At 46.9% G+C, this 60,948-nt stretch overlaps 3 protein-coding genes and 1 pseudogene across 6 annotated transcripts in view; 1 reads left to right on the top strand and 3 right to left on the bottom strand.

Moving 5' to 3' along the window:
• The first annotated feature begins 7,783 nt into the window (after positions 1 to 7,783).
• On the top strand, positions 7,784 to 10,720 carry LOC110509616 (nucleoplasmin). 2 transcript variants are annotated; one of them, XM_021590613.3, is made up of 9 exons: positions 7,784 to 7,865; positions 7,962 to 8,044; positions 8,270 to 8,386; positions 8,602 to 8,695; positions 8,933 to 9,057; positions 9,232 to 9,257; positions 9,371 to 9,404; positions 9,564 to 9,602; positions 10,611 to 10,720. In XM_021590613.3, the coding sequence occupies exons 1-8, from the start codon at positions 7,829 to 7,831 to the stop codon at positions 9,594 to 9,596; spliced, it is 549 nt and encodes a 182-aa protein (XP_021446288.2). In that variant the 5' UTR covers positions 7,784 to 7,828; the 3' UTR covers positions 9,597 to 9,602; positions 10,611 to 10,720. The 2 variants fall into 2 exon arrangements, 1 of the variants encoding a protein (XP_021446288.2); XR_002471456.3 differs by lacking the exon at positions 9,232 to 9,257 and having other exon boundaries at positions 10,611 to 10,657.
• A 2,001-nt stretch (positions 10,721 to 12,721) lies between these two features.
• Positions 12,722 to 35,173, bottom strand: LOC110509360 (unconventional myosin-XVIIIb-like; annotated as a pseudogene). The gene is made up of 17 exons (XR_016493151.1): positions 35,108 to 35,173; positions 34,790 to 34,925; positions 34,497 to 34,582; positions 34,288 to 34,363; positions 33,990 to 34,110; positions 33,452 to 33,599; positions 33,107 to 33,283; positions 31,101 to 31,257; positions 30,617 to 30,846; positions 23,540 to 23,622; positions 19,385 to 19,544; positions 18,950 to 19,098; positions 18,753 to 18,857; positions 18,443 to 18,559; positions 18,257 to 18,319; positions 17,972 to 18,109; positions 12,722 to 13,654 (listed from the first exon to the last, which is right to left on the bottom strand). The product of XR_016493151.1 is annotated as an unconventional myosin-XVIIIb-like (transcript).
• LOC110509319 (unconventional myosin-XVIIIa) lies at positions 26,762 to 30,226 on the bottom strand. Its single transcript, XM_036968172.2, has 3 exons — positions 29,934 to 30,226; positions 29,617 to 29,706; positions 26,762 to 27,350 (listed from the first exon to the last, which is right to left on the bottom strand). Exons 1-3 carry the CDS (start codon positions 30,105 to 30,107, stop codon positions 27,276 to 27,278), a joined length of 339 nt encoding a protein of 112 aa, XP_036824067.1. The 5' UTR covers positions 30,108 to 30,226; the 3' UTR covers positions 26,762 to 27,275.
• A 17,308-nt stretch (positions 35,174 to 52,481) lies between the features above and the next one.
• The window catches only part of LOC110512753 (G protein-coupled receptor kinase 3), a 93,591-nt gene continuing 85,124 nt past the window's right edge, over positions 52,482 to 60,948 (bottom strand). For both annotated transcript variants that reach the window (XM_036967332.2, XM_090227111.1), the window contains one exon: positions 52,482 to 55,883. In XM_036967332.2, the coding sequence (XP_036823227.1) occupies positions 55,722 to 55,883 (162 nt within the window). In that variant the 3' untranslated portion in view covers positions 52,482 to 55,721. The remainder of the gene's footprint in view (positions 55,884 to 60,948) is intronic.

Raw genomic sequence — 60,948 nt, 5'->3', positions numbered from 1 at the left:
TGGGGGACTTGTGCTTCTGTTATTACGTATCTCAGATCAACATTAAATCAAATCACATTTATTTATATAGCCCTTCTTACATCAGCTGATATCTCAAAGTGCTGTACAGAAACCCAGCCTAAAACCCCAAACAGCAAGCAATGCAGGTGTAGAAGCACAGTGGATAGGAAAAACTCCATAGAAAGGCCAAAACCTAGGAAGAAACCTAGAGAGGAACCAGGCTATGAGGGGTGGCCAGTCCTCTTCTGGCTGTGCCGGGTGGAGATTATAACAGAACATGGGCAAGATGTTCAAATGTTCATAAATGACCAGCATGGTCAAATAATAATAATCACAGTAGTTGTCGAGGGTGCAGCAAGTCAGCACCTCAGGAGTAAATGTCAGTTGGCTTTTCATAACTGATCATTAAGAGCATCTCTACAGCTCCTGCTGTCTCTAGAGAGTTAAAAACAGCAGGTCTGGGACAGGTAGCACGTCCAGTGAACAGGTCAGGGTTCCATTGCCGCAGGCAGAACAGTTGAAACTGGAGCAGCAGCACGGCCAGGTGGACTGGGAACAGCAAGGAGTCATCGTGTCAGGTAGTCCTGAGGCATGGTCCTAGGGCTCAGGTCCTCCGAGAGAGAGAAAGAAAGAATTAGAGAGAGCATACTTAAATTCACACAGGACACCGGATAAGACAGGAGAAGTATTCCAGATGTAACAAACTGACCCTAGCCCCCCGACACAAACTACTGCAGCATAAATACTGGAGGCTGAGACAGGAGGGGTCAGGAGACACTGTGGCCCCATCCGATGATAGCCCCGGACAGGGCCAAACAGGAAGGATATATCCCCACCCACTTTGCCAAAGCACAGCCCCCACACCACTAGAGGGATATCTTCAACCACCAACTTACCATCCTGAGACAAGGCCGAGTATAACCCACAAAGATCTCCACCATGGCACAACCCAAGGGGGGGCACCAACCCAGACAGGAAGATCACATCAGTGATGCACCCCTCCTAGGGACGGCATGAAAGAGCACCAGTAAGCCAGTGACTCAGCCCCTGTAATAGGGTAAGAGGCAGAGAATCCCAGTGGAGAGGGGAACCGGCCAGGCAGAGATAGCAAGGGCGGTTCGTTGCTCCAGAACCTTCACACTCCCGGGCCAGACTACACTCAATCATATGACCCACTGAAGAGATGAGTCTTCAGTAAAGACTTAAAGGTTGAGACCAAGTCTGCGTCTCTCACATGGGTAGGCAGACCATTCCATAAAAATTGAGCTCTATAGGAGAAAGCCCTGCCTCCAGCTGTTTGCTTAGAAATTCTAGGGACAATTAGGAGGCCTGCGTCTTGTGACCGTAGCATACGTGTAGGTATGTACGGCAGGACCAAATCAGAAAGATAGGTAGGATGTAACGGTTTTCTTGTGGTGAAGTAGAGGCGGACCAAAACTCAGCGTGGTTATATTGATTCATGTTTAATAACAAAAAGATAAACACGAACACTACAAAACAATAAACGTGGAAAACCAAAAACAGCTCTATCTGGTGCAAAACACAGAGACAGGAACAATCACCCACAAACACACAGTGAAACCCAGGCTACCTAAGTATGATTCTCAATCAGAGACAACTAATAACACCTGCCTCTGATTGAGAACCATACTAGGCCGAAACATAGAAATACCCAAAACATAGAAAAACAAACATAGACTGCCCACCTCAACTCACACCCTGACCATACTAAATAATGACAAAACAAAGGAAATAAAGTAATAATAAATAATGCTTTGTAGGGTTAGCAGTAAAACCTTGAAATCAGCCTTTGCCTTAACAGGAAGCCAGTGTAGGGAGGCTAGCACTGGAGTAATATGATCAATTTTTTTGTTGGTTCTAGTCAGGATTCTAGCAGCCGTACTTAGCACTAACTGAAGTTTATTTAGGGCTTTATCCAGGTAGCCGGGAAGTGGAGCATTACAGTAGTCTAACCTAGAAGTGACAAAAGCATGGATACATTTTTCTGCATCATTTTTGGACAGAAAGTTACTGATTTTTGCAATGTTACATAGATGGAAAAAAGCTGTCCTTGAAACAGTCTTGATATGTTCGTCAAAAGAGAGATTAGGGTCCAGAGTAACGCCGAGATCCTTCACAGTTTTAGTTGAGACGACTGTACAACCATCAAGATTAATTGTCAGATTCATCAGAAGATCTCTTTGTTTCTTGGGACCTAAAACAAGCATCTCTGTTTTGTCCGAGTTTAAAAGTAGAAAGTTTGCAGCCATCCACTTCCTTATGTCTGAAACACAGGCTTCTAACGAGGGAAATTTTGGCAATTTAATTTCATTGAAATGTATAGCTTTGTGTCATCCGCATAGCAGTGAAAGTTAACATTATGTTTTCGAATGACATCCCCAAGAGGTAAAATATATAGTGAAAACAATAGTGTTCCTAAAACGGAACCTTGAGGAACACCGAAATTTACAGTTGATTTGTCAGAGGACAAACCATTCACAGAGACAAACTGATATCTTTCCGACAGATAAGATCTAAACCAGGCCAGAACTTGTCCGTGTAGACCAATTTGGGTTTCCAATATCTCCAAAAGAATGTGATGATCGATGGTATCAAAAGCAGCACTAAGGTCTAGGAGCACGAGGACAGATGCAGAGCCTCGGTCTGACGCCATTAAAAGTTAATTTACCACCTTCAGTCTCAGTGCTATGATGGGGTCTAAAACCAGACTGAAGCATTTCGTATACATTGTTTGTCTTCAGGAAGGCAGTGAGTTGCTGCGCAACAGCCTTTTCTAAAAATGTTGAGAGGAATGGAAAATTCGATATAGGCCTATAGCTTTTTATATTTTCTGGGTCAAGGTTTGGCTTTTTCAAGAGAGGCTTTATTACTGGCACTTTAGTGAGTTTGGTACACATCCAGTGGATAGAGAGCCATTTATTATGTTCAACATAGGAGGGCCAAGCACAGGAAGCAGCTCTTTCAGTAGTTTAGTTGGAATAGGGTCCAGTATGCAGCTTGAAGATTTAGAGGCCATGATTATTTTCATCATTGTATCAAGAGATGTAGTACTAAAACTCTTGAGTGTCTCTCTTGATCCTAGGTCCTGGCAGAGTAGTACAGACTCAGGACAACTGAGCTTTGGAGGAATACGCAGATTTAAAGAGGAGTCCATAATTTGCTTTCTAATGATCATGATCTTTTCCTCAATGAAGTTAATGAATTTATTACTGTTGAAGTGAAAGCCATCCTCACTTGGGGAATGCTGCTTTTTAGTTAGCTTTGCGACAGTATCAAAAATACATTTTGGATTGTTCTTATTTTCCTCAATTAAGTTGGAAAAATAGGATGATCGAGCAGCAGTGAGGGCTCTTTAATACTGCACGGTACTGTCTTTCCAAGCTAGTCGGAAGACTTTCAGTTTGGTGTGGCGCCATTTCCGTTCCAATTTTCTGGAAGCTTGCTTCAGAGCTCGGGTATTTTCTGTATACCAGGGAGCTAGTTTCTTATGACAAATGTTTTTAGTTTTTAGGGGTGCAACTGCATCTAGGGTATTGCGCAAGGTTAAATTGAGTTCCTCAGTTAGGTGGTTAACTGATTTTTGTCCTCTGACGTCCTTGAGTAGGCAGAGGGAGTCTGGAAGGGCATCAAGGAATCTTTGTGTTGTCTGAGAATTTATAGCACGACTTTTGATGCTCCTTGGTTGGGGTCTGAGCAGATTATTTGTTGCGATTGCAAACGTAATAAAATGGTGGTCCGATAGTCCTGGATTATGAGGAAAAACATTAAGATCCACAACATTTATTCCATGAGACAAAACTAGGTCCAGAGTATGACTGTGACAGTGAGTAGGTCCAGAGACATGTTGGACAAAACCCACTGAGTCGATGATGGCTCCGAAAGTCTTTTGGAGTGTGTCTGTGGACTTTTCCATGTGAATATTAAAATCACCAAAAATTTGAATATTATCTGCTATGACTACAAGGTCTGATAGGAATTCTGGGAACTCAGTGAGGAACGCTGTATATGGCCCAGGAGGCCTGTAAACAGTAGCTATAAGGGATTAGGGATTTCGTCCTCAGCTAGTTTTTATTTCCTCATCCAGTCGATCCCTCAAACCACTCTCTTTCTCACAAACACCCACACTCTCTCGTCAGTTTCATTAGTATTCAGTCGATATGTCGCTGTCGTTAAAGTGGTCAATTCCATCGGTCAAGCTAGAAGCCATCAGGGACGCAATCAGCTCCGTAATCATCTGAATTATTCCACATTATCCTGCTATTTATATTTCATATGAAACCCGACTGGATGGCTCATTACTGAAGGCCTGTATTTATGTCTGAATGTTATGGGAGAAATATGAGCCAGCATTGCAATCAGAGGACGAGGTCTTGTATTCGTCTGGCATAGAGAATGTGCAGCTGTTACGCAGGCTTTTGAGTAGGCCTAGTTAAAGAGAAATGGGTGTTGTGTTACAATGTTGAAGTTTGTGTCAAATACACTTATGGCCAACACTTTCAATGGTCTACTCTTTCTCTCTTTCATTAAATGGATGCATCTCTCTCTCTCTCTCTCTCTCTCATCCGTTCATCTTTCTCTCTGCTCTCTTCCCAAAGCGGTACTCTTTGATGGCCTGTCTAGGAGCAAGTGTGTGTGTCTGCTCATATGAGAATTTGTGTGTGTGTGTGTGTGTGTGTTAGTGAGTCTGTGTGGGTTCCCCTTAGGGGTGCGGTGGTCGCACACTCAGCTCATGTTTTCTCCACTCTGTTCTCCACTGACTGCAGAGATCCGAGCCCACAGAGTTGCATTAAATACACATCCCACGGCTGTCTGCAGAACACAAACACACACACACATATACTGTAGAGAATGAGAATTGAAGAACTGAGGCTCTCACACAACAACAAATGGCTTGCTTTATGTGTTTTCAGCAACATCACCGTTAAAAGACATCCCTCATTACGCCACACACACTAAGGTTACACAGTCACACACTACAACGCTGTATACGCTTACACAGTAGGCTAAACATAGTCACTCACTACTACTGTTACTAGTCTTGGAAATCCCAGACCTAGGGTAGCAACTACATTGGAGCATTGTGGGAGGCAATCTGTCTGTCTCGACTAGAGAGACTGCTACTGTGCTAGCCAACTCACCACACAATGGATAGGATTTTCCAACGGGATTTTCCCTAAAAAGAAACTGGAACACAAGCGGCATGAATCCATAGAGAATGATAGAGGCCTCTAGTGGTCAAAAGGCTGTATTAGCATGGGCAGTGCCACTGAGGGCTTCCACCATTGTAATGTAATCAACTGGGTGGGACGTCCAACTTCATTGGCTGATCCCTCCTGGTGACCCAGTTGGAGACATGTCCAACCAGGTCATCAGGAAGGATCAACCAATTGTGAAGGAGTAATGTACCTCTTCAAAATTGAGATTGCCTCGATTCCAACGCTGTCACTGACACTTTAATGAAACAGATACAAAGATGAGTCCTCTATCTATCTCTATGCATGAATCCAACAACAAATGTGTCTGAACTCCAAATCATCGTCCCTCGGCCCTCCATTTGCGTGTTCACGCATGCCTCCGCCAAGTGTCTCAAAGCTGATGGAGTGAAAATGATCGAAGGTGTTAGCCCCTCTGGTAGGCACTTCAACTGAGCCTGCAACGCTGCTGGCTTCATAACAAAGTGGAATCCCATAAGGCACGGTCTTCTTCTTCTTCAGCTGTGTTTAACGGCAGTTGGCATCCAATATTAACGTTGCATTACCGTCATCAACTGGACTGGAGTATAAATCCATTATGCTTTGTGATACAAAAATGGATAAAGAGAAGAAAAAAATGACCCTGCCAACTAACTTATTAACCCCCCCCCTCATTTCATTTGTAGGCCCATCAGAGGTCAAATAGCGGGTGCTTATATTTGTCCTGTTTCACACGTACAAGTGTGTGAGACACCCTCAGAGAGTGGGGTCACGACCAGGGATCAGCCAATATTGACGGCGTGCTGGCAAAAGTCTACTACTCACCGGGAGCCTCTTAGGATCCCTCACCCGTGACCCATTTCCTCTACCTTCTTCACCGCCTTAGCACGCTACACCTTCTGTACAACTCTGACCCTGGCAACCTCCTCCTGCTTCTCTCACACCGGACACTTCTGATCCCCAGCAACATGGGCACCCCCACAGTTAACACATACCACTTGTTTCACTGATACTACACATTTCCTTGTCCCATGCCCTCCTGCACACTTCTCACATATTGGATTCTCCCTCCTACACACTGCTGCAACATGACTATAAACTTGGCACCTGAAACACCGTAGTGGATTCGGCACTCAAGCTCTGATGGGATAACTGATATATCCTAACATGACTTTGTTGGGCAACGACTTAACATCAAAACTCAACAGGACAGACAGTGAATTTTCTGTTTCGCCACGTTCGCCACCAGGTCTGCGTCGCACCAAACGGTGACCGTCAAAGACACTGGGAATCTTCAACTTCAGTTGATCCACCTCCACCCTTACCACTACCCCAGTAATCATTCCTTTCAACGGCACCCTGTTCTTGAGAGCAAAGAAAGTAACAGGTCTTGTCCCCATTCACATGGCGCGGGGCGCCGCTCCCTCTCGGTGGAAGAAACACAAAGAAATCCACTTTGGGTTACCTTCGCCCTTCCCCCCCTCAACCTGAAACCAGATATGGGTCAGCCAAAAGGAAGGGTCACTCCTACCGGACCAGATGAATGACCATTGGTGCAAGGCTCGGGCTCCAAGCTCAACACCACACCTGCCACCTCAGGTAATTCATCTTCATTGTCTTCCATATCACCTCCAGCACTCGGTCTGGAGTACAGCTCATTCTGTTTGCACTTGACACTGATCTTCATCGACATTACCGGTCTCCCTCACCGTTGCTAACTTCATCGGATTCAAACTCATCATCTGTTTTCTTCACTCTCCTTATCCCCTTCTTTTTTTCGGCGGGGTTACTCTCATCATCATCCTCAAGCTATTTACAGGTCCACGAGATGAAGGATCGCGCTGATCAGCAGGCTCACTAGAATTATTCTTCCTAACTTCAACTCTAGTTTATCAACAGCAGTCCATCCAGTACTCCCCTCACTCTTCCTCCCTCCATTGCTTGCATCATCTTCATCATACTCGTTCAGACTTCACAACGCTATCACTCGGATGCCTTGTTTTTTAAATATGTTTTTTTACGTTCCATTTCCGTTTTCGAGAACATGCTCTCCACTCCATGCAGTCTTAGCCCGAGACCGCTCCGCTGGGCACCCGATGAGCAATTTCACACAAAAGAATGGAGAGAGTGCCTTCAAGCAAGAGTGTTCCTTAGTTTATGTGCTCTCTGGAAGTCACGGTAGAGGCTAGACAGGTGGATTGGGATTTGAACAGTGCCTCTGTTCTAGGGTGCGTCGCCCCGGTTAACGGGCCAATTAGCTTTGGCGCGTAATGCTTTATTAGCGTCACCTGTCTTCTCGTCATCTTTATAATCTACAGTTTCCGAAGATGCATTTCTCTCGTACTCTATCTGTCCAGGACCAGTCTGACGTGCAGTATCTTCGGTAAGCATGTTCATGCGACGTTATGATTGAGGCTTTGATTGCGAAATTATTAGATGGCTGAACTCTGCTCAACGGTAAAGGACGTTTCTGATAACCACCAGAGACGTCGTTAGGTCCGCTAAATAAATATAGGCTTTGACAAACTTCTGCACATTTAATGTGTTAGGTCTCCGTGTGCGTGACTCACGAGTGTTTTGTTTTTCCCAGGTAAAGTTTTGTAAAGTTTGTAAAAATGCACAAACAGGAAAAACCACTGTCGATGTTATGGGGTAGGTATTTAGCTAGAAATTGTGTTCCTAGTGTGCCCATTAAATGTAGCTGTTGGACGGAATCGGTTAGGCTTTTTCTAAATTATGTTTTTGTAGGTTGTGAACTCAGTGAGTCAAAGATGGAGGAAACGTTCAAAACGGATGACACAAACTACCAACATCAACTCGCCCTGAGAACCGTAAGTCATTACTCATCTTGGAGCATTACATTTTACAATCCAAGTGCTGTACAAACACATGAACTGCCTTTAGGTTTCAGGTCGTGTGTAGCAGCCCAGCTGAGCGTGTCTGAAATGCACGTGATACGTTACTACGGGTAGCACGACTGCGATCAATGCAACCTGGAACGTACTTTAAACTCAATACAGTGGCACATTTGCAAATTACTGACTTGTCCCTGGCAGATGTGTCTGGGCGCAGGCGCCAAAGGAGAGTTCAACATTGTGGAGTTGATTACTGGAGAACCGGATAACGGTAAAGGTATAACTGTGGCAACCCTGCATGCCAGCGGCATGCCCATGGTAAGATGTAGTCCCAATTTTTCATTTGTAGGCTTAAATCTATTGCATTGCAGTTAATTTTAAATGGATCAACCTGGATTTCTATTGTGAAATTGAACTACTTAATGACCTAGACTACAAGGTGAACTTATATCTGATAATGGGAGTAATCACCAGATTACTGCTAGGCTCTGAGTTTGAATGAGAACACTTGTCATCTGTATTCATATCTCCAGGTCAATCTCTCTGGGCTTGAACTCCACCCTCCTGTCACCTTCAGGCTGACGAGTGGTGCTGGCCCTGTGTACATCTGTGGGGAACACATTGCCCGTGAGTAGGGGGACCAGGGATGCCCTAGATGAGGGGTTTGATGGGTGTGAAAATGAAGGGCTTAATGACTTCGGGGTTCAGCTTGTCAAGGTCTTGCGGAGTAGCTGGTTTATTACTGTGGAATCGGGTGACTAAATGGTTTAGCCAAGGGGGTGACTCTAGAGGCGGCTTGGACATCCATCAACTACAGGGCTTTCAGACTGGCAGCTGTCATCTCTGTAACTTGTTTCTTTCCAGTGGAGGATGACTTCTCAAGCATCGAGAGTGGTGATGAGGAGATGGAGGATGAGGAGGAAGACATTGAGGAGTCTCCTGTGAAGCCGAAGAAAGCACTAGCCAAGAGCGGAAACACTGCAGAAAAGGTATGTTTATCAAATTCTAGCTTTTTATTTTTTGGAATGATTAGGTTACCATTTTCACTTGGCACAACAAGACACGTATTTATAGCATGTGTTCTTACTCAAACTTGGCTTGACAACGAGCTGGTATGCACAAACTGATCTGGGATCAGGCTAATGTTGTTCCCCCGTCTCCAGAAAAAAAAGCCAGAGGCGGCAGATGAGTAAGTCGTGTTAATCAATGCTTCTCTGACGCATTTATGAAATTTCCTGGAAGTGCTTTGCAGAAATGTAATATCTGGTTGCCAAAGCCATAATTGATGCTCTCTCTTTCCAGACCTGTGTCAGATGATGAGAACCCTCCCCAAAAGGTACTTTAATATTTACTCTGCCTTTATTTACCTTCCTGTTCAATCTGAGACTCCAGCTTTGTCCCAAATGGTACCCTGTTCCCTATATAGTGCACGTAGTCTTTCCTGTTAGAATCACAACTGGCCTGGATATAAAATTGTGGTTCCTATGCTTTTCAGGGAAAGGGGAGAGGAAAAGGCAGGGGAAAGTAATCCCAGGTAAGTGGCTACCTGGTGACTGCCTCAGGGTGTAATGGTAATCTCTGAGTGGGCCTCTTATCTGTTTGTAGGGCTGGTGTTGCAAGTACCATAGACTGGATTCCATTCCTAGGACCACCCGTATGTCAAATGTTTGCACGTGACTGTCACTTTGGCTAAAGTGTCTGCTAAATGGCATATAAAATCCACTCTACTATACTGGACAAAATATAAACACAACAGTGTTGGTCTCAGGTTGTGAGCGGAAATAAAAGATCCCAGATATTTTCCATAGGTACAAAGCTGCCCTTATTTTTACGGCCCTTTTAGTGAGCGTTTATCCTTTGCCAAGATAATCCATCCACCTGACAGGTGTGGTACATCAAGAAGCTGATTGAACAGCATGCTCATTACACAGGTGCACCTTGTGTTGGACAATGACAAGGTAACTAAAATGTGCAGCTCTGTCACAACACAATGCCATAGATTCCTCAAGTTGAGGGAATGTGCAATTGGTATGCTGACTACAAGAATGTCAACAGATGTTGCCAGAATTTAATTTCTCTACCTGAAGTCACTTAATCCCATTTTGGAGAATTTCAGTATACCAAAATGGCCTCAACTGCAGACCATGTTTAACCACGCCAGCCTAGGACATGTCTGAGACCAGACAGCTGATTAAACTGTCTAACAAGGCCTTTTGTGCGGGGACATATACTAATTGGCTGGGACTCTGCCTTAGACCCACCCATGGCTGCGCCCCCTGCCTAGTCATGTGAAATCCATCAATTAGGGTACATTTATTTAAATGGGGAAACCAATATGACAACTCATTAACAATTTCACTGTTCAGTACATATTTGTTTTTCATTAGTCCACTAAACTCCCAAACATTTTGGGACTGTAAAGATAGGACTTTTAAAGAAGCAAAATGTCACTCGCCACAAGACAAGTGACACTGGCTGTGTTCTCGAGCAGCTCAACTGTATGATGGGAGTTTTGTTAAACCATGTCTTTGGTCTGTTTCAGGTGCTGCTGCTCATCCACGTGTCCTGTTTGGTCAAAGGTTCTGTCAATCAATTTAGGTGTCTCTCTCTACCTGTTCAGTACGTGTATTAAACCAAGTATGTTTGTCCTGTACTTGTTGTCGGTGCTTTGTAAGTAAATCGTTTGGAAGAAATGGTCATGTGTCATAGTTTCGTACATGTTGATTACTACCACTATGTAATTGGTTTATCACCTGTAATCTACCAACCATGTCTTTCTAACGTCAAATCATGTTGCTCTTCAGGTGGGAAAGTTTGTTCTAGACTTAATTCTGAGTTTGACTTAACCTGGGGGGGGGGGGAGAATTTATCTTGACATTGGAGAGCTTAGTTTTGAATGCGGCAGAACACCCTGTCCCAAATTAATCGCTACACTTGATTCTACCTCTAGGCTCTACACTTCGGTTGGCTCACGCCTTAATATACTGAGTATACTTAACATTGAGTTGCACCCCCCCCCAACCACAGACTCAAGGTGTTAAGTGTTCTAGAAGGATGCTGGACCGTTCTTCATACAAGTGTGAAACCCAGCAGTGTTGCAGTTCCTGACAAACCGGTGTGCCTGGCAACTACTACCGTACCCTGTTCAAATACCCTTAAATCGTGTCTTTCCCGTTCACCCTCAATGGCACAGCTTAAATCCTTTAACCTGTCTACTCCCCTTCAGTCTCATGTAAAGGTGTTAATGTTTGGTTCTGGATTGAGGTTGGGTGACCAGTTGACCGCCACCCAATTTGAGATGGTTTGGACCGTGGAGTGCTCAGCATATGTGGGAACACCTTCAAGACTGTTGAAGCTGGTTGAGTATTCAAAGCAAAGGGTTGCTACTTTATGATTCCATGTGTTTTGATGTCTATTCTACATTGTAGAAAATAGTAAAAATAAACTGGTGTCGGTGGAACAGTTTCATCTACATTTTATATTCAGTGGGCTCATTTCAATTAACCACAATCTCTTTGGCTTAACTCTTGACGTTATCCACATTGATTCAATTGTTTCCCCTCCCACCAACAGCCCATAATGACAAAGCAAAAAAAATCAACCTGTTTTTGATAATTTAAGTTCAAACTGCTTACTCAGTACTTTGGCAGTGATTACAGCCTCAAGTCTTCTGGGGTGTGACGCTACAAGCTAGGCACACCTGCATTTGGGGAGTTTCTTCTCTGCAGATCCTCAAGCTCTGTCAGAATGGATGGGGAGTGTCGCTGCACAGGTCTCTCCAGAGATATTAGATTGGCTGGGCCAATCAAGGAGCCTGTGTCTCATTGGTTTGATTCTTCAGTCTTCCTTGGGGATGGCGTTTTGGGGGGGGGGAGAGTTGGAGCTGTGTGCTTAGGTTTGTAGTACTGTTGGAAGATGGTCCTGAGTGCGCTGGGGCAGTTTTTCATCAAGGATCTCTCTGTACTTTGCTCCGTTCAGCTTTCCCTCGAGCCTGACTAGTCCCCAGTCCCCGCCGCTAAAAAACATCCATAGCATGATGCTGCCACCTGCTTCACCGTAGGGATGGTGACAGGTTTCCTCCAGTTGTGATGCTTGGTATTCCGGTCAAAGAGTTCCATCAGATGAGTCTTGTTTCTCATGGTTCGAGTCCTTTTGGCAAGCTCCAAGCGGGCTGTCATGTGCCTATAACTGGATGGCTTCCGTCTGGCCACTCTTCCATAAAGGCCTGATTGGTGGAGTGCTGCAGGGATGGTTCTCCCATCTCCACAGAGGAACTCTGAAGCTTTGTCAGAGTGACCATTGGGTTCTTGGTCACCTCCCTGACCAAGGCCCTTCTCCCCCATTTTCTCAGTTTGGCTGGGCGGCCAGCTCTAGGAAGAGTCTTGTTGGTTCCAATATTGTTCCATTTTAAGAATGACGGTGGCCACTTTGGTCTTGGGAACCTCCAAAGCTGCAGAAATTAAGTACCCTTTCCCAGATCTGTGCCTCGACATAATCCTGTCTCGGAGCTCTACGGACAATTCCTTCGACCTCATGGCTTGTTTTTTTTGCTCTGACATCCACTGCCAACTGTGTGCATTCCAATCAAGTTGTAGAAACGGCTCAAAGATGAATGGAAACGGGATGCACCTGAGCTCAATTTCAAGTCTCATAGCAAAGTTGTTTAACTTTTATAAATTTGAACAAATGTTTAAAAACCTTTCTGCATTGTGTCGATTTGATGAGGAAAACAATTGAATCCACTTCAGAATAAGGCTGTAACGTAACAAAATATGGAACAAGTCAAGAGGTCTGAATACGTTCCAAATGCACTGTCGATCTTCTTTGGCTTGAGTGTGACTCCTTGCAACTTGCATAGGGATCTCTGAGTGGCTTCAGTTTATCCTGCCTCACACACAGACTAGGGAGAGGGAGGAATACATAAAACCTTGTATTGACTACCTTACATGTGTATATTTCCATGCTACACCTCAACCTCTCTACTTTCCTCTTAGTCTCTCCCTGCACCCCTCCCAAACCCTGAGCTGAGTGCCCTCCGACTGAATTGGCCAGGCTGCTGGTGGACTGGGCCTGTCAGATGACCGGCAGAATGTCAGAGGCTGCGTTGTCACAGTTACTGTCACCTAGGAGACGGTGGTTCTGGAACACCATGGGTTCCGACCCCAGAGAACCCTCTCTACCGCCCTCGCTGACAACTCTACCCAGCAGCCTGCGTCTCATTGGTTTGGTTCTTCGGAGGGGAAGAGTTGGAGGAGCTGTCGAGTTTGGCTCGAGTCCCTGGAGGCTGCTGATGAAGCCTGGGGTTCGCTTATTTTGCCTAGACTGGTGGCTCGGGGTAGCAGTGGGGAAGGAGGTTTGAGGATGCTGCGAGGCTCCTGATGAAGGTCTTCTGGGCCCAAGGAGAGGGTTGAGGCCCCAGTAGTCTGGGAGAGTAGTAGTACTGCCACCCCCCCTCCCCAGCCACTTACGAAGACCCTCTAACAGCTCGGAGAGGGAGGAGGCCCGACCGAGACCTGAACTATCCCCATTACCAACCGCACCCCCTGGTTCTGAACCCTCATCTGGGTCCGCACAGGAGATGGGGGAGAGAGAGGATAATCAGATATTTAACATAAGAGGATTAGTATCTATCCAGTTACTATTGAATTTAATTATTAAAGTTGAACTGTGCTGAATCAAACTGAACTGACGACTCACCGGAAGCTGTAAGTGCTCATGGTGTCTGTGACCAACTGGTTGCTGATTGTACTGCTGCCACAGGGCGAGCCCCCCCCCCCCCCCCCCTGGGGAATGCCTAGGCAATAACAGATAACCTCGCCAACATCCTCCGTGTCCAGAGATTGAGAACCAACACTAGACACACTGTTGCTGAGGAAGAGAGACACACACACACACAGTGTTACTGGCAGGCAGAGATCACACACTACCAAGAGAGAGAAGACGCGACACTGCACAGCCAGTGATGCAAGACTTCTAAGTCCGGGACAGCCACAGGACATTTCCTGTCTCTGTATCCTCTCTCCTGCTGTGAGACCAGAGGTGGCAGACATTCACACACAGTTAATACACAGTACCAGTATGTCACCTGTCTGACACAGAGAGAGGAAAGAAGAGGAACAGGTGGGAGCGAGAATTAAAATAGGTCAAAGAACAGAAGTTGGACAGAGAAGCGACAGAACCGGCAGGATTGAGAGGGGGAACGGTAAAATGACGATAGAGAAAGGGACAGGATGGAGAGAGCAGAACTGGCTTCTGTATTGTAACTCCCATGCATCATGGAAGACAAGAATATCAAAGCAGGTGAACTCTCATGCACACACCTTAGAACAGAGACGAGCTCATTGTGACTTCTTAAACGTTTCTTTGCTCCAGCCCTGTGGTCCTCGAACCGGTCCACCCACAGACCACAAGACAAAACCAACAGGGAGATGGTGCCAGGTGCCGCCGTAGACAGTAACAGTCAGACTACAACTCAGACATCTAGCCACTCACAACCAGCATTGCAACATGCTCGGTCTGTCCACATCATCAACAGTCCTGGGATCAAGTCAGAACAGACTGGTCTAAAAACACACACAGGGACCCAGGGTTCTTACAGGTCTCTCTTTCTGGTCAAGGATTCCACAGCCGTCGCAACACTTGGGGAGAGGGGTCAAAGGTCAGTGGTAATATCAGTGATAACGTCACTTCCTTGTGAACACACCTGTACCCGTCCTTGACTCCTAACAGAGTCATTCTTCCCACACACACCATTGCTTTAACCCTTCCCCCGATACCACTCTCACACCATCCAACACAGTAAGATACAAGTCACTCATCACTAGACTCCACTTCCTCCAGGGAGGCCTGCGGATCAACGATACGGCGGATGGATGTCGTAATGTCTGTCGGACTGTACTCAGCTCCGTCATTGGCATCTCCTGAGAACACAGAGAGAGAAAGAGAGAGATGTGTCCATTGGTGAGGTGACAGACCACCCACAAGGAACGCTAAGGATGTGTGTGAATGCGCCCGTGTCACTGGCCAACTAAGTTTATCCATGCTACTCAATACAGGCCAGAATGGATGAGTCTTATAACAATGCCCAGTCGTTATCGCATCATCAGTCATATACTCTGACGTACACACACATCCGCGGGTCCTTCCTGTAGTGTGTATGTGTCTGTTGGTCAGGGTTCTCGAGGAGCATTCTTCCGTATTTAAACGGAAAAATGTATTTATTCATCTTCCCTTTTCCCTGCTCTCATCCTGTCATCTCGCTCTCCCTCACACACACTAGCTCATTCACTCAAATTTACGACACACACACACACACACACACTAGCGCACATGACATGAAGCGCACATATGACACACACCTTTTATGTGTGTGTGTGTCAGGGTGGGGGGTTTAGTGGTTGTCATAGAGACACGAGAAGTGGGATGGGGTGTGTGTGTATCCTTAACCTTGAGAAGGCAATGAGGATTAATCACAGCCAGACAGTGGCACAGCTAGAGAGAGAACGCTGGGGAGACAGAGAGTGTGTTTGTATCTCGCTCTGAGAGCTTTGTGTGTCTGTGTGGTTGGTCATTAGGTCGTGAAAAGGCATCAGTGTTACGGACGCTCTCAGAATACATAACAGGCACATATACACACACATACATACAGCCTACACACACACACAGACGACACAATCACTACAACTAACACCCTGCTCTTGTGCGCGCCATATATGTTTGCTGCTACGATCCTGTTCTCTCTTTGTGGTGTGTGTAGTATGTACAGGTGAAGTCGGAAGTTTACATACACCTTAGCCAAATTCATTTAAACTCAGTTGTTCACAATTCCTGACATTTAGTCCTAGTAAAAATTCCCTGTCTTAGGTCAGTTAGGATCACTGCTTTATTTTAAGAATGTGAAATGTCAGAATAATAGTAGAGTGATTTCAGCTTTTATTTCTTTCACATTCCCAGTGGGTCAGAAGTTTACATACACTCAATTAGTATTTGGTAGCATTGCCTTTGATTTTTTTTAACTTGGGTGAAACGTTTCGGGTAGCCTTCCACAAGCTTCCCACAATAAGCTGGGTGAATTTTGGCCCATTCCTCCTGATAGAGCTGGTGTAACTGAGTCAGGTTTGTAGGCCACCTTGCTCACACAAGCTTTTTCAGTTCTGCCCACAAATTTTCTATAGGGTTGAGGTCAGGGCTTTGTGATGGCCACTCCAATATCTTGACTTTGTTGTCCTTAAGCCATTTTGCCACAACTTTGGAAGTACGCTTGGGGTCATTGTTCATGTGGAAGACCCATTTGCGAACAAGCTTTAACTTTCTGACTGATGTCTTGAGATGTTGCTTCAATATATTCAAATCATTTCCCTTCCTCAAGATGACATCTATTTTGTGAAGTGCACCAGTCCCTCCTGCAGCAAAGCACCTCCACAACATGATGCTGCCACCCCTGTGCTTCACGGGTGGGATGGTGTTCTTTGGCTTGCAAGCCTCCCGCTTTTTCCTCCAAACATAACGATGGTCATTAAGGCCAAACAGTTCCATCTTTGTTTCATCAGACCAGAGGACATTTCTCCAAAAAGTACGATCTTTGTCCCCATGTGCAGTTGCAAACTGTAGTCTGGCTTTTTTATGGCAGTTTCAGAGCAGTGGCTTCTTCCTTGCTGAGCGGACTTTCATGTCGATATTGGACTCGTTTTACTGTGGATATAGATACTCTTGTACTTGTTTCCTCCAGCATCTTCACAAGGTCCTTTGCTGTTGTTCTGGTATTGATTTACACATTTCGCACCAAAGTATGTTAATCTCTAGGAGACAGAACGCGTCTCCTTTCTGAGCGATATGACGGCTGTGTGGTCCCATGGTGTTTATACTTGCGTACTATTGTTTGTACAGATGAACGTGGTACCTTCAAATGTTTGGAAATTGCTCCCAAGGAAGAACCAGACTTGTGGAGGTCTACAATTTTCTTTGAGGTCTTGGCTGATTTCTTTTGATTTTCCCATGATGTCAAGCAAAGAGGCACTGAGTTTGAAGGTAGGCCTTGAAATACATCCACAGGTACACCTCCAATTGAGTCAAATGATGTCAATTAGCCTATTAGAAGCTTCTAAAGCCATGACATCATTTTCTGGAATTTTTTAAGAATGATTTTTTAAGCCTTGAGACATGGATTGTGTATGTGTGCCATTCAAAGGGTGAATGGGCAAGACAAAATATTTAAGTGCCTTTGAACAGGGTATGGTAGTAGGTGCACCGGTTTGTGTCAAGAACTGCAACGCTGCTGGGTTTTTCAAGCTTAACAGTTTCCCGTGTGTATCAAGAATGGTCCACCACTCAAAGGACATCCAGCCAACTCGACACAACTGTGGGAAGCATTGGAGTCAACATGGGCTAGCATCCCTGTGGAACGCTTTCCACACCTTGTAGAGTCCATGCCCGGATTAATTGAGGCTGTTCTGAGGGCAAAAGGCGGGGGTGCAACTCAATATTAGGAAGGTGTTCTTAATGTTTTGTACAATCAGTGTATTGTGTGTGTGTGTGTTACCAGCTCTATGCGTCTGCGGCTACTGTCCTGTTCTCTCTGAGCCAGGTCTTCCATCTCGTGGAGGCGTTGCCTGTTCTCTCTCTCCCTGGCCCCCGTCTCAGCACTCTGTTCCAGCTCCTCTCCAAGGCACACAACACTCTCCCTCAGATGCAGCACCTACAGAGAGATTTTTCTGAGAGATTATTATTTTCATTCTTTCCAGAATTTCTGCTTTGGAAATATGTATGCCAATATTGCACCATGAAATTGAATTGAGAGAAAGATAGATATTATAGTGACAGAGAGCGAGAGACAAGGGAAGAAGAAGTGTGTGAGTAAAGACATGCTATCTAGGGTTTACTGTCCATTTTGTGTCATCGTCTCACCTCAAACCTCTTGACCTGTCCTCTCTGGAACTCCAGCTTGTTCTGCAGGTCACACACCTTGGCCTCCTGCTTACTGACGACACTACGGCCCACCGTGGGCGACTCCAGGAGCTGCACCCTGGTCACACTCGTTGCAAGCTGAGGAGGAGGCGAGGAACAGAGAGGAAGAGAAGAGGCTGAAGGACAAGAGGAATGGCAGAGTGGGTTTTTCAGCCAGTCTCCTATCCACAATAACAGCATGTGAAGGTCACCATCTCCCCACATTACCCAGCTCTCAGTCCTTACCTCTTCCTGTACTGTGTGTCTCTGTTTATTGACCTCCTCCAGTTCAGCCTGCAACTCTCTGACCTGAGAGATACCACCGGAGGACTGAGAGAGAGAAAGATCAGGTTTTTGGTCATCTTTCATTTTTAGTACATGTCGAAGTCTTTATACATGGTTTTGAGCCACTGAGGCAGAGAGGGAACCCACCTGAGCGATGAGGGCTTTGTGTTTGTTCAGGAGTTCATCAAGGTCCTCCTGGTTCTCCTCTAGTCTCTTCAACAGATCTGACTTCTCATGTTGGAGCTGGACTACCTGCTCATCCACCTACACGTAGACACACACACTTTAAAACTGCTCTCTCCAAAAGATTGTTGTCCTCACACATATACAGGATCCTGTTACTGTTGCTTTCAGAAGGATTGCAAACATTTTGATGTTCACAGTTCCCGGACACGACTGATAATTATAATGTTCTAGTACCAGTAAGAGTCTAGTACAAGGCCTCTATCTCTCTCACCAGATGCTTGTGTTTGCAGATGTTCTCTAGTTCTGAGCATTCTCCAGTTCCATGGACAGAGTCTTCTGAAAATACTCCAGCACTCCTCGCTTCACTCTTCCCCAACTGACAGAGAGAGGGAGTGGAAGGTATGTTTAAATTTTACCCCCCTTTTTTCTCCTCATTTTTCATGATATCCAAATTGGATTCGGACGGACTCGGGAGAGGCGAAGGTACGAGAGCCATGCGTCCTCAAACACGACCCTGTCAAGCCACACTGTTCGCTTAACCCGGAAGCCAGCCACACAAACATGTCGGAGGAAACAACGTACAACCGCCGACTGTATCAGCGCGCACTGCGACATGCCTGCCACAGGAGTCGCTAGAGCGCGATGGGACAAGGACATCCCGGCCGGCCAAACCCTCCCCTAACCCGGACGACGCTGGGCCAATTGTGCGTTGCCTCATGGGTCCCACGGTCACGGCCAGCTGTGACACAGCCCGGGATCGAACCCGGATCTGTGGTGATGCCTCAAGCACTGCGGTGCCTTAGACCGCTGTGCCACTCCTCTCGGGAAGCCTCTATTTTATTATTGTGAATCTAAACACACCTCGAATCCCCCTTCATAACATCATAGTGTGTCTGTGTGTACCTGGCAGTGCAGGCGCTCTGTGTTCCTTGCTGCCGGGGGCCTGGTTGTGTCCAGGGTTGTCTATGGTAGACGGTAGTAGCTGAGCGTCCACCAGCAGAGCATGGGTTCTCTTCAGATCTCTCCCCAGTCTCTTCTCCACGTCAAAGTCCCTGTGGCCCACCTGGCAGAAGGATGAGACAGGGAGCAGGCAAGGCAGCAGGCTGTTAGTCAGCCTGCCAGCTTAGTGGAGTCTGCCACTATGACAGTCGGTGTAGTCAGCTCAGCTGCCCCGATTAAGACCGTGTCTGTGCCTCGATCTTGTTCGGGCAAAACTAAACATTGGCGGTGTTCGCCTTAGCAATCTCACTGGAATAAAGACATCCTCTAATTCCTGCCATTATTAAAAGAGATTGTGATATCTCAAAATAAGTCTACTTAATGTTAGATCCCTCACGTCCATGGCAGTCATAGTCAATGAACTAATCACTGATCATAACCTTGATGTGATTGGCTTGACTGAAACATGGCTCAAGCCTGTTGAATTTACTGTGTTAAATGAGGCCTCTCCTCCTGGTTACACTAGTGACCATATCCCCCACACATCCTGCAAATGTGGAGGTGTTGCTAACATTTACAAAGGCAAATAAAATAAAAAATTACAAAAATGACTGCGTTTTCATCTTTTGAGCTTCTAGTCATGAAATCTATGCAGCCTGCTCAATCACTTTTTATAGCTACTGTTGACAGGCCTCCTGGGCCGTACACAGCATTCCTCATTGAATCCCTATCTGACCTTGTAGTGATGGCAGATAATGCTAACACTTTTGGTGACTTTAATATTCACAAGGAAAGGTCCACAAACCCACTCCAAAAGGCGTTCGGAGCCATCATCGACTTAGTGGGTTTGGTCCAACATGTCTTCGGACCTACGCATTGCCACAGTCATACCCTGGATCTGGTTTTGTCCCGTGGAATAAATATTGTGGATCTCAATGTTTTTCCTCATAATCCTGGACTATCGGACCAACATCTTATTACGTTAGCAAATAATCTGCTCAGACCGCAACCAAGGATTATCAAAAGCCGTGCTATAAATTATTGGACAACCCGAAGATTCCTAGATTCCCTTCCAGACTCCCTCCACCTACCCAAGGATGTCGGAGAACAAACATCAGTTAACCACCTAAACAAGGATCTAATGTAACCTTGCGTAATACCCTAGATGCAGTCACACCTCTAAAAACAAAAAAACATTTCTCACAAGAAATGAGCTCTCTGGTAAACAGAAAATATCAGAGCCCTGAAGCAAGCTTCTACAAAATTGGAACGGAAATGGCACTCCACCAAACTGGAAGTTTTCCAACTAGCTTGGAATGACAGTACCGTGCAGTATCGAAGAGCGCTCACTGCTGCTCGATCAGCCTACTTTTCAATCCTAATTGAGAATAAAAACAATCATTTATTTTTGATACTGTCGCAAATCTAACTGAAAAGCAACACTCCTCAAAAGAGGATGGCCTTCACTTCAGCAGTGATGAATTCGTGAACTTTCTTCAACAAAAATATCATGATCATTAGAATGCAAATTACAGACTCCATGTATTTCTCCAAAATTCAGTTGTCCCGAGTCTGCACAGAACTGTCTGGACTTAGGATCAATGGAGACACTCAAGTTTAAAAAAATCCTGTATCTCTTTACACATTCACAAAATTAGTGATAGCCTCTAAACCTTCAAGCTGTCTACTGGACCCTATTCCAACTGAACTACTGAAAGCGCTACTTCCTGTGCTTGGCCCTCCTATGTTGAACATAATAAATGGCTTCCTATCCTCCGGATGTGAACCAAACTCACTAAGAGTGTCAGCAATAAAGCCTCTCCTGAAAAAGCCAAACCTTGACATGAACATTTTTTACAACTAATCGGCCTATATCGTATCTCCCATTCCTCTTAGCATTTTTTGAAAAAGCTGCCTTCCTGAAGACAATGTATATGAAATGCTACAGTCTGGTTTTAGATCCATCATAGCACTGAGACCACACTCTAAAAGGTAATTTACCACCTTTACATGGCATTAGACCAAGCATCTGCATCTGTCCTCGTGCTCCTAGACCTTAGCGCCACTTTTGACACCATCGATCACCACATTCTTTTGGAGAGATTGGAAACCCTAATTGGTCTACACGGACTAGTTCTGGCCTGGTTTAGATCTTATCTTTCGGGAATGATATCTATTCGTCTCTGTGGATGGTTTGTCCTCTGAGAAATCAATTGTATGTTTCGGTGTTCCTCAATAACCACTATTGATTTCACTATATCTTCTAACTCTTGGGGATGTCATTCGGAAACACAATGTCAACTTTCACTGCTATGCGGACGACACACAGCTGTATATTTTGAAGAAACATGGTGAAGCCCCACAATTGCCTACACTGGAAGCCTGTGTTTCAGACATGTGGAAGTGGATGGCGGCAAATGTTTTACTTTTAAACTGGGACAAAACAGAAATGCTAGTTCTAGGTCCCAAGAAACAAAGAGATCTGCTGTCGGATCTGACAATTAATCTTGATGGTTGTACAGTCGTCTCAAATAAAACGGAAGGACCTCGGCGTTACTCTGGACCCTGGTCTCTCTTTTGACGAACACACAGTATCAAGAATATGTCAACAGCAGCTTTTTTCCATCTTCGAAGCATTGCAAAAAATCTGAAGCTTTTTGTCCAAAAATGATGCAGAAAAGCTAATCCATGCTTTTTTATCTTCTAGATTACACTACTGCAGTGCTCTACTCTCCAGCTACCCGGATAAAGCACTAAATAAACTTCAGTTATCGCCAAATACGGCTGCTAGAATTTAAAAAATCATATTACTCCATTGCTACACAGGCTTCCTGTTAAGGCAAGGGCTGATTTTCAAGGTTTTCCTGCTAACCTACAAAGCATTACATGGGCTTGCTCCTACCCATCTCTCCGATTTGGTCCTGCCGGCCGTACACACCTACACATACGCTCACAAGACGCAGGCCTCCTTATTATCACGAGAATTTCTAAGCAAACAGCTGGAGGCAGGGCTTTCTCCTATAGCGCAATGTTTTTATGGAATGGTCTACCTATCCATGTGAGAGACGCAGACTCAGTCTCCTGAAGACTCACCTCTTCAGTAGGTCCTATGATTGAGTGTGGATTGTCCCATGGTTGTGAAGGTTAACGGCATGGCACTGGAGTGACGAACTGCCCTTGCTGTCTCTGCCTGGCTCCCCTCTCTCCACTGATATTCTCTGCCTCTGACCCTATTATGAGGCCTGAGTCACTGGCTTACTAGTGCTCTCCCATGTCGTCCCTAGGAGGGGTGTGTCACGTTGTGCCAGGCTTTTTTCACTATATCCCCTGTCTCAGCCTCCAGTATCTTTGCTGCAATAGTCTATGTGCTGGGGTTCTAGAATCAGTCTTTCCTATCTGGTGAAATTCTCCTGTCTTGTGTGAACATAAGTATGCTCCCTCTAATTCTCCCCTCTCTCATACTCCCTCACACCCTCTCTCGCTCTCTCTCTCTCGTCAATATCAAGGAGTGGAGGAACTCTGGGGCAATGAGTTAACGTCGGTTGGTGACGTTTGTAATTCAATTTGTTGCTGTGAGGGAGTTAGCGGGGCTGATGCATTGTACACGGGGAGGCATAAACAGACTCTACATCTTCCTGTAGTGACAGAGTGAGGTGGTGGTGTTGAGGCGGCTCGGGGCTGCCTGCTATATTGGGTGTCTTTGTATTGCCTGTTGGTAGAAGTGACATGCTGAATTCATCACCTAGAGAGCGTTACACTAGAAAAATCTATACTTCCCCAACGCCTGGACTGGAAAGCACACAGACACACACTAACACACACACACACACACACACGACCCAGAGGCACATTAATAGAAAGACCAGCATGATTCAACAGCGCCAATGAGATTGAGTTTGTGCAGCAGTGAGTTTGCGTATAAGGGTGTATATGTATCAGCAGTCTGACCAACAGTCTATCAATATGTAAATTCAGGAGTGCGCAGTTACTTTATCAGTGATAGCAGGTCTGTTAACGCAGCATGCGGTGCTGTGTACCCCGTGGTGTTTGAGGCCCCTGTCTATACTGAGAACTATTACTGTGTGTGTGCCTGCATATCTATATATATGGTGTGTGTACCTGGTCACAGAGTGTAGTTATCAGTCCCTCCTGGTCGTGTTTCTCGTGGACTCCTGTTCCAACTGCATCTCCAGCTGACGCAGCTACAAGGCAATGGAAAGAACCAGATTACAACTACCAGGTGTTTTAGAGGACATAGTCTAACCATGTTCAACAGTCAAACAAAAAGGAACTGTGCACTTTATATATTAAACACAAAAACTACGTTTTAAGGGAGGAGTAGGGCATTGATCGGAAGCAGGAAAAGAAAGAAACTGTACAAGCCTACTTCGCCCATGCTCTACCAAGGTTTTCCAGCACACGGCTTTGACCTACTACAGCAGCTATGTTGGTCTATTGTAATTCAAACCACGTGTTGGCAGGTTGCTCAGGATTCAAACCTTCTCAAACAGCTGACACTCAGTAACTGTTTTGACCCGACGCAGTGGTCCCAGTCTGTGGTCAGTAGCGGGGACCTACCCGTCTCTCAGAGGACTTGTGTACGTCTTCTAACCCCTCTTTATCCTCCAGCTCTTTGATGGATCTGTTTCCTTATCTCCATCTCAAGGTGGAGAAAGAGGGAGAAAGAGAGCAGACAGTTGAGGTCAGACATCTTGCAAATTAATTTGTCTGTGTGAGAGTGTGCTATAAGTTTGTGTGTGTGTGTGTGTGCGCGCATGCATACCTGCTACAGCTGTTGTATCTTGGCAGTGAGCTTGGTGAGCTTCTCTCCTCTCTCATTGGTCTGGGTCTCCAGGAGGCAGAGCTGCTTCTTCAGGTCCGTCAGCGAATCAGAGGAAACTAATGACGCCATTTTCAGTTTATAACCTGTGGTAAACTGTATCGCGTTCAGTACTCTCGTGAATAAACTCTGCTGTTTGACTTTAAGACTGGGCTCTGTCCATTATTATACAATAAGGGTCTTAAAAATCCTTATGAATTGACAGTGTTTAATTTTAATTGGGTATTAAAACAGAGCAATTTAATACCTGCAACACACACACATACAAGTTAATAAGGCTGTGCCTAGTGGGCAAAAGAAGTGGAGGTGGTTTGGCCAACTTCACGCCATGTGATTAGTAACCTTGCCTGAGACCTTGAACCTTGTGTTAACACATAGACCCTCGGCTTAAAGGGATGTGTGTAGAGAAGAGTCCTGAAGAATCCCAATCCCAACCCCTCCCTCCAGATGTCCCACACCTGTTCCCGCGACCATCCTAAAAGGCAAAAAAATTGGCTAGTGAGATGTTTTATTCTGGGGTGGGGGCAATAATCTGACAACTGTTGCGTTCCCCTGCTCAGACGTTGCATGCATCAGTCAATGGTTGCTTGCCATCGACCGTATCATGGACTGACAGATTGCAATAACATGTGTGGTTAGCTGATATTTAAAATACCTGTCCAGGCGTTGAAGACCTGTCAGGCGTCAGCAACGTCTAAACTTTGGAATGCGGCCTAAAATTGATTTATAATTGAAACATAACCAAACCTGTGACCATCACCTTATTGCTGCCCCCCAGTGGCATGAAGTGACAACAAAACACAAACTATACGCCAACACACAAATGGCTTCTAACCTCCCGCGCATAGGCTTCTTTCTAATCCCTAACACTACAACTGGCTTCTAACCTCCCGCGCATAGGCTTCTTTCTAATCCCTAACACTACAACTGGCTTCTAACCTCCCGCGCATAGGCTTCTTTCTAATCCCTAACACTACAACTGGAACTAAATAATATAAAAACAAAATAGAAATGTTGTTATCAAACTGAAACTAAATAAAAATGAGTACTAAGAACACGAAGGTAACCTGCCTAAATGACTACCGACCCATGAAGTGCTTTGAAAGGCTGGTCATAGCTCACATCAAAACCATCATCCCAGAAACCCTAGACCCACTCCAATTTGCATACCGCATCAACAGATCCACAGATGATGCAATCTCTATTGCACTCCACACTGCCATTTCACACCTGGTCAAAAGGAACACCTATGTGAGAATGCTATTCATTGACTACAGCTCAGTGTTCAACACCATAGTCCCCACAAACCTCATCAATAAGCTAAGGACCCTGGGACTGAACACCTCCCTCTGCAACTGGATCCTGGACTTCCTGACGGGCCGCCCCCAGGTGGTAAGGGTAGGTAACAACACATCCGCCATGCTGATCCTCAACACGGGTGCCCCTCAGGGGTACGTGCTCAATCCCCTCCTGTACTCCCTGTTCACTCATGACTGCACGGTCAGGCACGACTCCAACACCATCATTAAGTTTGCCGATAACACAACATTGGTAGGCCTGATCACCGACAATGACGAGACAGCCTATAGGGAGGAGGTCAGAGACTTGGTCATGTGGGGCCAGGACAACAACCTCTCCCTCCCGGATAGTGGACTACAGGAAAAGGAGGACTGAGCGCGCCCCCATTCTCATCGGTGGGGCTGTAGTGAAGCAGGTTGAGTGCTTCCTTGTTGTCCACATCACCAACAAACTGACACGGTCCATGAAGAGGGCACAACAAAACCTATTCCCCCTCAGGAGACTGAAACGATTTGGCATGGATCCTCAGATTCTTGTTGTCCACATCACCAACAAACTGACACGGTCCATGAAAAGGGCACAACAAAACCTATTCCCCCTCAGGAGACTGAAACGATTTGGCATGGATCCTCAGATTCTCAAAAAGGTTCTACAGCTGCACCTTCGAGAGCATCCTGATTGGTTGCATCACTGCCTGGTATGGCAACTGCTCGGCCTCCGACCGCAAGGCACTACAGAGGGTAGTGCGTACGGCCCAGTACGTCACTGGGGCCAAGCTTCCTGCCATCCAGGATCTCTATACCAGGCGGTGTCAGAGGAAGGCCTTAATAATTGCCAAAGACTCCAGCCACCCTAGTCATAGACTGTTCTCTCCGCTACCACACAGAAAGCAGTACCGGAGCACCAAGTCTAGGTCCAAGAGGCTTCTAAACAGCTTCTACCCCCAAGCCATAAGACTCCTGAACATCTAGTCAAATGGCTACCCAGACTATTTACATTGCCACCCCACCCCCCTCCCCCTCTTTACACCACTGCTACTCTCTGTTGTCATCTATGCATAGTCACTTTAATAACTACAGTGCCTTGCGAAAGTATTCGGTCCCCTTGAACTTTGCGACCTTTTGCCACATTTCAGGCTTCAAACATAAAGATATAAAACTGTATTTTTTTGTGAAGAATCAACAACAAGTGGGACACAATCATGAAGTGGAACGACATTTATTGGATATTTCAAACTTTTTTAACATTTTAACACAGATTGATTCTGTGTCAGTGACCCCCTGTATATATATATATATATATATATATCTCGCTATTGTTATTTTACTGCTGCTCTTTAATTACTTGTAGCTTTTATCTTATTTTTTTTTAACTGCATTGTTGGTTAGGGGCTCGTAAGCCAGCATTTCACTGTAAGGTCTACTACACCTGTTGTATTTGGCGCATGTGACTAACAAAATTTGATTTGAAATCAAATCTGAAACAAAACTGAATTTCAAATGAAAACAAATATAAAATCACACAACTATAATAACCTACGTTGCCTTTTCTGTGTCAAAACTCGCATTCTGGCATTTATTCTGCACACTCACCGATGCATCATGAAGTATAACCCAGATCAGCAGCTAACATCCAGTGCAGTCAAATCTTCCGTTCGGTGTGTGCGAGTTTGACCTATAGTAGTTAACCCAGCTTGTCCGTCCGGAACTCTCTGCTCTAGACTTTCTGTTTCTCCTCCTCCAACTGTTTCTCCAGCGCCCCCCTGGTGACCTTACACTGGTCCAGATGAGCCTGAGAGAGGGAGGGAGAGAGAGTGAGAGAGAATGAGAACCTCACAGTGTACAATCTGCCGTGGACAGGCTATGGAAATGACGTGAGATTTTACTTCTGGGTTAACTTGAGGTTACATACTGCATTATGTGACACAATTGTAATTGTGCTGTGGCCCTTTTGAGTTATACAGAGATAGATACATGTGTTGTAATCCTAGCTGCATTTCCTTGTTCTCCCTGCTGAGTCGTAGTCTCTCTCCTCTCTCCGTGTCCATCGCCTGACTGACAGCGTCACCGCGGAAACGCTCGCCACTTAGTTCCGACGACACCGCCGTCACCTACGGGACGCACACTCGCGTCTACTTGCAACCAGACCTTTACCCACCGTCCTCAAACTTTACACGTTAAGGTCGTCGTTTACACTATACTGTCCTCCTAAACTTGACACGTTAAGGTCGTCGTTTACACTATACTGTCCTCCTAAACTTGACACGTTAAGGTCGTCGTTTACACTATACTGTCCTCCTAAACTTGACACGTTAAGGTCGTCGTTTACACTATACTGTCCTCCTAAACTTGACACGTTAAGGTCGTCGTTTACACTATACTGTCCTCCTAAACTTGACACGTTAAGGTCGTCGTTTACACTATACTGTCCTCCTAAACTTGACACGTTAAGGTCGTCGTTTACACTATACTGTCCTCCTAAACTTGACACGTTAAGGTCGTCGTTTACACTATACTGTCCTCCTAAACTTGACACGTTAAGGTCGTCGTTTACACTATACTGTCCTCCTAAACTTGACACGTTAAGGTCGTCGTTTACACTATACTGTCCTCCTAAACTTGACACGTTAAGGTCGTCGTTTACACTATACTGTCCTCCTAAACTTGACACGTTAAGGTCGTCGTTTACACTATACTGTCCTCCTAAACTTGACACGTTAAGGTCGTCGTTTACACTATACTGTCCTCCTAAACTTGACACGTTAAGGTCGTCGTTTACACTATACTGTCCTCCTAAACTTGACACGTTAAGGTCGTCGTTTACACTATACTGTCCTCCTAAACTTGACACGTTAAGGTCGTCGTTTACACTATACTGTCCTCCTAAACTTGACACGTTAAGGTCGTCGTTTACACTATACTGTCCCCCTAAACTTGACACGTTAAGGTCGTCGTTTACACTATACTGTCCTCCTAAACTTGACACGTTAAGGTCGTCGTTTACACTATACTGTCCCCCTAAACTTGACACGTTAAGGTCGTCGTTTACACTATACTGTCCTCCTAAACTTTACACGTTAAGGTCGTCGTTTACACTATACTGTCCTCCTAAACTTGACACGTTAAGGTCGTCGTTTACACTATACTGTCCTCCTAAACTTGACACGTTAAGGTCGTCGTTTACACTATACTGTCCTCCTAAACTTTACACGTTAAGGTCGTCGTTTACACTATACTGTCCTAATAAACTTGACACGTTAAGGTCGTCGTTTACACTATACTGTCCTCCTAAACTTTACACGTTAAGGTCGTCGTTTACACTATACTGTCCTCCTAAACTTGACACGTTAAGGTCGTCGTTTACACTATACTGTCCTCCTAAACTTTACACAATGTACTATCCCTCTAACTTTACACAATGTACTGTCCCCCTAAACTTTACACAATGCACTATCCCTCTAACTTTACACAATGCACTGTCCCCATAACTTTACACAATGTACTGTCCCCCTAAACTTTACACAATGTACTGTCCCCCTAAACTTTACACAATGTACTATCCCTCTAACTTTACACAATGCTCTATCCCTCTAACTTTACACAATGCTCTATCCCTCTAACTTTACACAATACACCATCCCTCTAACTTTACACAATACACCATCCCTCTAACTTTACACCACCCCTCTAACTTTACACAATCCCTCTAACTTTACGCAATGCGCTATCCCTATCTTTACACCACCCCTCTAACTTTACACCATCCCTCTAACTTTACGCAATGCACTATCCCTCTAACTTTACACAATACACCATCCCTCTAACTTTACACAATACACAATCCCTCTAACTTTACACCACCCCTCTAACTTTACACCATCCCTCTAACTTTGCACTCAGTTTACACCATACCTCTAACTTTACACCATCCCTCTAACTTTACACCACCCCTCTAACTTTACGCAATGGGCTATCCCTCTAACTTTACACTAACTTTACACCATCCCTCTAACTTTACACTGACTTTACACCACCCCTCTAACTTTACACTTTCCCACCTTGGTCTCAGGGATGTCAGTGGTCTGGCTCAGCTCGTTCCTCTCCCTCTCAGACTTCTTCAGCCGGCGTCTCAGAGCCATGATCTCATCCTGGGGAATCAAAGTATTTTACCAAATCTGCAATGTTAAAGCAAAGCTCTTGTAACTCTGTCTTTGGGTCGATTCAAAAGGCTTTGGACTCTGGATCAAGTAGTTCCCTTGGTTCTAAATCATGAATCAATTAATACCTATTTAGCCCCGAATCACTGAGTAGTCTCTGAATTAACTAATACCTCTTTCGCTCTGAATCACTGAGTAGTCTGTGAATCGATTCCTACCTCCCTGGCTCTGAGTCTCTGGTCGTCCATGTTAACATCCAGTAGGGGGCGTACTCTACACAGCAGTTTCCACCAGATCCACTTGGCCACGCATCTCAGAGTACGGATGTTACTCTGGAAACACCTCACAGCAATCTGCTGCACCTGTATGGGGACAGACAGAGACACCGGCATCCTACCTACTGTACCTAACCACAATTATAGGAAGACACATTATCGGGTGATACCGTCATGCCAGAGTCACTGAATGTGTGTGTGTTACACCAGCGCCTACCTAACCGAACACATTACAACATGTTTCACCTGGGTTAGCAGTCAGGGGTTAGAGGTCATCGGTCAGACGCCTTCATTTTGCGGCCTTGTTGTCTAGCCAGGTGTCCCATACAGGCAGCCTGTAGCTGAACCAGCCAATCACTGACCAGCTTGTCTCGCTGCTGCTCCCAAGTACTTTAACATACCTCGTTTAATGAAAACCTGGGGAGGGGAGAGAGAGAAAGAATGGGGAGAGACAAGGAGAGTAGGTAGCGGGAGGGGGGAAGAGACAAAAAGAGGGAGGGAAGAGACAAAGAGAGGGAGGGAGGGAGAGACAGGGAGGGAGAGACAAAGAGAAGGAGAGACAAAGAAAGGGAGGGAGAGAGAGAGAAAGCGAGGAAGTGAAAGTGAAAAAATGTAGTGTAACTAGCTAATCTTCAGAAACACTGTGTCAGAGACTGACTCTAAGGAGCTCAGTACTGTCAGAACAGAAGCTCCCTCCCTCCCTGATACTCTCTCCAGATCCAGATCTACCAGCAGCTCCTCCACTTTCCTTCCTCTCATCCGGGGTGATGAAGACTGAACCATACCGTTTCATGACCAGAGGAGACAGAGCCTGGAAACAACACCGGAAGTCACTCAGTCACGTGTTCCGAATAACCTGGGAGATAAAGAGAGAGGGGGGAGAGAAAGAGAGAGAGAGAAATAGAGAGCCTTCAGAGCCACAGATATACAGGTGAGCAAGATGTCGGCACCAAAATTCCCTTTATCAACTTATGCAACCTATGCAGAATGGCCAACACTACTAACCTGTGCACAGGGGCTAATTCTAGGCTAACACTAACCTGTGCACAGGGGCAAATTCTAGACTAACACTAACCTGTGCACAGGGGCTAATTCTAGGCTAACACTAACCTGTGTGGTAGAGCTGCAGGGCTGGGAGGATGTGTGCAGAGTGCAGCCTGACCCTGAGAGCAGGGACGTCAAAACATCTGCTACCGCTGTCTGTCTTAGCAAACACACACTGCATGAACACTGACCTGGCTCGACCAATCAGATTCAACAGAGCATCCTGGATGGAGGGGGAAGGAGAGAGGTGGAGAAAAACATCCTCAGATAGACAGTAGAAGTGTGGGATTTTGTATGTGTGTGTTTTACAGTGTTATAGTACTTACGGCCTGTAGTTTGACTGATATACAGTGGGAGTGTGTATTAGGGTACTTACGGTCTGTAGTTTGACTGATATACAGTGGGAGTGTATACTAGGGTACTTACGGCCTGTAGTTTGACTGATATACAGTGGGAGTGTATACTAGGGTACTTACGGCCTGCAGTTTGACTGCAGGCCGTACTGCCCTAACCCATCTGGACAAGAGGAATACCTATGTGAGAATGCTGTTCATCGACTACAGCTCAGCATTTAACACCATAGTACCCTCCAAACTTGTCATGAAGCTCGAGACCCTGGGTCTCGACCCCGCCCTGTGCAACTGGGTACTGGACTTCCTGACGGGCCGCCCCCAGGTGGTGAGGGTAGGTAACAACATCTCCACCCCGCTGATCCTCAACACTGGGGCCCCACAAGGGTGCGTTCTGAGCCCTCTTCTGTACTCCCTGTTCACCCACGACTGCGTGGCCACGCATGCCTCCAACTCAATCATCAAGTTTGCGGACGACACAACAGTGGTAGGCTTGATTACCAACAACGACGAGACGGCCTACAGGGAGGAGGTGAGGGCCCTCGGAGTGTGGTGTCAGGAAAATAACCTCACACTCAACGTCAACACAACTAAGGAGATGATTGTGGACTTCAGGAAACAGCAGAGGGAACACCCCCCTATCCACATCGATGGGACAGTAGTGGAGAGGGTAGTAAGTTTTAAGTTCCTCGGCATACACATCACAGACAAACTGAATTGGTCCACCCACACAGACAGCATCGTGAAGAAGGCGCAGCAGCGCCTCTTCAACCTCAGGAGGCTGAAGAAATTCGGCTTGTCACCAAAAGCACTCACAAACCTCTACAGATGCACAATCGAGAGCATCCTGTCGGGCTGTATCACTGCCTGGTACGGCAACTGCTCCGCCCACAACCGCAAGGCTCTCCAGAGGGTAGTGAGGTCTGCACAACGCATCACCGGGGGCAAACTACCTGCCCTCCAGGACACCTACACCACCCGATGTCACAGGAAGGCCATAAAGATCATCAAGGACAACAACCACCCGAGCCACTGCCTGTTCACCCCGTTATCATCCAGAAGGTGAGGTCAGTACAGGTGCATCAAAGCTGGGACCGAGAGACTGAAAAACAGCTTCTATCTCAAGGCCATCAGACTGTTAATGTTAAACAGCCACCACTAACATTGAGTGGCTGCTGCCAACACACTGACTCATCTCCAGCCACTTTAATAATGGGAATTGATGTAAAATATATCACTAGCCACTTTAAACAATGCTACTTAATATAATGTTTACATACCCTACATTATTCATCTCATATGTATACGTATATACTGTACTCTATATCATCTACTGCATCTTTATGTAATACATGTATCACTAGTCACTTTAAACTATGCCACTTTGTTTACATACTCATCTCATATGTATATACTGTACTCGATACCATCTACTGCATCTTGCCTATGCCGCTCTGTACCATCACTCATTCATATATCTTCATCCCTTTACACTTGTGTATAAGGTAGTAGTTTTGGAACTGTTAGTTAGATTACTCGTTGGTTATTACTGCATTGTCAGAACTAGAAGCACAAGCATTTCGCTACACTCGCATTAACATCTGCTAAACATGTGTATGTGACAAATACATTTGATTTGATATACAGTGGGAGTGTATACTGGGGTACTTACGGCCTGAAGTTTGACTGATATACAGTGGGAGTGTGTATTAGGGTACTTACGGCCGGTAGTTTGACTGATTTACAGCGGGTGTGCCTGCGTATGGCGCCCAATTCTCCACTGAAGGTCTTTCTGACAGTGCCACTCCTCTGTAGCGAGCCCTGGCTGCCCCCTCCCAAACCTCGACACGGGGGCGGGGCACAGAGGCACGGGGGCCGAACAGCGTCTTCACTACCCAACTGGAAAGAGAGAGAGAGAGAGAAGGAAAGGTTGAAGCGAACATTTTTTTTTTTTTTAATTGTAAGTTACACATCAATAATACCCGTTTAGTAGATCTGAAAGAGTTGGATTGACACAATATGGTAATAAACCAAGGAGAGGTATATCTGAGTTTGGGCAACACTTACACAGAGGACTTCTGCAGCAGCGAGATGGCATTGAGAGCAGATGGGTTGCTCTGAACCAGGTTGAACCATCCAGTCAGGTCATATCTGACCGGGTCAGAACCCATCAGGTGGCTCACCTCCCACTGCAGGGGCTGCTCACACTGACGCACTGAGGAGACAAAACAGAGATTAGAACTGAACTTCTACACTACTATACATCAGAACAACGTGACCACTGCTTGCACAATATCTTCTGGATCACTGAAACGGACCAAACACTGACATACACACTCTCGCCCAAACTTCTGCTTTTGCACAAAGTCACACACTAGCAAACAAACACAGACGCCCCCCGCCCTTTTCTCCCCAATTTTTCGATATCCAATTACGATCTTGTCTCATTGCTGCAACAAGGTCGGGACTGTAACAAGGTCGGGACTGCGATGCAGTGCCTTGGACAGCTGCGCCACTCGGGAGGCCCTCCCCCCCTTTTCTCTCTGGTTCTCTCTCTCCCCTCCCCTATCCCCTCTCTCCCCTCACCACTCTCCCCCAGTCTCACCAGTGGAGCTGTAGTACTGGCAGACTCTCTCCAGGACAGTGTTTTCTGTCGATCCCGGAGTCACCATCTCCTCATCCAGAACCCACAGCAGTCCTCTGGGGTCTCCCTCCGCCCCTCGCACCTAACACACACACACGGACACGCACACCATGTTCATCTGGTGGGCCAATCCGTGCCCGGAAAACACTGGGGCACACTTGGTGGCAGTGCTCCCAGAGAAGGCTGGGAGCTGTAGTCTATTTAGACGGTTGGTTATTGTGTATGTGTTAGGTACAGGAAGCGGGGGGGGGGTTATTACCTGTAGAGCGGGCTATGGCATACACCACCACAGCAGGACTGGTCTCTGGAGCTTCAAAGTCTACTGGAACTCTCTCCTGAAACAACAGTGCACATTACATTACATGTTTGTGTGAGTGTGTAAAGGTGTGTAGCAGTTCTCCAGCAGTCTCCTGCAGGTGTACAGCAGATGCCAGTCCAGCGTGGTTGAAGTCCAGGGAGAGAACCAACAGCGAAGCGGGATGAGGCATCTCTGTGCTGAGAGCTCACACACCCAAAAGACCTTAGGATCGTAAACACTGCCTGGGTACGCTCCACTGGAAACACACACAAGGAGAGACAACATTCTACACACAGTGTGCTTTTACCTCACACCCTTCATAAATACACAAAGATTTCATATTACATTACGCAAACATGCACGCAATGCACACACAAAGCACTCACCACTGATGCTGTCTCCGACCGTGCCAGCCTGTTTGAGGAGTGTGTGTGGGTGAAAGCTTGGCAGGAGGTGGTCTTGCCCGTGCCACTGCATCCCACCGCGCACACACTCTGGTCCCTGCGCGTGCCTACCTTGGAGGCATACACACGCCTGACTAGAGCGGCCAGGGCAGGGGGGGCGTCCCACACACTGTCCCCACGACGGGAATGAGGGGTCTGGGGAGAGGAGACCACAACATTCCCTTCTCATCAGAGTTCACGTGGAACTACAGCAATATAAAACCTTGCTCCTATCACTGACGGACCAGAGAGTAGAGACACTGGGTTTCCTGGAATGAATCACTCAGCAGAAACTGTTCCTGCAGTGTGTGTGTGTGTGTGTGTGTGTGTGTGTTCACCTTTCCGTGTTGGTTCAGCGGCAGCCAGAAGTTGAGCAGGTTGGGTCCAGCGTGTGTGAGGGGCATGCTGGCTTTAGCTCGACTGGTTAAAGTGTGGAGCGCTCCACCCTCAGGTCCCTCAAGTCCTCACACAGGTTCAACTCAGACGGATTCAACTGGAGAGAAAGAGAAAAGAGAGACATCATGCAGTGTTCCGTCTTCCCCCATTCGGACTCTCACTAGGCCTGCTGGGAGATCTGGGGTTCCCTTGTCTGGTTTCAGCAGAGTGGCTGGAACACAAAACCCACCAATCACATACAATCTTAGTATAAACCCACCAATTGGAAGTCTCAGGACAAAGCCATTAAATCAAATCAAAGCCATTAGTCACTTAAAGCTAGAATCCTTGGTTGGCACATCCATTTTTGCATTAAAAACATTATTAATAATATTATTAATATATGCCCATTAATTCTTGAAGAAAATAACTTTCAAATGCCTCATGAGCTGAGATCCACTGTCATAACCCATCAAAACCCACAATATAAGTTTGTTTTACTCCAATGTTTGTAAAAAAGGAAACACGGTATAGCCTAGTAAACGTTTGAAAAACAACGTGTTTTAACGCATACAGTGCTATTTCACAGTAAACAAATGAACATCAATAAGGGCATTCTGTATGGCACTTACACAAATGACTGATGTTTGGCTCAGAGAAATTGATAATAAAAAGATTGTGGGGAAGGTTTTATTAGATTTCCGGACAGCTTTAGACATTTTCGATCATAATCTGCTGCTGGAAAAACATGTGTGTTATGGCTGCTATATTGTGGATAGACAGTTACCTGTCTAACAGAACACAGAGGGTGTTCTTTAATGGAAACCTCTCCAACATAATCCAGGTAGAGTCAGGCATTCCACAGGGCAGCTGTCTAGGCCTCTTACTTTAAAAAAAATCTTTACTAATGACCTACCACTGGCTCTGAGTAAAGCAAGTGTGTCTACGTATGCTCATGACTCATCACTATGCACGTCAGCTACCACAGCAGGTGATATCACTGCAACACTTAACAAAGAGTTGCAGTCAGTTTCAGACATAAATTAGTCCTAAATATTTCAAAAACTAAAAGCATTGTATTTGGGGCAAATCATTCAATAAAACCTAAACCTCTAGTAAATCTTGTAATAAATAAATGAGGAAATTGAGTAAGTTGAGTAGACTAAACTGCTTGGAGTAACCCTGGATTGTAAACCCTCATGGTGTAGCTCAGTTGGTAGAGCATGGCGCTTGCAACGCCAGGGTTGTGGGTTCGATTCCCACGGGGGGACCAGTATGAAAATGTATGCACTAAGTTGCTCTTGAGCGTCTACTAAAATGTTTTAGTTTTTGAAATATTTAGGACTAATTTATGTCTGAAACTGACTGCAACTCTTTGTTAAGTGTTGCAGTGATATCACCTGCTGTGGTAGCTGACGTGCATAGTGATGAGTCATGAGCATACGTAGACACACTTGCTTTACTCAGAGCCAGTGGTAGGTCATTAGTAAAGATTTTTTTTAAAGTAAGAGGCCTAGACAGCTGCCCTGTGGAATGCCTGACTCTACCTGGATTATGTTGGAGAGGTTTCCATTAAAGAACACCCTCTGTGTTCTGTTAGACAGGTAACTGTCTATCCACAATATAGCAGCCATAACACACATGTTTTTCCAGCAGCAGATTATGATCGAAAATGTCTAAAGCTGTCCGGAAATCTAATAAAACCTTCCCCACAATCTTTTTATTATCAATTTCTCTGAGCCAAACATCAGTCATTTGTGTAAGTGCCATACAGAATGCCCTTATTGATGTTCATTTGTTTACTGTGAAATAGCACTGTATGCGTTAAAACACGTTGTTTTTCAAACGTTTACTAGGCTATACCGTGTTTCCTTTTTTACAAACATTGGAGTAAAACAAACTTATATTGTGGGTTTTGATGGGTTATGACAGTGGATCTCAGCTCATGAGGCATTTGAAAGTTATTTTCTTCAAGAATTAATGGGCATATATTAATAATATTATTAATAATGTTTTTAATGCAAAAATGGATGTGCCAACCAAGGATTCTAGCTTTAAGTGACTAATGGCTTTGATTTGATTTAATGGCTTTGTCCTGAGACTTCCAATTGGTGGGTTTATACTAAGATTGTATGTGATTGGTGGGTTTTGTGTTCCAGCCACTCTGCTGAAACCAGACAAGGGAACCCCAGATCTCCCAGCAGGCCTAGTGAGAGTCCGAATGGGGGAAGACGGAACACTGCATGATGTCTCTCTTTTCTCTTTCTCTCCAGTTGAATCCGTCTGAGTTGAACCTGTGTGAGGACTTGAGGGACCTGAGGGTGGAGCGCTCCACACTTTAACCAGTCGAGCTAAAGCCAGCATGCCCCTCACACACGCTGGACCCAACCTGCTCAACTTCTGGCTGCCGCTGAACCAACACGGAAAGGTGAACACACACACACACACACACACACTGCAGGAACAGTTTCTGCTGAGTGATTCATTCCAGGAAACCCAGTGTCTCTACTCTCTGGTCCGTCAGTGATAGGAGCAAGGTTTTATATTGCTGTAGTTCCACGTGAACTCTGATGAGAAGGGAATGTTGTGGTCTCCTCTCCCCAGACCCCTCATTCCCGTCGTGGGGACAGTGTGTGGGACGCCCCCCCTGCCCTGGCCGCTCTAGTCAGGCGTGTGTATGCCTCCAAGGTAGGCACGCGCAGGGACCAGAGTGTGTGCGCGGTGGGATGCAGTGGCACGGGCAAGACCACCTCCTGCCAAGCTTTCACCCACACACACTCCTCAAACAGGCTGGCACGGTCGGAGACAGCATCAGTGGTGAGTGCTTTGTGTGTGCATTGCGTGCATGTTTGCGTAATGTAATATGAAATCTTTGTGTATTTATGAAGGGTGTGAGGTAAAAGCACACTGTGTGTAGAATGTTGTCTCTCCTTGTGTGTGTTTCCAGTGGAGCGTACCCAGGCAGTGTTTACGATCCTAAGGTCTTTTGGGTGTGTGAGCTCTCAGCACAGAGACGCCTCATCCCGCTTCGCTGTTGGTTCTCTCCCTGGACTTCAACCACGCTGGACTGGCATCTGCTGTACACCTGCAGGAGACTGCTGGAGAACTGCTACACACCTTTACACACTCACACAAACATGTAATGTAATGTGCACTGTTGTTTCAGGAGAGAGTTCCAGTAGACTTTGAAGCTCCAGAGACCAGTCCTGCTGTGGTGGTGTATGCCATAGCCCGCTCTACAGGTAATAACCCCCCCCCCCGCTTCCTGTACCTAACACATACACAATAACCAACCGTCTAAATAGACTACAGCTCCCAGCCTTCTCTGGGAGCACTGCCACCAAGTGTGCCCCAGTGTTTTCCGGGCACGGATTGGCCCACCAGATGAACATGGTGTGCGTGTCCGTGTGTGTGTGTTAGGTGCGAGGGGCGGAGGGAGACCCCAGAGGACTGCTGTGGGTTCTGGATGAGGAGATGGTGACTCCGGGATCGACAGAAAACACTGTCCTGGAGAGGGTCTGCCAGTATGAAAATGTATGCACTAAGTTGCTCTTGAGCGTCTACTAAAATGTCAAAGCATATTGATGCAACAGTAGCTAAGATGGGGAGAGGTCTGTCCACAATAAAGCGCTGCTCTGCTTTCTGAACAACACTATCAACAAGGCAGGCCCTGCTTTTGTCACACCTGGACTACAGTCCAGTCATGTGGTCAGGTGCCACAAAAAGGCACTTAGAAAAATTACAATTTGCCCAGAACAGGGCAGCACAGCTGGCCCTTAAATGTACACAAAGAGATAACATTCATAATATGCATACATGTCCCGGCTCAAAGTAGAGGAGCGATTGATTTCTTCACCAGTTGTATTTGTGAGAAGTGTTGACATGTTGAATCCACTGAGCTGCCTGTTTAATCTACTAGCACACAGCTTGGAGACGGCTCTGAGACAGGATTGTGTCGAGGCACAGATCTGGGGAAGTCCATTTCTGCAGCTTTGGAGGTTTCCAAGAACAAAGTGGCCTCCATGATTCTTAAATAGAAGAATATTGGAACCAACCAGACTCTTCCTAGAGCTGGCCGCCCAGCCAAAGTGAGAAAATGGGGGAGAAGGGCCTTGGTCAGGGAGGTGACCAAGACCCCAATGGTCACTCTGACAGAGCTCCAAAGTTCTTCTGTGGAGATGGGAACCTACCAGAGGAAAAATCATCTCTGCAGCACTCCACCAATCAGGCCTTTATGGTAGAGTAGCCAGACGGAAGTCACTTCTTAGTAAAAGGCACATGGCAGCCCGCTTGGAGTTTGCCAAAAGGCACCTAAAGGACTCGGCCCATGAGAAACAAGATTCTCTGCTCTGATGAAACCAGGTTTGAACTGTTTGGCCTGAATGCCAAGAGTCACATCTGGAGGAAACCTGGCACCATTCTTATGGTGAAGCATGGTGGTGGCAGCCTCACGTTGTGGGGATGTTTTTCAGCGGCAGGGACTGGGAGACTAGTCAGGATCGAGGGAAAGATGAACAGTGCAAAGTACAGAGACATCCTTCATGAAAACCTGCTCCAGGGATATCAGGACCACAGACTGGGGCCACGGTTTCTCTTCCAACAGGACAATGACCCTAAGCACACAGCCAAGACAACGCAGGAGTGGCTTTGGGACAAGTCTCTGAATGTCCTTGAGTGGCCCAGCCAGAGCTGGAGAGACCTGAAAATAGCCGTGCAGCGACACTCCCCATCCAACCTGACAGAACTTGAGAGGATCTGCAGAGAAGAATGGGAGAAACTCCCAAATACAGGTTTGCCAAGCTTGTCGCGTCATACCCAAGAAGACTCAAGGCTGTAATCGCTGCCAAAGGTACTTCAACAAAGTACTGAGTAAAGGGTCTGAATACTTATGTAAATGTGATATTTCAGTTTTTTTATTTAAAAAAAATCTGCTTTTGTTTTTTCATGATCCATTTGAGAATAATGTAATGTAACAAAATGTGAAAAAAGTCAAGGGGTCTGAATACTTCTCGAATGCACTGTATGTGGTAGTAGAGTAGGGGCCTGAGGGTACACACTCAATATGTTGTGAAAGCTGTATTGTAATGTTTAACTGCCTTAATTTTGCTGGACCCCTGGAGATCCATAACAAATGTAAATCCAAAACGTGGTTAAAAGTATAATTTTGATACTATGGAGGGTCAGTCCTTGGGAGTGGTTACATTTCTCCATAAGCTTTTCACCAAAACACAGGCGGGGTGGCCACTTTGTTATTGTTTCAATTAAGGATTCCAGCTTTAGAGGCGCCACAAGATGTGTTCGATGTTAATCATTAACAGGGAGACATTCTTCTATAGTTAATTAAGCACCGTATATTTGTCCCAACATGATTTATCGTTGTTTTGGTGGAGAAAATTTCAGTCATAGTGGAGATTTCCTGGTTGTGATTCTAGTCTGTATTCTCAGTATTATTCTCACAGCACAACTAAACAGAGATTACCAGGGTTTATGTCTCAGGGGATTAAACTCTGATATGCATCCCTAATCTCTGATCCCTGTGTGTGTGTGTGTGTGTGTGTGTGTGTGTGTGTGTGTCAATCAAATCAATCAAATGTATTTATAAAGCCCTTTTTTACATTAGCCGATGTCACAAAGTGCTATACAGGAACCCAGCATAAAACCCCAAACAGTAAGCAATGCAGATGTAGAAGCATGGTATGTGTGTGTGTGTGTACCAGGGTTCATGGGATGTGTGTGTGAGTATATGAAAATCTAAAAGGATTAATGCTGGCTAGATGACCTAGTCTGGGTATTCTCAAACTGGGGTATTGGGGGTAAGCCAAATAAAAATGTGATTCACATCAAAAAATATATATAAAAACATTTTAAAAACATTTTCAAACAGTCCATTTTTATTTTCCAACGGGGCTATACATTTGGGTGAGGTTTTTTCCCGCCTGAGTATGTATTTCACTGGCAAAAATAAAAGAAACCATATAGTGTTCAGTGAAATAACAACACAATGTTAAATACAGGGAGCCTAGACACATAATTAACATCCAATCACATTAACCATTACTCTCTCACGGGAAACCTTCACTCTTGCGCAGACATTTAGAAATTAAACATGACAATTTGAAAAATAAGCCACAGGAGTTTTCTGAGCGAGAATAAAGATGAATTTCGAGCAGCAAGCCATGTACAGTGCCTTGCGAAAGTATTCGGCCCCCTTGAACTTTGCAACCTTTTGCCACATTTCAGGCTTCAAACATAAAGATATAAAACTGTACTTTTTTTGTGAAGAATCAACAACAAGTGGGACACAATCATGAAGTGGAACGACATTTATTGGATATTTCAAACTTTTTTAACAAATCAAAAACTGAAAAATTGGGCGTGCAAAATTATTCAGCCCCTTTACTTTCAGTGCAGCAAACTCTCTCCAGAAGTTCAGTGAGGATCTCTGAATGATCCAATGTTGACCTAAATGACTAATGATGATAAATACAATCCACCTGTGTGTAATCAAGTCTCCGTATAAATGCACCTGCACTGTGATAGTCCGTTAAAAGCGCAGAGAGCATCATGAAGAACAAGGAACACACCAGGCAGGTCCGAGATACTGTTGTGAAGAAGTTTAAAGCCGGATTTGGATACAAAAAGATTTCCCAAGCTTTAAACATCCCAAGGAGCACTGTGCAAGCGATAATATTGAAATGGAAGGAGTATCAGTCCACTGCAAATCTACCAAGACCTGGCCGTCCCTCTAAACTTTCAGCTCATACAAGGAGAAGACTGATCAGAGATGCAGCCAAGAGGCCCATGATCACTCTGGATGAACTGCAGAGATCTACAGCTGAGGTGGGAGACTCTGTCCATAGGACAACAATCAGTCGTATATTGCACAAATCTGGCCTTTATGGAAGAGTGGCAAGAAGAAAGCCATTTCTTAAAGATATCCATCAAAAGTGTCGTTTAAAGTTTGCTACAAGCCACCTGGGAGACACACCAAACATGTGGAAGAAGGTGCTCTGGTCAGATGAAACCAAAATTGAACTTTTTGGCAACAATGCAAAACATTATGTTTGGCGTAAAAGCAACACAGCTGAACACACCATCCCCACTGTCAAACATGGTGGTGGCAGCATCATGGTTTGGGCCTGCTTTTCTTCAGCAGGGACAGGGAAGATGGTTAAAATTGATGGGAAGATGGATGGAGCCAAATACAGGACCATTCTGGAAGAAAACCTGATGGAGTCTGCAAAAGACCTGAGACTGGGACGGAGATTTTTCTTCCAACAAGACAATGATCCAAAACATAAAGCAAAATCTACAATGGAATGGTTCAAAAATAAACATATCCAGGTGTTAGAATGGCCAAGTCAAAGTCCAGACCTGAATCCAATCGAGAATCTGTGGAAAGAACTGAAAACTGCTGTTCACAAATGCTCTCCATCCAACCTCACTGAGCTCGAGCTGTTTCGCAAGGAGGAATGGGAAAACATTTCAGTCTCTCGATGTGCAAAACTGATAGAGACATACCCCAAGCGACTTACAGCTGTAATCGCAGAAAAAGGTGGCGCTACAACGTATTAACTTAAGGGGGCTGAATAATTTAGCACGCCCAATTTTTCAGTTTTTGATTTGTTAAAAAAGTTTGAAATATCCAATAAATGTCGTTCCACTTCATGATTGTGTCCCACTTGTTGTTGATTCTTCACAAAAAAATACAGTTTTATATCTTTATATTTGAAGCCTGAAATGTGACAAAAGGTCGCAAAGTTCAAGGGGGGCGAATACTTTCGCAAGGCACTGTATAAAAGCAACAGATACCATTAATAAGAAGGGGCTAGAAGCGTCTTATATGGTGAGCTACCGAGTGGCTAGGACAGGCAAGCCCCATACTATTGTAGAGAACTTAATTCTTCATGCCTTCATCAAACAACATTGTTCCACGATGCATCAGTGACATGGCAGTACTGCTTCGCATACAAGCCAGTCAATTATATGCGCTACAGCTGGAGGAGTCAACAGACGTGGCGGGCCTGGCACAGCTCCTGGTATACGTCCGTTCTGTTTATGGGGGTCAATTAAGGAAGACATCCTCTTCTGCAAACCCCTGGAAACCAGGACAACATGGGAGTATATTTTTAAAGTACTGGACAGCTTTGTGAAATCAAATGGACTTTGATGGTCAAGATGTGTTGGTATCTGTACTGATGGAGCAAAAGCCATGACAGGGAGACATGGTGGAGTGGTAACGCAAGCAGTTGCTCCCGACGCCACTTTGTTCCACTGCAGCATCCACCGAGAGGCTCTTGCTGCCAAGGGAATGCCTGAGAGCTTGAAAGACATTTTGGACACTACAGTGAAAATTGTTAACTTTGTTAAAGACAAGGCCCCTGAAATCTTGTGTATTTCCCTCATTATGCAATGATATGGGCTGCGACCATGTCACACGTTTACAACATACAGAAGTGCGCTGGTTATCAAGGGGCAAAGTATTGACACAGGTTTTTTTTTTTTAATTGAGAGACAAGATTCAAGTTTTCTTTACTGACCATGATTTTCACTAGTCTGACCGCTTGCATGATGACGAGTTTCTCACACGACTGGCCTATCTGGGTGATGTTTTTTCTTGCCTGAATGATCTGAATCTAGGATTACAGGGACTCTCTGCAACTATATTCAATGTGCGGGACAAAATTGAGGCGATGATTAAGAAGTTGGAGCTCTTTTCTGTCTGCATTAACAAGGACAACACAGGTCTTTCCATCGTTTTCTGATTTTTTGTGTGCAAATGAACTCAAGCATACGGACAATGTCAAATGTGATATAGCGAAGCACCTGAGTGAGCTGGGTGCGCAATTACACAGGTACTTTCCCGAAACTGGATTCGTTATCCCTTTCATGCCATGCCTCCAGTCCACTTACCGATATCTGAAGAAAAAAAATAAATTTAAATCAGAAGCCACTGCCAGATTTCTGGATAGGGCTGCACTCAGTTTCTTGTCTTGGCAAATCGCGCTTTTAAGACACTGATGCCCTTTGCAACCACGTACCTATGTGAGAGTGGATTCTCGGCCCTCACTAGCATGAAAACTAAATACAGGCACAGGCTGTGGGTGGAAAATTATTTAAGACTGAGACTCTCTCCAATACAACCCAACATTGCAGAGTTATGTGCATCCTTTCAAGCACACCCTTCTCGTCAACCTGTGGTGAGTTATTCACCATTTTTGATGAACAAATAAGGTTTTATATGTAAGATGGTTAAATAAAGAGCAAAATGATTGATTATTATTATGTTATTATTTGTGCCTTGGTCCTATAAGAGCTCTTTGTCACTTCCCACGAGACGGGTTGTGACAAAAACACACTTATTTTTATGTTTAATAAATGTATGGTATAGTGTGTGTGTGGCAGGCTTACAATGACGACAAAAAAAACAAAACATTTGAGAGTCCGCTGACCTTGGTGCTAGAGGGGGTACAGCTGGAGGTTGAATGTTTGAAGGGGCACGGGACTACAAAAAGTTTGGGAACCACCGCTCTAGCCTGACGACTCACACTAAATTCTTCCGCTGCTCTGCCGTCATCGAAGTGTTCCGGAGTGACGAGGGGCGCTGTACAAAACAAAGTCACCAGCGATCGGATCAGAGAATCAGAGGATCAAAGAATCAGAGGATCAGAGAATCAGAGAATCAGAGAATCAGAGAATCAGAGAATCAGAGGATCAGAGGATCAGAGGATCAGAGGATCAGAGGATCAGAGGATTAGAGAATTAGAGAATTAGAGAATAAGAGAATAAGAGAATCAGAGGATCAGAGAATCAGAGAATCAGAGAATCAGAGAATCAGAGAATGTTCTACTAAAACACTGAAGCCTCAGGACCAGAACATCCAATCAAATCAGAATAAACCAAATTACAACACAGTCAAAACAAAACTACATTGCTTACTGGGAAACGCAAGCAAAAGCACAAAGCAAAATGCAGTGCTATCTGGCCCTAAATGGACAGTACACCGTGGCTAACTATTTTACCATGGTTACTGATCAAAACCTTGACAAAGTACAGGCTCAGCGAGCACAGCCTTGCCATTGAGAAGGGTAGACACAGGAAAACCTGGCTCCCTGTATAGGAAAGGCTGTGCAACCACTGCACAACAGCAGAACCTGAGACGGAGCTGCATTTCCTGACAAAATGTCAAAAATATAAAACAATTAGAGAGTGTCATTTCCCCAAATTTGAAACCCTTATTCAGTGTTTCAAAGACCTCTCTGATGAGAGTAGGCTACCCGTCCTGTTGGGGGAGGACGCAGAGAGCTGTGGGTTGGCAGAGCACTACATTGAAGACCTCTCTGATGAGAGTAGGCTACCCGTCCTGTTGGGGGAGGACACAGCGAGCTGTGGGTTGGCAGAGCACTACATTGAAGACCTCTCTGATGAGAGTAGGCTACCCGTCCTGTTGGGGGAGGACGCAGAGAGCTGTGGGTTGGCAGAGCACTACATTGAAGACCTCTCTGATGAGAGTAGGCTACCCGTCCTGTTGGGGGAGGGACAGGCTACCCGTCCTGTTGGGGGAGGACGCAGAGAGCTGTGGGTTGGCAGCGCACTACATTGCTGCCTGCCATAAGTTGAGGGACAGTGTCTGACTGACCAATCAACCTGCACATGTCCTCTACTGTCTGCTTATTGTTATTGTTGAATGTATGGTTGTTTTGTAAATATCCAAAGTAAGCTTTGGCAATATGTACATTGTTACGTCATGACAATAAAGCACATTGAATTTAATTGGATTGAGAGAAGAGAGAGAGAAAAAAAAGAGCGAGAAGAGAGAGAGAGAAAGGAGAGAGAGAAGAAAGAGAGAGAGCGAGAGGAAAGAGAAAGGAGAGAGAGATGAGAAGAAAGAGAGAGGAGAGAAGAAAGAGAGAAGACAAAGAGAGAAGAAAGAGAGGTAGAGAAGAGAGAAGAAAGAGAGATTTAGCGAAAGAAAGAAAGCGTGAGAAAAAGAAAGAGGAGGCGGCAGGGGGAGAAAGAGAAATGCTAAATTGTGTGTATTCTACAGCATGCAGTGTGTGTGTTCTTTAGTAAGTGAATGTTCCACTGTGTGTATGTTCCAGGAAGCCAGGTAGCCTGGCGGCTAAGAACTACATGAAGAAAAAAACAAACAGCGCACAGACTCATGCCAGATAAACCGAGTGCCTTTGCGATGCCCCAGTACAGCAGGTTTGCATAGCACGCATACGATAAGTACATATCTTAGGACATGACCACGTGACATCATACCTCTCCTGTTCTGTTATGTCTGTTGCCCCTCTATCACTCCCTCTTTCTTCTTCTTCTCTTCTTTCAGCTCATCTTTCTTTACTTGCATCTTGACATCATTTGTCACCTTTTCTTTCCCTGACTTCACTTCCTGCCCCTGCTTCAACAGCTCAGCTTTCATTTCCTGTTTCTGCTTCGGTTGCTCTGTTGTAATTTCCTGTTTCTGTATCAGCTGCTCCGATTTCCTGTTTATGTGGCCACTTCCTGTTTGGCTGTCGCCCCCAGGGGTGGGCTCTTGAGTTTGGGGGACAGGACTCGCCGGGGCGTGGAGGTCTTGAAATCTGATTGGTTGGAGCGGCGGCCTCGCTCTCCGTTGACCAACTGCTCGTTTCGCAGGGCCATCTCGGCCTCTAGGATTGGTGGAGTCTGATCCGGGAGGAGAAATTGCTGCGCCAGGCTGCCACTCAGTTTACTGTGCTGGAAAGAAACAAGATGGACGCCACCACAGTACATAAAAACACAAGGCAACGTGCTGCCTTTACTTGACCTTTGGCTGCCTTTCTATCGTCGACTGACTGACTGTATTTTCACTAGAGGTGAAAAAATGCAATTGAGTTAATTGCAGGATTTGCTGGGATTAAACGCAAACTCCGAATTTGCTCAAATTGATTTAAGATTTCTCATACAAAAAGCATCACACTGTCGTTCTTTTACAGTGCCTTGCGAAAGTATTCGGCCCCCTTGAACTTTGCGACCTTTTGCCACATTTCAGGCTTCAAACATAAAGATATAAAACTGTATTTGTTTGTGAAGAATCAACAACAAGTGGGACACAATCATGAAGTGGAACGACATTTATTGGATATTTCAAACTTTTTTAACAAATCAAAAACTGAAAAATTGGGCGTGCAAAATTATTCAGCCCCTTTACTTTCAGTGCAGCAAACTCTCTCCAGAAGTTCAGTGAGGATCTCTGAATGATCCAATGTTGACCTAAATGACTAATGATGATAAATACAATCCACCTGTGTGCAATCAAGTCACCTTATAAATGCACCTGCACTGTGATAGTCTCAGAGGTCCGTTAAAAGCGCAGAGAGCATCATGAAGAACAAGGAACACACCAGGCAGGTCCGAGATACTGTTGTGAAGAAGTTTAAAGCCGGATTTTGATACAAAAAGATTTCCCAAGCTTTAAACATCCCAAGGAGCACTGTGCAAGCGATAATATTGAAATGGAAGGAGTATCAGACCACTGCAAATCTACCAAGACCTGGCCGTCCCTCTAAACTTTCAGCTCATACAAGGAGAAGACTGATCAGAGATGCAGCCAAGAGGCCCATGATCACTCTGGATGAACTGCAGAGATCTACAGCTGAGGTGGGAGACTCTGTCCATAGGACAACAATCAGTCGTATATTGCACAAATCTGGCCTTTATGGAAGAGTGGCAAGAAGAAAGCCATTTCTTAAAGATATCCATAAAAAGTGTCGGTTAAAGTTTGCCACAAGCCACCTGGGGGAGACACCAAACGTGGCAGAAAGGTGCTCGTCAGATGAAACCAAAATTGAACTTTTTAGCAACAATGCAAAACGTTATGTTTGGCGTAAAAGCAACACACCATCCCCACTGTCAAACATGGTGGTGGCAGCATCATGGTTTGGGCCTGCTTTTCTTCAGCAGGGACAGGGAAGATGGTTAAAATTGATGGGAAGATGGATGGAGCCAAATACAGGACCATTTTGGAAGAAAACCTGATGGAGTCTGCAAAAGACCTGAGACTGGGACGGAGATTTTTCTTCCAACAAGACAATGATCCAAAACATAAAGCAAAATCTACAATGGAATGGTTCAAAAATAAACATATCCAGGTGTTAGAATGGCCAAGTCAAAGTCCAGACCTGAATCCAATCGAGAATCTGTGGAAAGAACTGAAAACTGCTGTTCACAAATGCTCTCCATCCAACCTCACTGAGCTCGAGCTGTTTCGCAAGGAGGAATGGGAAAACATTTCAGTCTCTCGATGTGCAAAACTGATAGAGACATACCCCAAGCGACTTACAGCTGTAATCGCAGAAAAAGGTGGCGCTACAATGTATTAACTTAAGGGGGCTGAATAATTTAGCACGCCCAATTTTTCAGTTTTTGATTTGTTAAAAAAGTTTGAAATATCCAATAAATGTCGTTCCACTTCATGATTGTGTCCCACTTGTTGTTGATTCTTCACAAAAAAATACAGTTTTATATCTTTATGTTTGAAGCCTGAAATGTGGCAAAAGGTCGCAAAGTTCAAGGGGGCCGAATACTTTCGCAAGGCACTGTAGCTGTATAGAATTTGGGATGTTTTCAAGTGCATTTTAAACACTTTCAGACACCGCGATTAATAAAATCAAATCCACAAAGATGTTAACGGATGAACTCTGACAGCCCTAGATTTCACAGCATGTATTTGGAACTGGGCCACAAACCAGACTCAGATTTACTGTTAGAAAAATGCCCAATACAGTCTACAGAACAGGCTCAGCGGCTATATATACTGTGACAGCAGGTTAGCTCAGACACTCTCTCTCACACACACACACACACACACACAGTCATGCTAGTGTGGAAGAGCAAATGTCCTCTACGTCTACAGTTCACAGTTTCCTCTTGTCCACTAAACAGGTGTGAAATACCGCGGTGAATTACTGACACATATCATTGCAACTGTATGTAATAAGTCCTGAACTAGTCTATGACAGGTTTACTCCTGATTCATTAATAACAGAGGTGGTATGGTCAGTTTAGATTAGACCTGCTGTTACTGTGGAGACGAAGAGGACAGGAAGGACAATAGGACCACTCTCCCGTCTCTCCCGTCGCCTGCTCAGGGGTGGTCGAAACAGGTTACTCATCCATTTGAATGATAATACATACAGTACTAGAATATAGGAATTTAACAAAGAGATGGGTGATGGAGAGAGGAGTGTGTGGTGCTCTGGTTACTGTGTGCACGCACAGGAGTGGATGTGTTTGCAGACGGGATATTCAAAGCAGTGTGGGACATACGTCATTCTTTGTGTCGTCTACTGTATCCAAGCACACACGGGCTGATCGTTCTAGAATACACACAACATGAAGACTCATTAGAACACACAGGACTCTAGAACACACAGAGTGAGGACCATTCCAGACCATTCTAGAACACACAGAGTGAGGACCATTCCAGAACAGTAATGCCTCGTGCCACATCATCTCTGCACCTCCCTTCTGCTCCCAGAGCTTTAAGCGTGAGGACAGCGCCATGACAACGGCTGCTGGGGGAGGGGTCAAACAGTCAGAGGTCAGCCAGATGTGATGTCAGAGTGGGGGGGGCGGGACACCACAGAAACGGTGATACAACCTGAGGATGGAGAGAAACAAGAATGAGGGAAAGAAATAGGATCGCGAGAAAGAGATCGGTAATGAGAGAGAGAGAAGAAAAGAGAGGGAAGGAGAGAGAGAAGATTCAGAGAGCAAGAGAGAGGGTGCATTGAAAGATAAAATGTTAATGTTTTTTTTCCCCCAATACCTTTCTGGTGATGTAGTAACCAGTGAAGTTGACAACACATTATGAACCACCTGACTGACGGTGGTGGAACACCATGACATATGGTGGAACAACCACACACACACCAGCTGTCTCTCAGAAATATTAGTCCTTCTAGTGAAGTCATATGCACACACACACACACTTGAATATCTGCACAACCTCTCACAAATGACTTGTTTCTTCTCCCACCCAGCACACTCCCAACCTGGGTCTCGTGTACGGCACTCGTGCCCTCTCCTCTCCAGTTTCAGCCCGACTCAGCTGTCCGTTCCATTGGGCTTCTCAGACACACACCTCTGGGCTCCTGGCCTGTGGCCCTCAGGACCTTACAGACACACACACACATCTCTGGGCCCCTGGACCTCACACACACACCTCTAGCCCTCAGGACCTTGCAGACACACACACACACACACACCTCTGGCCTGTGGCCCTCAGGACCTTACAGACACACACGCTACCTGCAGCACCTGCCTGGAACACCAGCGGGCATAGACAGACAGAGACCTGTAGAGAACCTGTTGGGTGAAGGGCAGCTATGGTGGTGCGGGGTAGGAAGGAGAAAAGTGGTGCCTGGTTTTATGCAAGTATTGGGTCTAGGGATGGACACAACATGAAGACATACCCTGTTGTGGACAGTCTCGAAGCAACATCACGCCAACGCAGCCTATCCATCTCTGAGAGCGATGTAGGTTAGCAGGACAGACAACCATCTTAAAAGAGATTTATACTTCAGTGTTTGCCAGTTGATTCACCATAATACGTTCCTGGGCGATATATGTAAGCAACCTCTGAACAGTGCCAGATGTAACCGTGGCGACATGACGCAGTGTCAACGACACGTTCACGGGAACAGGGGTTCAACTCCAGTGGTTTCAAAGCGTTTGTCTCCCGCCTGAAGCAATCTGTTTTCTTGTGACCCACCTAATCAACACAACTGTGTCATTACAGTAGCTACAACCCGGTCAGAATTGGCCATGACCTTATCCAGTCTATGTAGTGGCAAAGTCACACTAGGGCAGCTACTGTAACCCAGGCCCTCTCCTTTGTCCTCCCTCTCCCCTACTCACTTTTCACTTTCCCCTCTTATCCTTTTCCCTTAACCCCCCCCCCCCCCCCCCCCCCCCAAACCTGTCCCTCAGTCCACCCCGGGCTTTATAAATAAAGTTATGAGAACAAACTCGCTTCTCACAAACTATTCTCTGGCATGTCACAGAAATACATACTAAAACGCATAACTCGCTTACCTTTATGACGGCTTTTAAATCAACGCAGGAACTCCAAATGTACTGGTTTATAATCACAATCCCACGGGGGCCAAAGTGAGCGGCTCACTGTCCCACCGTCAAAACAGAAACACACATGAGCCGAGCGCCCAACAAAGCAGTCAGAAATAAGAGTGACAGACGTCATCTCTCTCGCTCGAGGCAGCTTGCTTGCCAAAATATTGTGCCATAAATATAGTGGGACGGGGGGACGTATGGGATACTACCCTGTTAGGAAAACGAGGTAAATGAGAAGAGAGAGAGAATACAGCTGGGGGGGAAAGCAATAAGGGTAAGAAAATGTTGTAGCAATCTAACATTCACCCTGTGTCTTAATTTGCCTCAGGCTAAAACCATAGGCCAAAACAAACCAACAGATGACTAGCATACAAAAACAGAGGCGAGAGAGGGGAAAGCTGGAATGTTCTGGTAGTCTACTGGGATATGGACCTAGGAGTGATGGATTGTTGTTGATATTGGAAGAGTGAAAACACACACAAGAACTCAAAAGCGTAGTCCAGAGCAACAGTGCGGAAAAGCCTTGTATCTCCGTCTTGAGGGGTAGTCGGCTGTCGCTCCAACCTGACAGCTGCAGCTAAGAGGGGGAGGAGAAGCCTCACGGAGAAAGGATGATGGCTGGAAGGGGGGGGGGGGGGGGTACCAAAGGGGTGAGGGAGAAAAGTAGGGGAGGGAAAGGGGGTGAGAAAATAAGTGGAAGGGAGAAGAGCTAGGGGAAGGTGAGAGGAGGGAGGGGGACAGAAGCGGTGGGGAAGGGGGAGGAAAGAGGGCTGGGACTCGGACCTATCCCAAGAAGCCTCCAGTTTACCGATTTGAGTAGTCCAGCACCCCCTTGTGCAGAGTATACAAAACACGTTTCAGAGGGAGGGCACATCAAGTGGGACACGGGCCAAGAACACCCTTTTTTTTTTGGAAACGTAGGTTTGTCTAGATGATTTTGATGTTGAACTATTATCAGCAAACTGAGTCTGAGCCTCAGTCTATTTCTTCATGTTTTTAAAACGTGGAATAAAAAGGCGATTCATTTATCCATTTATTTATGATATGGGAAGATAAACTCACTTGACAGTTGGCTGCTGTTACCACCGTATTTCTGAAGAACAAACATCCCCCCCATGTTAACATTTGAACATAACTCATTGACATTCATACCGCCCTTTTGATATCACGACACACTATGTAGTGCACTAAAGTAGTGTCCCAACAGGTCAACAAACCACACGTCACACAAAGCAACACGGACAAAAGAAAATGATGTATTTATTTCTGAACTGTTTTATATAAGCAGTCCAACACATAATGCTCCTAGCGGTCTTAAAAACAACATGACAAAATTCATTCAAACAAAATGGAATGACAATAATCATTTAATAATATTACCAATGACAGTAATCATCATCGTCATGACTGTAATGGTAATAGTAACCCAACGCCAGTAGTATTTGCGTTGTTTGTGGCACGTGTCAAATCATTTGTCTGGCCGCGTGTAAAACTGGAGTATTCTACAGCGCGAGCCCTGGCGAGAGCCCTGGCGAGAGCCCTGGCGCGAGCCCTGGCGCGAGCCCTGGCGCGAGCCCTGGCGAGAGCCCTGGCGAGAGCCCTGGCGCGAGCCCTGGCGAGAGCTCGTAGACAGAGGCCGCTATCCCCCCCCCCCTCCAAAAACAAAACACGCAATAAATATGAAAAGAGCAAGAGTCCGGGTATTCAAACAAAAATAATCTGACAATTTGCAGGTACAGCTAAAGTCCTTATGTGCAAAGATCCAAAGTGTTCACCACAAACAGATTTACACACTTCTAAACCCCAACACTCACACAGAGCATCCTCATGCGAAGAGCGTCTCCACATCGTGAAATCTTCTTAAATAAACCTAGAGCATTTGTCATTTAATATACACACATATATTCATTCATATATATATATATACTTCAATTTTTTGTTAGTTTTTCTTCCTATATGCCGCCCCTTTTCATTGTCTTGTTTTGTTGTCAAGCTTGTGTGTGTAGATGTTTGACAAAAACATCTACACTAAATAAAACACTGACAAGCGATTGAAATGCAGCACACACACTGAATACACCCATTACAACCAAGTCCTGTGTGTGTGTGTGTGTGTGTGTGTGTGTGTGACAAGTGGAGGTGCTGAAAGGCAGATTCACTCCATGCTGACACACACACACACACACACTCACTCTTCTATTCCACATACCCAGTTCGGTCACAGTTTTGTACCCTTTAAGAAAGACCCACTCCTCAGATTCAAACGGTTGAGAGAGAGAGTGTGTGTGTGTGTGTGTGTGGCCAGAGGCTGGCGCTGTGAGGGGTCCGTCCCCGCAGGGGCCTGTTCAGATAGGAGGATTCTCATTGGTCCAGAACAGTCAGCCAATCAGAATCAATCAGCGACAGGTATTTGGCACATTGAACATGGAGTAACACATTAGGTTAAAAAGGTCAGACAAAACCCCATTCGTTTTGGTTTAACAAGAAGAAAAAAAGGACGCCCTGATGAGGTATCTCTCTAAAACGACATCACTTCCCCTGACTGACCTGTGTAGGCCTCTTAGAATATCAACAACCCCCCCGCCCTCCCAACACATAAACCCTCCTCTACCCCTCCAGCCACACATGCAGGTCACAGCTGTGGAAACGCACGGGGATATATATCACAGACGAGGAACCTTCTACTGCATGGAAGGGGGGGGGGGGGACCACCCTCTGAAAAACCCTGAAATTAAAATTGAGTGAACAAATCCTTTCTCCTCTCTTTTCAACAACCAGCTGTGCTTTCAGGTTAAACGGCGTGTCACGGCTGCAGCCACAGCAGCACAAGCTGGTTCTCCTCATATATAAAGCCAGAGAGGATTGTGGGCCTACCATTCTGGGTCACATTCAGAAATAAATCTATAGGTTCAAACCAGACTGAAGGGGACTAACAGATTCGGGTTCCGGTCGCTGTCTGCTCCAAACGCTAAAACACCCCGCGTCACCTACCACCTCTCTCTCTCTACACTGACCTACTTATACGGCCAATCCTGTGTGTGTGTGTGTGTGTGTGTGTGTGTGATCTACATCTGGAAAGCTGTGGCGTACACATTAGGGCCGCCCTGACACAATTACAACTTCTCACACAGCAAAGTCTCTGGCCCCGCTGGGATTCAAAACTCACATACAGTCCCCGCTCTGAGGTAAGCATACTGCCAGGTGAATGAAAGCCCCCCCCTCCAACATTCCTAAAGAGAAGAGGACAGACTCACACATTAATGAGCAGTACTGGAGTAAAGGGACTGGAGGAGATGCGCAGAGAGCGGCTTGGCCTTCGTACACACCATCCCCGGTTCCCATGGTTACAGGTGCAACCCCCCCCCCCCCCCCCTCAAAGTCAAAACGGATCCGTGCACGAGCCGCATCGGAGAGGTTTGTCCACGGCGACAAGAGTTCCGTGCCAGAGAGTTCTGTATCCGGGGGGGGGACGCCTGCTTTCAAAATGGGTCCTCCTGGATGCTCAGGTGACTCAAGTAAATATTGACATTGGCACTTTATGCATTTCACTGCCGGAGGGATGGAGGAGGAGACGGAGGGATGGAGGAGGAGACGGAGGGATGGAGGAGGAGAAGAGGGTCAAAGTCTCTTCAAAAAGTCAAAGCCGTCATCTTTCTCTCCTTCGTCGTTCTCTGTGGAAGGAATGAAACCTGCTGCCAACCTCTATGGCCCCATCTCTGGACACACACACACTTACACACGAGCAGTTCACTGCCATTCTCTTGGGTTTATCCCGGCAGGTCTCTCTGCTTCCTTGTCCTCCTCCCACCATCTTTCCACTTCTCTCCCCTCCACTCAGTCTCTCCTTTCCCCTCTTCATGAGCTCACAGGAGAGGAACGTTATTGGTCCGGCCCCTCTCTCCAAGCGGTGACATTGGTCCAGAAACTCACCACCTGCTTTAGGTCCCCGCCCCTCCACTACAGCCATCCAATCACGTGGAGAGCGGTCCGGCAGGTGCGTGTGGCTCGGGTTCAGTCTCAAGACGAGGCTGGGGGGGATTGAGGGACAGGGGAGGGGGGGAGAAGAGGAAGAAGAGGTGGGGACAGGTGACCTAGTCTTCCTACTCGGGACTGGCGTTTGCTGCTCTGCCGGGATCAGCTGGTGTGTGCGCGCGTGTGTGTGTGCGTGAGGTCGGCTGTGTCGAATGCTGGTCCATTGGGGGTGAGAGGAAGAGGGATGCGTCTGGTTCTCTTTAAGTACACGCATGGTCCGAGGGTACGTTTTTGCCTTTCAGTGTGTGTGTGTGTGTGACAACAGAGGAGAGCAGCTGGCAGGCTTGGTCCATAAACACTCCAGAGTGAGAGTGTGGGGCTTTATTGTGTGTGTGTGTGTGTGTGTGTGAGTGTGTGTCCAGGACTTGGGCCTGTGGCGGGCGGGTTCATAGGGGATGAGGTTATAGGATGTGGTGTGTGTAGGTGTGTGTGTGTGTGTGCGGCCTACAGGCCGTTGCTGTTGCGGTGTGTGAGAGGAGGTTTGGAGAACTCCACCACCCCAGCCCGACCCTTCCCGATGACCTTAGGGGCACGACGCAGCAGCTTCTGGGCCTCAGTAAACGCATCGGTCAGCTCTTTCTTCCACTGGACAAACTCTGGGTCACTCTGCAGAGAGACCGAGATAATAAACATATTACACACACACACCTTCCATTTGACTAACTTACAATAGAATAATTAATAATACATTAAAACAAATTGAAATTTTATATATATTCTGGTTGCTTTCCCAAAACTCCCAGGTTTTTCAGAAATCCAGAGAGCCAGAGCCTGAGAGCCAGAGCGAGAGAGCCAGAGCGAGAGAGCCTGAGAGCCAGAGCGAGAGAGCCTGAGAGCCAGAGCGAGAGAGCCTGAGAGCCAGAGCGAGAAAGCCTGAGAGCCAGAGCGAGAGAGCCTGAGAGCCAGAGCGAGAGAGCCTGAGAGCCAGAGCGAGAGAGCCTGAGAGCCAGAGCGAGAGAGCCTGAGAGCCAGAGCGAGAGAGCCTGAGAGCCAGAGCGAGAGAGCAAGAGCGAGAGAGCCTGAGAGCCAGAGCGAGAGAGCCTGAGAGCCAGAGCGAGAGAGCCTGAGCGAGAGAGCCTGAGAGCCAGAGCGAGACACAGAGCGACAGAGAGAGACAGAGCGAGAGAGAGAGACAGAGCGAGAGAGAGAGAGACAGAGCGAGAGAGAGAGAGACAGAGCGAGAGAGAGAGAGACAGAGCGAGAGAGAAAGAGACAGAGCGAGAGAGAGAGACAGAGCGAGAGAGAGAGACACAGAGCGAGAGCGAGAGAGAGAGTGAGAGCGAGAGCGAGAGAGACAGCGCGAGAGAGAGAGAGACAGCGCGAGAGAGAGAGAGACAGCGCGAGAGAGAGAGACAGAGCGAGAGAGAGAGAGACAGAGCGAGAGAGAGAGAGACAGAGCGAGAGAGAGACAGAGCGAGAGAGAGCGAGAGAGAGCCAGAGCGAGAGAGAGAGAGAGCGAGAGAGCCTGAGGCCAGAGCGAGAGAGCCTGAGAGCCAGAGCGAGAAAGCCTGAGAGCCAGAGCGAGAGAGCCTGAGAGCCAGAGCGAGAGAGCCTGAGAGCCAGAGCGAGAGAGCAAGAGCAAGAGAGCCTGAGAGCCAGAGCGAGAGAGCCTGAGAGCCAGAGCGAGAGAGCCTGAGAGCCAGAGCGAGAGAGCCTGAGAGCCAGAGCGAGAGAGCCTGAGAGCCAGAGCGAGAGAGCCTGAGAGCCAGAGCGAGAGAGCCTGAGAGCCAGAGCGAGAGAGCCTGAGAGCCAGAGCGAGAGAGCCTGAGAGCCAGAGCGAGAGAGCCTGAGAGCCAGAGCGAGAGAGCCTGAGAGCCAGAGCGAGAGAGCCTGAGAGCCAGAGCGAGAGAGCCTGAGAGCCAGAGCGAGAGAGCCTGAGAGCCAGAGCGAGAGAGCCTGAGAGCCAGAGCGAGATAGCCTGAGAGCCAGAGCGAGAGAGCCTGAGAGCCAGAGCGAGAGAGCCTGAGAGCCAGAGCGAGAGAGCCAGAGCGAGAGAGCCTGAGAGCCAGAGCGAGAGAGAGACACAGAGCGAGACAGAGCGAGAGAGAGAGAGACAGAGCGAGCAAGAGAGAGACAGAGCGAGAGAGACAGAGCGAGAGAGAGAGACAGAGAGCCAGAGCGAGAGACAGAGAGCGAGAGAGACACAGAGCGAGAGCGAGAGAGAGAGCGAGAGAGAGAGAAAGAGCGAGAGAGAGAGCGAGAGAGACAGCGCGAGAGAGAGAGACAGCGCGCGCGAGAGAGAGACAGCGCGAGAGAGAGAGAGACAGAGCGAGAGAGAGACAGAGCGAGAGAGACAGAGCGAGAGAGAGACAGAGCGAGAGCGAGCCAGAGCAAGAGAGCCTGAGAGCCAGAACGAGAGAGCCTGAGAGCCAGAGCGAGAGAGCCTGAGAGCCAGAGCGAGAGAGCCTGAGAGCCAGAGCGAGAGAGCCTGAGAGCCAGAGCGAGAGAGCCTGAGAGCCAGAGCGAGAGAGCCTGAGAGCCAGAGCGAGAGAGCCAGAGAGCCAGAGCGAGAGAGCCAGAGAGCCAGAGCGAGAGAGCCAGAGAGCCAGAGCGAGAGAGCCAGAGAGCCAGAGCGAGAGAGCCAGAGCGAGAGAGAGACAGACAGAGCGAGAGAGAGACAGACAGAGCGAGAGAGAGACAGACAGAGCGAGAGAGAGACAGACAGAGCGAGAGAGAGACAGACAGAGCGAGAGAGAGACAGACAGAGCGAGAGAGAGACAGACAGAGCGAGAGAGACAGACAGAGCGAGAGAGACAGACAGAGCGAGAGAGACAGACAGAGCGAGAGAGACAGACAGAGCGAGAGAGACAGACAGAGCGAGAGAGAGACAGAGCGAGAGAGAGACAGAGCGAGAGAGACAGACAGAGCGAGAGAGACAGACAGAGCGAGAGAGACAGACAGAGCGAGAGAGACAGACAGAGCGAGAGAGACAGACAGAGCGAGAGAGCCTGAGAGCCAGAACGAGAGAGCCTGAGAGCCAGAGCGAGAGAGCCTGAGAGCCAGAGCGAGAGAGCCTGAGAGCCAGAGCGAGAGAGCCTGAGAGCCAGAGCGAGAGAGCCTGAGAGCCAGAGCGAGAGAGCCTGAGAGCCAGAGCGAGAGAGCCAGAGAGCCAGAGCGAGAGAGCCAGAGAGCCAGAGCGAGAGAGCCAGAGAGCCAGAGCGAGAGAGCCAGAGAGCCAGAGCGAGAGAGCCAGAGCGAGAGAGAGACAGACAGAGCGAGAGAGAGACAGACAGAGCGAGAGAGAGACAGACAGAGCGAGAGAGAGACAGACAGAGCGAGAGAGAGACAGACAGAGCGAGAGAGAGACAGACAGAGCGAGAGAGAGACAGACAGAGCGAGAGAGACAGACAGAGCGAGAGAGACAGACAGAGCGAGAGAGACAGACAGAGCGAGAGAGACAGACAGAGCGAGAGAGACAGACAGAGCGAGAGAGAGACAGAGCGAGAGAGAGACAGAGCGAGAGAGACAGACAGAGCGAGAGAGACAGACAGAGCGAGAGAGACAGACAGAGCGAGAGAGACAGACAGAGCGAGAGAGACAGACAGAGCGAGAGAGACAGACAGAGCGAGAGAGAGACAGACAGAGCGAGAGAGAGACAGACAGAGCGAGAGAGAGACAGACAGAGCGAGAGAGAGACAGACAGAGCGAGAGAGAGACAGACAGAGCGAGAGAGAGACAGACAGAGCGAGAGAGAGACAGACAGAGCGAGAGAGACAGACAGAGCGAGAGAGACAGACAGAGCGAGAGAGACAGACAGAGCGAGAGAGACAGACAGAGCGAGAGAGACAGACAGAGCGAGAGAGACAGACAGAGCCAGAGAGACAGACAGAGCCAGAGAGCCAGAGAGCCAGAGCGAGAGAGCCAGAGAGCCAGAGCGAGAGAGCCAGAGAGCCAGAGCGAGAGAGCCAGAGCGAGAGAGAGACAGACAGAGCGAGAGAGAGACAGACAGAGCGAGAGAGAGACAGACAGAGCGAGAGAGAGACAGACAGAGCGAGAGAGAGACAGACAGAGCGAGAGAGAGACAGACAGAGCGAGAGAGAGACAGACAGAGCGAGAGAGACAGACAGAGCGAGAGAGACAGACAGAGCGAGAGAGACAGACAGAGCGAGAGAGACAGACAGAGCGAGAGAGAGACAGAGCGAGAGAGAGACAGAGCGAGAGAGACAGACAGAGCGAGAGAGACAGACAGAGCGAGAGAGACAGACAGAGCGAGAGAGACAGACAGAGCGAGAGAGACAGACAGAGCGAGAGAGCCTGAGAGCCAGAACGAGAGAGCCTGAGAGCCAGAGCGAGAGAGCCTGAGAGCCAGAGCGAGAGAGCCTGAGAGCCAGAGCGAGAGAGCCTGAGAGCCAGAGCGAGAGAGCCTGAGAGCCAGAGCGAGAGAGCCTGAGAGCCAGAGCGAGAGAGCCAGAGAGCCAGAGCGAGAGAGCCAGAGAGCCAGAGCGAGAGAGCCAGAGAGCCAGAGCGAGAGAGCCAGAGAGCCAGAGCGAGAGAGCCAGAGCGAGAGAGAGACAGACAGAGCGAGAGAGAGACAGACAGAGCGAGAGAGAGACAGACAGAGCGAGAGAGAGACAGACAGAGCGAGAGAGAGACAGACAGAGCGAGAGAGAGACAGACAGAGCGAGAGAGACAGACAGAGCGAGAGAGACAGACAGAGCGAGAGAGACAGACAGAGCGAGAGAGACAGACAGAGCGAGAGAGACAGACAGAGCGAGAGAGAGACAGAGCGAGAGAGAGACAGAGCGAGAGAGACAGACAGAGCGAGAGAGACAGACAGAGCGAGAGAGACAGACAGAGCGAGAGAGACAGACAGAGCGAGAGAGACAGACAGAGCGAGAGAGAGACAGACAGAGCGAGAGAGAGACAGACAGAGCGAGAGAGAGACAGACAGAGCGAGAGAGACAGACAGAGCGAGAGAGAGACAGACAGAGCGAGAGAGAGACAGACAGAGCGAGAGAGAGACAGACAGAGCGAGAGAGAGACAGACAGAGCGAGAGAGAGACAGACAGAGCGAGAGAGACAGACAGAGCGAGAGAGACAGACAGAGCGAGAGAGACAGACAGAGCGAGAGAGAGAGACAGAGCGAGAGAGAGAGACAGAGCGAGAGAGAGAGACAGAGCGAGAGAGAGCCAGAGCGAGAGAGAGAGCCAGAGCGAGAGAGCCAGAGCGAGAGAGCCTGAGAGCCAGAGCGAGAGAGCCAGAGAGCCAGAGCGAGAGAGCCAGAGAGCCAGAGCCAGAGAGCCAGAGAGCCAGAGAGCCAGAGCGAGAGAGCCAGAGAGCCAGAGAGCCAGAGAGCCAGAGCCAGAGAGCCAGAGAGCCAGAGAGCCAGAGCGAGAGAGCCAGAGAGCCAGAGCGAGAGAGCCAGAGAGCCAGAGCGAGAGAGCCAGAGAGCCAGAGCGAGAGAGCCAGAGAGCCAGAGCGAGAGAGCCAGAGAGCCAGAGCGAGAGAGCCAGAGAGCCAGAGCGAGAGAGAGACAGACAGAGCGAGAGAGAGACAGACAGAGCGAGAGAGAGACAGACAGAGCGAGAGAGAGACAGACAGAGCAAGAGAGACAGACAGAGCGAGACAGACAGAGCGAGAGAGACAGACAGAGCGAGAGAGACAGACAGAGCGAGAGAGACAGACAGAGCGAGAGAGACAGACAGAGCGAGAGAGAGAGACAGAGCGAGAG

The sequence above is a fragment of the Oncorhynchus mykiss genome, chromosome 29, assembly GCF_057628025.1.
Source record: "Oncorhynchus mykiss isolate SJ-2025 chromosome 29, ASM5762802v1, whole genome shotgun sequence".
Taxonomy (NCBI): Eukaryota; Metazoa; Chordata; class Actinopteri; order Salmoniformes; family Salmonidae; genus Oncorhynchus; species Oncorhynchus mykiss.
This window is presented reverse-complemented; position numbering and strand designations above follow the sequence as displayed.

Coding starts and splice junctions, on each gene's coding strand:
- LOC110509616 (XM_021590613.3), top strand. CDS start 7,829: ATGCACAAACAGGAAAAACCACTGTCGATGTTATGGG. Junction 8,696..8,932: donor CTGTGGGGAACACATTGCCC/GTGAGTAGGGGG, acceptor GTTTCTTTCCAG/TGGAGGATGACTTCTCAAGC. Junction 9,258..9,370: donor AAGCCAGAGGCGGCAGATGA/GTAAGTCGTGTT, acceptor CTCTCTTTCCAG/ACCTGTGTCAGATGATGAGA.
- LOC110509319 (XM_036968172.2), bottom strand. CDS start 30,107: ATGCCGGTGTCTCTGTCTGTCCCCATACAGGTGCAGCAGATTGCTGTG. Junction 29,707..29,933: donor AGAGACTCAGAGCCAGGGAG/GTAGGAATCGAT, acceptor TTGATTCCCCAG/GATGAGATCATGGCTCTGAG. Junction 27,351..29,616: donor CTGACATCCCTGAGACCAAG/GTGGGAAAGTGT, acceptor TCCCTCTCTCAG/GCTCATCTGGACCAGTGTAA.